Consider the following 67,675-nt stretch of genomic DNA (forward strand, 5'->3'; position numbering starts at 1 on the left):
AACACAAAAAAGTCAGGTGGTTGTATTGTACATGTCTGTAATCTCCACAAATGGAAGGTCTCACAGGTAAGAGGATCAAGACCATCTTTGGCAACATAGTCAGTTGCCAGGGATACATAGACCCTGACTCATAGAGAGGGAGGAGAGGGGAGGGGAGGGGAGGAGAGGGGAAGAGAGGGAAGGGAAGGGAAGGAAAGGGAAGGGAAAAGGAAAGGAAAGTCGGGAGGCGAATGTGTGGCTGGTACCTATAGTTGGAGGCAGATTGGTACCAGTATATTAAGTCAGTGATGAAGTCAGTAGCTCAAGGGCTCACAGCTCTCCGTTCACCTCTGCTGCTGCATATGTCATTCCCAGCTCTGAGAAGTCACAGTCCTGTTCTCCTCAACTTGCTGTGCATGAGAATCTCTGAGACAGATTATATGCAAATTTGAAAATTGGTAAATAGAAAACGGGGAGTTTAACTAGACACACAGACATTTTCAGGACATACTAAGGAGGAGGCAATCCTTTTCTGATGTTCTCAGTGCCAGGAACTGCCAATCCTTGTGTCCGACAACCTTCAGAAACCAATTTACATTGTAGGCTTGAAACTTACATTTGTTTAAAAAAAAGTTTAAACCAATGGATTGTCTGAGAGTTTTAAACAGTATTAAGAATTAATATTATGGATTCTCCTTGTTACTTATCTTCTTTGAATGTGTGCCTCACAGTATGCTTATCCTGTAGTATATGGCTAAAATCCACATACCATGTGTGTCTAACTGGATTTGAGTCACCTCACTCTGGATGATCCATTTGCCTGAATTTTTCATAATTTCCTTGTTTTTTAGTAGCTGAGTAGTATTCCATTGTGTAAATGTGCCATAGTTTCTTTATCCACTCCTCAGTTGAGGAACATCTAGGTTGTTATCAGATTCTGGCTATTATGAATAAGGCTGCTATGAACATAGCTGAGCAAATAAATATCCCTGTTGTATAATGGAGCATCTTTTGGGTACATACCCAGGAGAGGTATGGCTGGGTCTTGAGGTAAAGCTACTCCCAATTTTCTGAGAAAACACCAGATTGATTTCCAAAGTGGTTATACAAGTTTACACTTCCACCAGCAATGGGGGAGTGGCTCCTGGAAAGATATGAGGGGGACTCATGCAAAGACTCCTAATAGCAGAGGCCATAGAGACTGAAGAGGACACCCTCTAGCTAGATTAGTCTCCTAGTGGAGGGACGGGAACACCAACCTACCTACAAAAAATTTGACCCAAAATGTGCCCTGCCTACAAGATGTGTCAGGATAAAGATAGTAGAGCATATAGAACACAAACCATGGGAATGCCCAAACAGTGCCTGACCCAACCCAAGAGCTACCATATTGGAGAGTTTCAGCCCCTGATACTATGAATGATACTTTGCTAAGCTTGCAGACAGGAGCCTGTCAGAGTTGTCCTCTGAGAGGCTCTACCCAGCAACACCTCACAACAGATGTTGATTCTCAGAGCCAAAAATTGGGTGATGTGTAGGGAGTCTTGTGAAAAAGTGGGAGGAAAGAGAAAAGGACCTGGAGGTGACAGGAGCTCCACAAGGAAATCAACAAAGCCAACTAACCAGGGCCCAGAGGGGCTTGCTGAGGCTGAAGCATCAACCAAGGACTGTGCATGAACTGGACCTAGGCCCCCTACAAAGATGTAGCTGACGGGCAGCTTAGGCTTCATGTGAGTCCTCCAATGAGAGAAGCAGAGACTGCATCAGTCTCTGACTCATGTTCCAGGTTTTGATCACTTCCACCTGGTGGAAATGCCTTGCCAGGCCACAAGGGAAGGGGCCATGCTTAGTCCTGATGCAACTAGGCTGGGTGGGAAAGAGAGCTCCGCTTTTCTGAGGAAAAGGGGAGAGGGATGGGAGAGGGAGAGAGAGTAGGCCTGGGAGAGGAGGAGGAATAGGGCTACGACAAGGATGTAAAGTAAAAATTTTAAAAAAGAAAAAAGGAATTACTAGTATGAAAATATTTTACAACTGATTTTTTTTATGTTCCAAGTAGCAGGAGAGGTACAGAATTAGTAAAAGAACATGAACAGTTTTGTGAAATTCAACTTAAACAGTAGTTAGAAAGTGAAAAGTACAGAATTTAAAACAGCAATTAAATGCCCCAACTGAAACTCACATTTTTATAATGACTTAATACAGTTACTGTAATAACCTGTGTGTGATACTGAAGATCTGAATATCAGATTCAAAAATAAAAAGGGCTTTTAGTGTCAACAATAGGAGATTGCTCACCAAGATTCTTAGGAATTTGTCTTACGTATGTGTCATGAACCCTAGAGTCCTCACTGCCAAACATGCTTCTAAGCTCAAGAACGAACTCTCGAAGGCTGAGAAATAAGCGTGAAGTCCTTATCTGGTCTGTGTGAGACCCTGGCTTCTGCCCCCCAGGGCCAGAAACTAACGAACATCTGTATTTTTGAGCCACCCTGTCCTTTTTGTGTCCTCAAGAACCTCACTAACTTAAAGATACCCTGCCCACCAAGTGTGTTGACCTCATATCTGAGAGGCTCCAGGGTAGAACTGCAGTGTTCTTGCTTGACCCACTTGAGGACTTTGCAGTAGGCTGAGCATTGGCTGGGGCCTAGCCTTAGAAGACAGGCTCCTATACCCACTTTCATGATGCTGAGATATTAGCCTAGAATTGCTCTGATTCTCAGGCAGAGTGTGCACTCCCCACAGTCATCTCGCCTGGAGGACCCTTCAGTAGCATCACTATGAGACAGCGGCTTGATGTTCTGAGCACAAGGAACTCAGAAGCATCTACTGTTACAGGGGTTTTGGGGTACAGGGTGGTTGGCTAGATGTATGCAGAGTTTGTGAGTGTGACAAAGAATTTTTCATTGTGGAAAGAAGACCAATGTGGAGAAAAGGAGAGCCACAGACTGTTCTGCTCAGTTCACGAACCCCAAAAGACCAGGAATAAACAGACTCTGCTGTAAATACATGAGGTTCTTTTTATTGTAAATTACAAGCTGCAGCTTGGGCCCACACCCCTCACCTGCAGAAGTGGTGAGAGCCAAGAGCTGTGCTCAGGTTAGTTGGGTGATTTAAAGATTCTGGTCCATCCTGGCAAGCCCAAGGTAGGGGTGATTCCTGCCTGGCAAGCATCTATTGGTCAAAATGCTGCATTTTGAATTGACTGGCTATAGGAAGGTCCCCAGACCATTAATGACCTGGTGTCCCTCCCTAGGGGGATGGGCCAGTTTCCTAGCAACTGTATCTCCAGTGGGTGGAGCAAGAATGCAGTAAGGGTGGTCCTTCCCCTCAGGGCATTACTGGATCTCTCCACCCAGCTAGTTCGGGCCTTAAATATTAATAATAGCTGATTTTTAATCTTTTGGTCTCTCAAGACTCAGGAGTGCAAAGGGAACTCAACAGTGGGATAACGAGCAGGAGACTTAAAGCCAAGAGAAAGCAGTGGCTTCAGGCTGGGAGAGTGCGGAAAGTGAAACTTAGCCTGATCTGGAGCACACAGCTGAGCTCAGGCTGGGTGGGAGTGGCTTTGCCCCTCCTTTCTCGGTTTTCCCTCCCTTCCCCTTCAGAGGTCTCACCAATACCACCAAACTCCCACAGAGCCGTTTCTACCCCAGCCCTTAGCGAGCTTTGTAGCTGTTGCAAAAGTTCCAAGAAAGGATATTGAGAATGGGAAGAGAGAAGGGCTGTAAGTGAGCAGGAAGCAATCCAGGAGAAGCTGCCTCTCTTCCAGAGTACTGCTCTCCTAATCTACCTGTGGAGAGCCGCTGGTTTGTCTGGCTGCTTTGTTATCCAGCTCTCCTTGGAAAAACATGTTTTCACCCTGGCCTTCACCTGGAGTCAGGGACAAGCAGATGCTTTGCTTTCTTTTGTTTGTGTGGGGATCACACAGACAGGTGGTCAAGGTAAACAAGTTTGACTTCTCCGTCAGCCAATTCATTATACCGAGGGGCTTTGCTCTGACTATGAAAAGGGATTATTGGAGTAAACCAGTGTGACAGTTTCTACTGGAGCCCTCTAGAACAGATCCCATGTGTAGTGTGTTGGTTTATTAATTTTCTTTCAATCCTCACTCCCCACTCAAGAACCGTTCCACTCTGCTGGCAGGCTCTGGCAGTTTGGCACCCGAAAGAGACTTGAGATACAGGAAAGCAGTGAAGGACATTGCAGGTGTTGGCAAGCTTGGATCATAAAGTAAAAAGGGCGTGGTGAGTAAATTTCGAGAGTAAAAATGGGACAAGACAGCAGCCTCATTTTTTTGTATGGAATTTAATTACATATAGTCTGTATATACGGCATGAAACTGGGAAACTTCCAGGGTTAGAGAGAAAAAGGATAGAAAGATGGGAGGCTTTGAGACAAAATGAGATTAATCCATCGGCTCCTCCAGTAAAGTTATATGTCCCTCCTGATCATTTCTTGTTAGGAGAAGACTTTGAGGATGACTTAGGTCCTTATGAGGTTGCAGAGTTGGAAGAAAAAGCAGCTAAGTATTATTCTGAGAGATACCCTCCAATTCAGGCTATGGGTGTTAAAAAACTTAAGCCTTGGCAAAAAGAAAAAAGTTGGAATGGGGCTTGGACAAAATAAACAGGAAAATTGGAGAATTAACTGCTAGGGAAAATGAGGCTCATTCCTTAGCTCCAAATCCCTCATTGATTGCAGCCTTGGACCATCCTTCTGGTATGGCTACAGTTGCTGTAGCTCAAAGGACAAGGGGAGCTTTTCCTTTGTCCACTGTGCAAGCAACTGTGAAAAGATCAGACTAACTTTGTAACCTATATGTCTTCTAAACCTATATTTTTGAGTTTTAGGCCCAGGTTAAACTAACCTCTTAGTACTTCTCCAGAGAACAGAGGAATGTGACCCTGGCCGTCTGTGAGAACAAAGATAAGAAAGCGAGCAAGTGACGACCTTCGCCCAGCAAAAAGAATCACCCGGACTTATCCACGAGATAGTGTTTCTTAGCAACCAACCCAGATGGCCTCAAGCCTTCTTCTGAGTAGCCCCTGACCTCTGGCCAAAAGCCCCGATCTTCAAAAATGAGCTAATCACCCCCCCCATCCCCACCTTTAATTGCAGCCACATCCACACTTGGCAGAACTGGAACTTGAGCACCTAAGTCTAACCAATTATTTTAGAAGTCAGTTACCTTGTAGCTTCTTCATCCAATCCCGAGTTACCAAGACTAAAACCCATGAGCTTCTCCGTGTTTTTTCCTATAAAAACCCAAGGCTTTTGTTTCTTGGGGCCGTTCTTTGCTGATTTATAGGGTGGCCCCATCGCACCAAAAAATAAATCTCTTGCTGTTGCAACAATCCATCTCCGGGTTTTCTTCAACCGCCTCTCCACTATCAGGCTCATGATTTGAGCCTAACAATTGTATCCCCTTTACAAGCTTCTTTACAACCAACTAGACAGAACGGAGAAGATATAACTGAGTTTTATGGTTTTCCAGTTCTAGAGCACCCTGGCGGACAGGATAATATGGTGAAAGTCCACGTGCCTATATCTTTTAAACAATTAAAAGAATTGAAAATTGCACGCTTTCAATATGGTCCTGCAGCACCTTTTACTCAAGCTCCGTTAGAGTCCTTGTCTACTGAGGCCCTCTGCCCAGGGGACTGGAAGCAATTAGTAAGAGAATGTTTAGTAGGACAAGATTATTTGTGGTGGAAGTCAAAATTTACTAAGCAGTGTCAAGCTACAGCTAAAAATCTCTCAGTTTAAAAAAAAAAAAGGCAGCTTCTCGGGTTTTCCAGTAAGAAGGCTAATGGTTAATTCTGCTACAAAGCTTCTGTGGTCATAAAAATTGAATTCAACAAGTAGCAAGGTGTTTTGTCTGTCTGTTTTGAATGTATAAGTTTACCATGTTCAGTATGTCTTGGTTATAGATTATTGGTCTTTGTATATGTTTTAAAAATCTGCAAAAAATAAAAAAGGGGGAGTCATCCCCAAATCTCTTTATTTTAAATTTTTTGAATGTGGATATACAAGGCTGTTCTGCGGCTGATTGATTGTGGTACCCTAATACCAAAGATAATATTCCCAAGTAAAATGGAAAGATCTGATTACCGGAATATGGCAGTGCCCTAACCCTATATTCATGTGGGGAAGGAGGCATGTTTGTGTTTTTCCGAAGGATGCAGAAGGAGCCAGGCAGATCCCAGAAAGGCTGGTGTGATTTGCAGATGTTTCCCTGAAGGAGGATGTTCCTGCTGCTGACCATGGTGAATTCTGCCTTGAGGGTGAACAGAGAGCTGTATTGGGCTTATGCTCCCGGCCCACCTTTGCTTCATTCTGCTCCTGGGAGAAGATGTTATGCACAGAAACCTCTTAGACACAATGTGACTGGACTCATTGATCTGGTAATCAGGACAATTCTCAATAAAATCAGGATGAAAAAAAGGACTGACTATGGGACTTTGGTGGTCTGACTCTGGCTTTCAGCAGACCTATATTTGGAAGTTTGCCACAGAAACTCTTGAGGAGGCCTTGTAACCGCCTCTGTAAATTCTCCTTATGCTTTGTTGTTTGGAAATGTTAATGTTTTTATACAAGATTCAAACTTTAATGTTTCTTGCCATCAATGTAAACTAACAAACTGTATTTCTGAGCTTTCAAATGGACAACAGGTTCTGGTTGTTTGACAGCCTTTTATTATGGTTCCTGTGAATGTTTCTCAGGCTTGGTATTTTGATAAGGGGTCATCTTTTAAGTCACTTTTATGGAATGTTATAGGACTTAGCTTATTACTCTTATTAGGAGCATGACTCCTACCAGTGATAATTAAAAACTTCATCAAGGCCTTTTAGAATGTTAAAGTTGATCTGCATAAGATTAAACTCCAGTGTCTACCCTAGCAGAGGTTGGTAAAGATAGGTAAGATATTTCTGAAGAATATTCAACCTAAGACAGGGCATGGATGACAGAATTCAATGACAGGTAAGAATGTATCTTTCAAGAGAGACAGGCACAATATTCTGCTCCACAGCTCTTAAGTTATGGTCAGTTTTTAAAATATAAAAAAGGGAGAACTGTGGAGAACTGCTGGTTTGTCAGGCTGTTTTGTTATCCAGCTCTCCTTGAAAAAACATGTTTTCACCTTGGCCTTCACCTGGAGTCAGGGACAAGCAGATGCTTTGCTTCCTTTTGTTTGTGTGAGGATCACACAGACAGGTGGTCAAGGTAAACAAGTTTGATTTCTCCATGAACCCATTCTTTGTACTGAGGGGCTTTGCTCTGACTATGAAAAGGGATTATTGGAATAAACCAGTGTGACAGTTTCTACTGGAGCCCTCTAGAACAGATTCCATGTGTATCATGTTGGTTTATTAATTTTCTTTCAATCCTCACTCCCCACTCAAGAACTGTTGGACTCTGCTGGTGGACCCTGGCATCTACCTAAGTTCCAGGGCCCACCTCCACTTAGACAGCTGCAACAATTCAGCTCTTGTAGGGCCAGTCATTTCCTGTCCTGCAGCTTTCACCTCAGCAATGATGGATCTTCTGTTCCAGAGTGCTCTACAACTTCCTTGACGTGGCTGTCCTTCCCAGGGGTTCAGTGGCTTGCTTCCTCCCAGAGTAAAGCTTGAGACTTTCATCCTGTCTTTCCCTCTACAACAGACATATGGCAAGCATGTTCCAGATCCTGGCCTTGACCAACTGTGGTCCTGGGGCAAATAACACCCATAGGAGATGCCCTTTGTCTCAAGTATTGGCTCTCATGCTCTCCACAGCTCACAGGCTCCTAACAACTTGGCAACCCAAGGATGAAAGGTTTTTTAAAGTATGGTTGCACCTGAACTTGAAACATTCCAAAGTGTGTTGTTGCTTCCAGTGATAGTGGCAAAAGAGGGACCAGAATTAATTGGGCTAGGGCTAGAGGCTACCTATCAGGGGCTTCCACCTATAGTGGCAAGTAGGGGCTAGGGTGCTTCCACTGGTGGTGATGTTTAAAATGGAAGGGAAAGGAGGAGAGAAAAAGAGCACATGCACACACACACACACACACACACACTTAAACTTACTGATGAAGACAGACTCCAGCAGGTAGGTTCCTACAAGCTTCTTCTGTGTCACACATACATACACACATACATACATACACACATACGTCTTAGGTCTGGTTCATTCTCCACGTAGTTCCAAGATCTCCTCCCATCTTGGCTCCCCTATCTCTCCTCGCCCTTTCTCCTTCCACTCATTTCCTGCCCTCTGGCTCCTCCCCTCTTTCCTGTCCTCTGGCTCCTGCCCTTGCTCAACATTGTGGCTAGTTGCTTTATTTTGTCCTGTTTACACAAAGTTGAGACAGGATGCTTAGAATAAGTATCACAATGCAATATCCAGATTGAAACCAGAGAGTGGGATGGGGGAGAAATCAGCATTTGAATGAACAAGGGTAAGGTATAATCATTTCAAAAGAACATTGTACCAACACCTAAGTTTACAAGTTAGTGGCTTCCATAAAGCTAGGATTTACAGTTTTATCCCTATTAACTTTGAGCTTTAAAACTTTGAGTTGAAGATTTAACTGAAGATCTTAGCATATCAAATAAAGCTTTAAAACATAAATAAAGTCCATAGATAAACTGTGAACTTTATACAATATTTACTCTAAACTGTATTTAGACCATAAATACAGTCCATATCAAGACTGAAAACCTAACGTTTTTGATAATTTTATAGTGTAGCACTATAGAACATCACAGTTTTTTGTATGACACAGTTTATCCAAACAGCTGAAACTTAACAAAGTAAAGACAAAGAGGCTAGACAAATATCTTCAAGTCACTGTTAACCTGAATAGACCTTAGGAATTTATAAACTTTATTTATCAAATAATTATTATTTATCATACACATATAGCTTTTTTTCTGTTTTTTTTAATAGCCCTGGTATTGAGCAGTTAGCAAAGACATGAGTAGTTAGACATACATCTAAGTTAGTTTTTTTTAACCTGAGTATATTTTTATAACCTTAGGAATTTATCATCATATAAAAATCCATTCCAGTTTAAAATATTGTGGAGACCTCTTGTTGTCTCCTTCATCTAAAAGTAGATACAATGATAAACCAAAAGCTTAGTAGGACTAAGAAATTTTATAGATGCTACCTTAGTTGGTTTATAGGATGGGGTAATCTTTAAAGATCACTGGTTCCCAACCTGTGGGTCACAATCCCTTTGGGGGTTGAATGACCCTTTCCCAGAGGTTACCTAAAACCATCAGAAATTTCATGTTTGCATTATAACTCACAACAGTAGCAAAATTACGCTTATGAAGTAGTAACCAAAATAATTTTATGGTTGGGGAGTCACCACAACATGAGCAACTGTGTGAAAGCACTAGGACGGTTGAAATGCACCATCAAGACAGTGGTGAAGGTCATCAGCCAAGATGGATATGAGTCACGTGGTTGCTATTTCAAACACCTATTTCTTTGGTAGATCAATTTTTTAAACAGTAGTTGAAACCAAGTCACATATACAGAATATTTTAAACAAAAGTCTATCACACATATAGAATGTTGTAGCACATTAAGATAGCAATGTGTAGATTTTTTTAGCTATAAGACTTTTCTTATCAGTTTTAAGTTAAATTTCATTACAGATTTTTTTTTAACCATACACAATGAACTTTCAAACCTTGAAAAGGTTCACAGCATATTTTTCAAAGATTTTTTGAGGGTATAGAAATTGTAAATATAAAAAAAAAATTTAAGAGAAGAAAGTAGGAAAGGCTTAGCAAGAAGGGACTTCAGGAAGTGCAGAACAGAGAACATTTAGATGTAAAAGATTTGGGGATTGTTTGAGCGGTACCAGAGGTTGTTACCATAGGGGATAATTGTCATGGAGCTGTACTGAGGCCAAGCCACTTACAGTAATACCGAGGCCTTAATAAAAGTTGACTCTGGGGAGAAAAAAAACAACAACAAAAACAGAAAGGGTTGTGATGGGGAGCAGACTGGTTCAGAGAAGCTGCAGGATTGCAGGCAACCCCTAGGGGGAGACAGAGAAAGTTCTAGGAAGGAGCTGAGCACAAGGAAAGTTTTAAAGGATTTTTAAAAACTTGACACAAATTTCACCCCAGATGTCCCCAAGCAGATTGAAAGACTTGTTTGAGAGAAATGTCCTAAATTGCAGAGAAGTGGCATCCCTTTCCACATGGTTGGGAACCCCAGAAGAGCCAGAGGAGCTCACTGGCACAGAATGCGGCTTTTGTAGTAACAGCAGACAAAGCAGGGACCTTTAAACAGTGGAGGGCGGTGGGGGGGGGGGGGAAAGAGAGATGACCAAGTGGAGGTAGATGCCCAGGTGGACACAGTAGCTCCTGCAGCCAGAGTCACTTACCAAGTAGCTGAGGAGAGTTGGAGAGCTGGAGGAGTGGAGAGAGAAAGCAGCTGAAGAATCAGACTCTAGAGCTAAATATGGTAGGTGACAGGAGTCAGAAGAAACAAGTGATCCATACCCTGGGAGAGTTAAGTAAGCAGCTTAGTTTAGAGAGGCCCGGTCCCTTGAAAAGGAACTCATTTATGCCACTTCCATAGTTTTGGTAGCAGATGAATGGAAAGAAAAAAAGAACTAGAAAAAAAAAAAAAAAAAAGTAAGGACATGACTGCTCCAAAGTATGTTTTGAGGAGAATGTTTTTCATAGATAAGAGGGTGAGAACAACCAGAGGTATATGTGTAAGACCTGGGGTCTCACAGCTCAGGAGTTCAAGATCAAGCCCTTCCCAGAAACTCCCCCAGACCAAGACTCGTTGCAAAAGCAAGAGGTTTATTAACCATTGTGCAGTGGGGTCACCCCTGCCGGTCAGCAAAGAGTGGCACCGGGAGACAAAGGCCTTTAGGTTTTTAAAAGAAAAATTGCGGGAGATTTGAAGTTGCAGTCTTGGCGATTTAGGATTGGATGAGGAAGCTACAAAGTAAGATAATTGGTTAGTCTTAGGTGCTCAAGCTTGGCCAGTCCTGCCAAGTGTGGATGCAGCTGCAATTGAAGGTGGGGTGGTTAGCTCATCCTTGAAGATTAGGGGCTACAGACTTTTGGCTGGAGGTCAAAAGCTACTCAGTAGAAATCTGGGTTCGTTGCTAAGAAACAGTATCTCAAAGACAAGGTCCTTCTTTTTGCTGAGTGAAGGTCATTGCTTGCTTGCCCTTTTTTTATATCTGTCCTCACAGATAGGGTCACATTTTTTCATTCTCTGGAAAGGTACTAAGAGGCTTTAGCTTAACCTGAACCTAAAACTCAAAGCTATAGGCTTTAGAAGACATATAGGTTACAAGGTTAGTCTAACCCTTTCATCTGGAAGAGTTTAGATTGAACCTGGCCAGCTGACTGAGCCTCGCCATTGCCTGGGTGGGGTGGGGTTGAGGGGTGGTAAGAGAGAAGAGAGGGGAGCAAATCGACCAGGAGAGCTCCAGGAGCGGAGCCGGCCCGGAGGCTGGGTCCAAACACCTCAAAGGCAGCAATCAGAAAGGAGGGACCAGGAGGTGAAGACCGGTCCCTGGGGGGTTCAGGCAGGTAGTGTGCACTGCTGGGAACAGCAGGTACTGAGACGCTGGGAGAGCTGGCCAACATCTGCTTCCGTATTTTAATACGCACTTAAGTCAGTCATTTGTCCCTGGTTTCTTTGAGACTTAGCAATGTGGAGTTGGGTTAAAAAAAATACAATTTGAAAGAGTACTGTTGATGTTTTTGTCATGAGTCAATCTCATAATAGGGACATAATTTTTTTTTCTCTGTTTGACTAATTTTTCTGCCATTTAAACTTTATTTCGAAATGTCTTTCCTAAAATAGATCCAGTTTCTTGCTTTTGAGTTTTTACTATTTAATATTTTAGATTACAAAATCTAATTATAATTACGTAATTTACCTATCCAAACCCTCTGCATTTTGATTGGTTGTGATTTTCTGCAATGGTCCCCACTTGACAAAGGGTGAGGACTACCTCACCCTTTGCGTATTAGGTGCACTGTTAGCATGTATTAGGGAATGTGCTGGTTTAGTCATACAGCAGTGGTTGGTGCTACTCCAAGACCCACATAAAACAGACCAATTTCCTCTTCCACACAACAGAGGAGGCGCCAGAGAGGGTTGTGGTAGCACCGTGGGCTCATGGGAAATGTAGTGCAGTCGTCTGCAATATGGCGGCGCCCAGGTGAGGGGTCGTGAGAGCGCTTGTAGGCTGCGGAGGGGCAGGCCGACGAGAGACAAAGCAGCCGGGTGGTGAAAATCCCTGGCGAGGAGGAAGACAGAAAATCCCTGGCGAGACAGAAGGGTATGGCGCCTCTTATTGGCGGGGGTGGCGGATCGCGAACCCGCGCCTGTCCTCGCTCGGCTGCGTCTTGCCTGGCGCGCCCACCTAGGCCGCGCACGGTGCGCTCTGTGGGCCGGGGAAGTCGGGGTATTGGGGGCCCAGAGAGGGCCCAGGTTGGTCTGTTTGGCGAGAGATGGGTGCCCAGGGGTGTCTGTGTTAGCTGCCTTTCGGGGTGGAGAGCGGCCCTTGCTTCCCGTCGGCGTCAGAGCCGTGAGCTCCTCGCCCGCGCATCTGCGCCTTCAAGCCCTTGTCTTTGATCAGTCCATTGCTTCGCGGGTGGAGTGGTGCCAGCCTGGGGTTTTGATCGCTTTCACCGGCCCTATGCCAGCTACCCAGCACTGCAGACGAAGTCTTTGTGACCCTGACACATGCAGGTTGTTGGGATGCACATCTGGTGTTGTGGAAATCGTTGAAGATGGCTGCCAAAATTAGAATTCCGGAGAAGCGGAGTTTAATAGCTAAGACGGCAAATTTTACTTGGCTTTATTTAAAAATAAATATATTTAACGAGTCGCTACTGGGTATCACATCCTGTTTAAGTACTGAGTGCTACCCGGTGAATAATACAGTCAAAACCACCACTTCATGTATTCACTTATGGAAGATAATAAACAACGAGTGTAAGAAAAAATAGAATGTGTAATTCAGAACGTTAGAAAAGGGTATGATAAATAGCGGGATAATGTTTTTTTTCTTTCTAATTGCTTAAACGTTTTTCTTTCTTTTTTTTAACTTATTTTTAATTTATGTATTTACTTTACATCCCGATCGTAGCCCCCTGCCTCCCCTCCTCCCAGTCCCACCTTCTCACTCTCTTCCCCCTACCCTTCTCAGAAAAAGGGAGCCACCACCACCACCAACCCACCCCAGCACACCGAGTAGCATCAAGATTGAGCTCATCCTCATCTACTAAGGCCAGGCAAGGCAGTCCCATTAGTGGGGAGTCATCAAAAAGCAGGCAGCAGAGTCATAAACAGCACCTGCTCAACTTACTAGGGAACCCACACGGAGATCCATCAAACTGCCCATCATGTGTAGGGGGCCTTGGTCCAGTCCATGTGTGTTCTTTGGTTGGTTCTTCTGTCTCTGTAAGCCTCCAGGGGCCTAGATTAGTTGACTGCGTTGGTTATCTTGTGGCCCTTTGGTCTCCTCTGGCTCCTTCTGTTGGCTCCCCAACCCCCTCTTCCATAGGACTCCCTGAGCTCTGCCTAGTGCTTGGCTGTGAGTCTCAGCTCTGATTCTATAAGATCAGCTGCTATGTGGGGCCTTTCGGAGGACAGCAATGCGAGGTTCCTGTCTGTAAACATAGCAGAGTATCTTTAATGGTGTCAGAGGTTGGCTCTCCCATGAGGTGGGTCTCAGGTTGGGCTAGGCATTGGTTGGACATTCCCTCTGTCTCTGCTCTGTCTTTATCTCTGCACATTTTGTAGGCAGGGCAAATTTTGGATCAAAGGTTTTGTAGGTGGATTGGTGTTCCCCTCCCACCACTGTAAGTCCTGCCTGGCTAGAAGGTGTCCTCCTCAGTTTCCATATCACCTACTGCTAGGAGGCTCAGCTAGAGTTATCCCCATATCCTTCCTGGTGTCTACTTTGGCCCAGGTCTCCAGCTTGTCTCATAGATGCCCCTTTCCTCTGTTTCTCTTTCCTCTTTTCTCTCCAAGCCCTCTTCTCTTCCCCTCCCCACTGTCCCCACATCTGACCCTCGCCCACTTGTTTCCCTTCTCACATCCTCTCCTACATTGTTCCATCTCTTCATCCTCTTCCTCTGTCTATTCTATTTTCCCATCTGAGTGAAATTCAAGGAGGGTCTCCCTTGGGCCGTCCTTGTTACTTAGCTTCTTTGGGTCTGTGAATTGCAGTATGGTTGGTTATCTTGTAATATATGGCTAATATCAGCTTATAAGTGAGTACATACCATGTGTGTCTTTCTGGGTCTGCATTACCTCACTCAGGATGATCTTGTCTAACTCCATCCATTTGCCTGCAAATTTCATGGTTTTCTTGTTTTTAATAACTGAGTAGTATTCCATAGTGTAAATGTATCACAATTTCTGTATCCATTCTTCAGTTGAGGAACATCTAGGTTGTTTCCAGATTCTGGCTATTATGAATAAAGCTACCATGAACATAGCTGAGCAAATGCCCTTGTTGTAGAGTGTCTTTTGGGTGTATGCCCAGAAGTGATATATCTGGGTCTTGAGATAGTTCTATTTCCAGTTATCTGAGAAAGTGCCGGATTGATTTCTTAAGTGGTTGTACAAGTTTTCACTCCCACCAGCAGTGGAGGAGGGTTGTGCTTTCTTCACATCCTCACCAGCATGTGCTGTCACTTGAATTTTTGATCTAAGTCATTCTGACAGCTGTAAGATGGAATTTCAGAATCATTTTGAGTTGCATTTCCCTGATGACTAAGGATGTTGGGCATTTTTCTAAGTGCTTCTCAGCCATTAGCAATTCCTCGGTTGAGAATTCTTTGGTTAGCTCTGTACCCCATTTTAATTGGATTTTTTGGTTTGTTTGTATTTAATTTCTCTAGTTCTTTATATATTTTGGATATTAGCCCTCTGCTGGATGTAGGATTGGTGAAGATATTTTTTCAATCTGTAGACTGCCGAAGGTTTTCAGTTTCATAAGGTCCCATTTATTAATTGTTGATCTTAGAGCCTATGTTGTTGGTGTTCTGTTTAGGAAGTTGCCACCTGTGCCAATGAGTTCAAGGCTGATACCCACTTACTCTTCTAATAGCCTAGTGTATATGGTTTTATGTTGAGGTCTTTGATCGACTTAGATTTAAGTTTTGTGCAGGGTGATAAATATGGGTCTATTTGCACTTTTCTACTTATAGACTGGTACCATTTGTTGAAGATGCTTTCTTTTTTCCATTGTATGATTTTGGGTTTTTGTCAAAAATCAAGTGTCTGCAGGTGTGTGGGTTTATTTCTGGGTCTTTGATAATTCCATTGATCCACCATTCTGTTTCTATGCCAGCACCATGCCGTCTTACTCATGTACTATTACTGTGTAGTACAGCTTCAAATAAGGGATGGAGATGCCTCCAGAAGTTCTTTATTATACAGGATTGTTTCATCTATTCTGGGTTTTTGTTTTTCCATATGAAGTTGATATTTGTTCTTTCAAGGTCTGTAAAGAATTGTGTTGATAGTTTGATGGGAATTGCAATGAATCTGTAGGTTTCTTTTGGTAAGATGGGCATTTTACTATGTTAATTTTAAATAAATAAGGTAATTTGAATTGCTTATAAATTCAAAAAACATGAATGACTATCTTTTCTCACCTATCTATTTTTCTTTCCTGCCAATTTCTGTCACTGATTTCTCAAATTTTAATAACATTTATATAATCTCAAGTCTTTTTTGATAGGAATTTAGGTTCTTTCTTTCTATTGTTTGCTGATAAGTTACACAGAAGCATAAAAAAATTCACTTTATCTGTTTTACCTGATAATCTCTTTCTTTTTCTAATACTGTTTTTATTTTATGTGTATATGTATTGTCTGCATGTGTGTCTGTGAACCACCTGCATGCTTGGTGCCCAAGGAAGCCAGAAGGAGTCAGATCTCCTGGAACTGGGGTTTTGGATTGTTTGAGCTACCATGTGGATGCTAGGACTTGAACCCAGCATTTCTGGCAAAGTAGCCAGTACTTGTAACCATTGAGCCATCTCTCCAGACACAGCTTTCTGTTTTCTAGCTCAGAGATGCACACAGTACAATTGCCACTTTAGGTGGTATCCAACAAGGTATATTGAGAGTTACCTAGTATAGAATCTTTATATCTCCATACTCTCCTTACTAACGGAGAACATGCTCCGGCTGGAGGTAACTGGACGACTGTCATAGCTAGTATCCTAGAAAATAGTGACCTTACTCCTATCACAAGTAAGGTGCATCCAAGCAACTGTGCAGTGATCTTGATTCCTCTCTTCACATCTGAGTAATCTCTAAGGCCTGTCGATCCTGTGTGAACTTTTCTTACATCCTTCTCCTCTCCTGTTTCCTTTCTTTCTCTGCCTCAGTGGAAATTAGGTCCACATTTCTGCTTGCCACGGGTGGGTTACAGGTCTTCTGATTACTCACCATCCTACCATGGTGTTCAACTGAGCTGCCTTACCTTCTGGACCTCCTAACATGTGCTGTGTGTGCTGGGAAAGTGAACTTACGCCATTTTTTTTCTATGCTTAAATTAAAACTTGTAATTAGACTTTTGACTCTGCCCTGTTTGAAATGTAATTTTATCTTACCCAGGCTTCTCCCTCAGGACCAGGCCCCTCCCAGGGAAGACCTGGGTAGGATGATCAATCCTCACTCAGAAAGGCAAATGGGATGGACATCAGAAAAGGGAGAAAACAGGCAACAGGACAGGAGCCTACCACAGAGGGCCTCTGAAATACTCTATCCAGCATATGCTGAGACTCACAGCCAAACTTTGGGTAGAGTTCAGGGAATCTTATGAAAGAAGGGAGAGATAGAAAGAACTGGAGGGGACAGGAGCTTCACAAGGAGAGCAACAGAACCAAAACATCTGGTCACAGGGGTCTTTTCTGAGACTAATACTCCAACCAAGGACCATACATGGAGATAACCTAGAACCTCTGCACAGATGTAGCCCATGGCAGCTCAGTATCCAAGTGAGTTCCCTTGTAAGGGGAACAGGAACAGTCTCTGACATGAACTCAGGGGCTGGCTCTTTAATCACCTCTCCCTGACGGGGGAGCAGCCTTACCAGGCCACAGAGGAAGACAGTGCAGCCAGTCCTGATGAGACCTGATAGGCTAGGGTCACAGGGAAGGGGAGGAGGACTTCCCCTATCAGTGGACTTGGGGAGGAGCATGGGAGGAGATGGGGTAGGGAGGATGGGATTGGGAGGGAAGGAAGGAGGGGACTACTGTAACTTATAAGAAAAATAAATAAATTAAAAAAGAAATATAATTTTACTTAAGTTTATTTTATTTGTTAACTTTGAAGTATGCAGCATTGGACTAGAGGGTCAGTAAAACAGTTGCTCTAAAAAACTTATGCCAGCAGGGCATGATAGTGCACATTTGTAATTCCAGCACACAAGACTGAGGCAGGACAAACATTGTGAGTCTGTGGTCAGCTAGGGCTACATAGTGATAAACTGTCTTAATAAACAAAAAAATGAGTATAAACTAGGCATGTGGGTATACACCCAGATTGGAGGGAACGGGTAGGAGTGTCAGAAATTCAAGGTTATCCTCAGCCCTGTCAGAAGTTGGAAGCCAGCCTGAGATACTTGGGACCCTGTTTCAAAACAACAACAACCACCACAACAAAAAAACAGGGAAAAAAGAAACCCTCAAATTATGCCTATATTTCATTACTGTTGCTGGACATTTCTGTTTTCCATTTGTTTGTGATTATTTCACTGAATACATCCTTTTTAAATGACTTCTAATTTGGAATCTTTCTAACCTTTTCAATTAATATTGGTTTTGTATTTTGGTCTCTAGTTATGCCACAAGCAACAGAAATAGCAGTTAATTATATAGAATATGCTATATTTTTTCATTGTTGCACATGTTTGTTTTGCTCAACTAACCGTTTTAAGTTCACACAAAGCCGTGCAGTGTATTACAGTTGTATGGCTAGTCCACACAAAGCCGTGCAGTGTATTACAGTTGTATGGCTAGTCCACACAAAGCCGTGCAGTGTATTACAGTTGTATGGCTAGTCCACACAAAGCCGTGCAGTGTATTACAGTTGTATGGCTAGTCCACACAAAGCCGTGCAGTGTATTACAGTTGTATGGCTAGTCCACACAAAGCCGTGCAGTGTATTATAGTTGTATGGCTAGTCCACGGACGCCATGGTAGGCGTGTGTACTCACTCTTGATATTTATTTATTCCTTTCACAGGTTTCTTGGGCATGTAGTGTGTTCTGGCACTCCCACTCTCCCAGAATTTGCAGGTTATAAGCTAACAGATGAATAATCATGGATTGTGTTAAGTTCTGAAGTATTTTACTATTTTTCATTTGTTGTCACTTTCCTAGGCTTTTGAAAAGGAAAGTGAGGTGTTTTTTTTTTTTTTTTTTTTTTTTTTTTTTTTTTCACAACACGGAAATATTTGTAAACTATAGAATATATGAATAATTGTTCCTTCAGGGCTTTTAAGATTTATACTTTTTCTTCACAGTGTTACTATGAACGTCAATCATAAAGGTGTTTTGAAACTCAATAAAATGGAGAGGAAGTTCTTGCGGAAACAGAGTAAAGCCAGGCATGTGTTGCTGAAGCATGAAGGCATCCAGGCCGTATCACATCCCACACAGGTGACCTTAAAGTGCTGTTGTCCTTTGAATGTAGCTGTATCAATATGTTAAAGTATCGTGTTAATACTGTCAAGTATAGCTTAAAGCTGTCATTGTTCAGCGGTGTGTTTCGGCCATAATCAATATATATGTAGTAGCATGTGCTACCTTTGTATGGTAGCCTATTCTATAGTTTGGTCTCTTTCTTTCTTTCTTTCTTTCTTTCTTTCTTTCTTTCTTTCTTTCTTTCTTTCTTTCTTTCTTTCTTTCTTGTTAGTGTGGGTTAAACTAGAGCAGTGGTTTTCAACCTGTGGATCACAACCATCGGAAAACATATTTCTGATGGCCTTAGGAACCCCCAACCATGAATTTATTTGTGCTGCTACTGCATAATTGTAAATCTGCTCCTGAATGGCGTTTCAGTTCCTAAGACCATCAAAAGTGTGTGTTTCCAGTGGCCATGACAAACAGTTTGAGAACTGCTGAGCTAGAGCGTGCTTCAGGTATACGTTAATAATGACGCTGTGCAAGTCTTTTTAGTTGATAAAGCAAATTTAACATTCATTATTGTCTTTAATTCTTTAAAGGTTCCTATGAGTTGAATGGAAAAACCGTTATCTTGAGAGATTAATTTCCTCTAGTGTAAACTAGTAAGTGGTTGAGTAGAAACCTAAAGGTCGATCTTCTGTACCCTGATATCATCTTTCTTCCTTTCTTAACTTCCTTATGGTACAAAGTATTTTGATTATATGATATAAAATATTTTCATTAGTTTTTTTTACAAAAACTTTTCACTTCCTGTTGACAGTAATTAAGTGAGATGATATGAGCTGCTGTGAGGTTTCCTGAACTTTAAATTACAGCTCATTTTAATCCCTCACTGCATTCCATATTTAGATATGAGCATTAGTTTTAACCTCGGCTTTTATTTCTAAGCTGGGCATAATAAGGCATACCTAGAGCTTTTGGACTCTCAAGGCTAAGTCTGCTGTCTTTTACTAACTAGTGAAGCGACTAATGGCTTCTAAGGAGCCTCTGATCACTGGGAACAGCAAGGTATGCGTGGACAGGTGGAATTCAGCCATGGTTTTTGTTTTTCCTGAGAAAGGAAGTTGAGTTGATTACTATATTAGTTACTTCCACTATCACTACAGTGGAATATCTGACAGAGCAAGGACGGAGGATTTATTTATTTATTTTTGCGTACAATTTTGAAACTACAGTTTATAATAACAGAAAATGGCATGGTTGCAATACTGGCTCTGTCCTTCCACCGTCCTCCCCAAGGATGTTCAGGTCTATCACAACCATACCCACTTCTGACAGCAGCTTGTCTTATTTAGGGCTGCTGTTGCTGCAACAAGACACCACGATCAAAAAGCAAGCTGGGAAGGAAAGGCTTTGTTTATTCAGCTTATATTTTCACAGCACTGTTCATCACTCAAGTCAAGACAGGAACTCAGACAGGGAAGGATCTGGAGACAGGAGCTGAAGCAGAGGCCATGGAGGGGTGGTGCTACTGGATTGCTTCCCCTTACTTGCTCAGCCTCCTTGCTTATAGGACCAAGGACCACCAGCCAGGGATGGCACCACCCACAATGGGCGGGGCCCTCCCCCGTTGATCACCAATTGCAAAAATGCCTTACAGCTGGAGGCATTGCCTCAACTGAGGTTCCTTCCTCTCTGATGACTTTAGCTTCTGTCAAGTTGACACAAACCAGCCAGTTCAATGGTATTCTTAATCATGTTGTGTGAGAATGTGCATGACAAAAGGAAAAGGTACTTTGTTTCCTTTGTGTCTCTTACTCAGATTTAGGGAAACATGGAAATGTTTTTGTAATGGTGGTCAAATATAACCAAATTGTTATGGCATTTTATTAAAAATACGGTATTGAATGAGGTCCATGGTGAAGCCATCTGAGAATAAATGTTATATCATAATAAATTCAATACTTCAATAATGAAGTATTGAATTTATTATGATATAAATATATCCTTATACTTGTGTGTAAAATGGAGTTGGCTGCTCTCTATGGAAGACTTTTCTTTCTTGTTATCCAATTTAATAATAATTCTATTGTACCTTCCTAAAGGAAGGTTATAGATATCTTCATTTTGTGTAATAAAGTGAACAGTAATTTACTAATCTTAAACTTAATATAACTCAAGGAGCCAGTAAACTATTATACTGAGAACAAATGTGTCTTGTGAGCTGAGAATGGTTTTCAGATTTTAAATAAAGAAATTAAACTGTTAAATAAATAAAGTGAGGTTGTGTTACAGAAGCTAATATGACCTGTATAACCTTGGAATGCTGTTTTAAGAACATTTTCAACATGGTCTAAAGGATGACGTTGATAAGAGGACCCGTCCCGGTGGGCAGTGGTGGCATTACCTTAATCCAAGCACTCGAGGGGCAGAGGCGGACAAATGTCTGTCTGGGAGTTCGAGGCCAGCCTGCTCTACAGAGCCAGTTCCAGGACAGCCAGGGCTCCACAGAGAAGCCCTGTCTCGAAACACCTCCCCCACCCCCAGTGTCAGCGTTCCATCTGCCGCTTCTTCTTTTTTTAATGATTTTACATGTAATAGGTGAGGTCAGTGAGGCGGCTCAGTAGATAAAAGTCTGAGATCTGTCCTTGGACTCCACATTGTGAAAGGAAAGAAATATTTCCAGAATTTTTTTCTTTAACCTTCACATGGGTGCTGTGGCACACGCACTTCTGCACAGACACAAGATTTAGGAATAATTGGTGATAAATTGCATTAGCATACTTTAACACCATGTAGGGTGCTTTTAAGTATCAGTAACTATAACAGTACTAACCATAATTATCAAAGTAAGATAGGAGGACTCTCTTCTGCCCCAAATTCCTTGACTAGAACTTAGCAGTCTATAAAGTAATAGGAAGTAAGCTTGCAACTTATAAAGGAAAAAGTTTACTTGCAATATGGCTAAATTATTTTGACCGAATTAATTTCCTTAATAAGGAAGCTTTATGTTTTATAAACCTGCAATTAATTTTTTTGATCCAGTTCCTTGATTTTAACTTTGGTAAACATGGCAGATGGTTACAAACAGAGTACGGGTCCAGAAGACTAACAGCAAAGGAATTTACGTGTCACTCCCTAGTCCCTCTGGTGAATAGCTCCCTGCTCTGTAAAGTGGGGCTCACATTACCAAAATAAGCTTACTTTGTTTTGAAGATTATGCTAATTGATTAAATAGGTAAGAGAACGTACAGCATTCAAAGTATCAAGGTGATTGCTGACTTCATGCTTCTCTTTATTCTTCATTCCTTTTTCTTTATGTTAAGTTAGGTTTCTGAACAGTAGGACATTATCTTTTAACTTAAAGTTTTAGTTATGAAGAAATGAATATATCACCAATACAACTATTTATATATAAATGTTTACAGCATAGGAATACTTCCCCCAGAATATTTAGTAATTTAGCAAATTAGTTTATATACTTTGTATGAAGCTAGCAAACCAAATAACCAAAGAAAAGGAATCTATTTTAAATTACCATTATTCTAAAATAATAATATGATTTCATTTTATTTTCAAATAAATAGGTTATTTATTTGCTTATTACTTACCTTTCTTCTTTCTTTTTCTCTGTTTTTTTTTTTTTTTTTTTTTTTTAAGAGCCTGGTTGTTGCTAACGGTGGTCTAGGTAATGGTGTGAGTAGGAAGCAACTGCTTCTGGCTTTAGAGAAATATGGACCTGTGGAAGCTCTCCTCATGCCACCTAATAAGCCCTATGCATTCGTAACATACGGAAGTATTGAAGAATCCAAGGAAGCCTATGCTGCCCTCAATGGAAAAGAAATCATTGATGACTTAGGGCAGAAGATCTTTCTGTACTTGAATTTTGTTGAAAAAGGTACCTTGATGTTAGCTTCCTTCAGTTTACTTTATGTGTGAGTTTTCTTTTTACTGAGTCTGTATCAATTATTCTTTGTGTGTAGGAGGATGGTGATGTGTGTGTGTGCACATACATGTGCTGATGTGCTTGCGTGTGCTGTGCCTGTGGAGGTCAAAAGTTTCTGTGGGAATAGAGGAGCCTCTTCACTGCTGGTAGGAATATGGATGACAACTTGAAGTAGAATTCGGTGATGATATGGTTTCTGTTCTCATTATGTACTGTCTTACCTTGACTTTTTTTCTTTACGGCAGTTTATACAGTAAATATTATGAAGCCTTATCTTGTACTAAGCTTTAGAAAGCAACTCAGTTATGTACAGAGAAGACTCTGCTGAGGAGAACTGTAGAGCCTAAAGTGCTGTACAGCTCTGATCTTGATCTTTGTTTTTACATTTGTGGGGCCTTTTGGCATCCTTACTTCTGAAAATGACAATTAAGAGCCTTTCAAACTGGAGCAGAATCTTTGTATACAGGAGTTCAGGTTTTGTTCATGACTATTTTAATTTGTTTTTCTGTAGCACAATGGAAAAAGCTGGGGCTTCAAGCCTTACCTCCAGGCCTGTTGGTGGTGGAAGAAATTATTTCTTCTGAGGATGAGAAAATGCTTTTGGAAAGTGTTAAATGGACAGGTGACACAAGTAATCAGAATTGTAAGTAAAATGTCCAAGGTCTGCAAATTAGATTGTTAGAAAATATCCTGTTCCTGCTCTTGATTCTGTTGTACACCATAGCTTTACTGGAATCCCCCTATTTCTGTAAGATCATTGAAAGTAGTTTGGACCTAGTTGTAGGCAAGTTACACTGACAGTTTTTAGAAACAATGTTACTTATAACATTTGTATAGTGACCAGTTCTAAACTTCAGAGGAATAGCTTTTATTAGCCCTTCCACAGTTTGAAATATCTCAGCAGGTTATTCTTCAGTGACAAGTTCCTGAGGGGTTTGACCAGAGCATCAAAAGTAATAAAGACAGGAAAGTTTGGGTCAGCAGGCCTTGCACAGGTTCTGACTTAGGCCAGGCAGGCTTATTAAGAAGTACAGCATCTTACATAGAGTTCACATGGGCAGATGGAACAGAGGAATCACAAAGTCGATCAAGCAGTATTGCACAAAGGAACACAGGGTGTCCCACTGTGGCCAAGGGCTCAGAAACCCTGGGGCTGATAACCACATCTCTTCAAGGGAGAAACGTCAGATTCCCAAGAACTGAAACCTTGTCTCCTTCACGGCCCTGGCCCGAGCCCCAGACTGGACCTTGTCACGCCTGCTTCTAGGCAAGGACACAGAGCTACTGTTCCTTTACTCCTTCAATCAAGTCGGGCCTCTGAGAAAGCTGTAGATCACCCTGGCTCCCACCATCTCTTCTTGAAGATTCTTCCAAGTTCTCAGTAGCACAGGATATCCCATAAGGATGAAGCTGCTCTGCCTCTTTTCAGATCATTAGCAGCTCTGGAGTGGCAGTATATATACACATTTCTCTAATATTAATAGGTGAAACTAAGTGTTTTAAATACAACAATATTTATGATATAAACAAAATGGCTCATGTTATTAAAACAGTCATTAGCAGTTAACAGAAGTTGGCATTACCTAATGTCTCCTCATAATGTTAAGTGAAATATGAAAGGTAGTCATTCTTTCAAAAAGTTTATTTTCTTTATACAGTTCAAAAGTCCTTAAAATACAGAAGAGTGAAGCATTTTGGTTATGAGTTTCACTATGAGAACAACACTGTGGATAAGGATAAGCCCTTACCTGGGGGTAAGTCCCTATTAATGCACAGTCAATGCTGGCTTGGAAGGGAAGATGTGATACATTAAAGTCTGTTTCAGTTGAGGTGCCCGGCATATGTAGGAGAACTTTCAAGACGACTGGTTAAGTTTGGAGCTTTCATTTAGTAAGTGGCCCGATTTTATGAGAAAGCTCAAACATCCAGATGAAGTCGAAGTTCCTCTTTACTTTCACCTTCCATCTCTACTTCTTCCTGTTATAATTATGTGCTTTTATCAGTTTAGCACACATTCCTGCTCTTCTTTTTTTTAAGAAGCGAGTTCATATCCAACTGTGTAAGAGCGGTGTTCCATCATCCATTATACAGCGAGTGCCACTTCTACACGCTGTTTTTCTCTACGTTGTACCGTGGAGATCTTAAGTCATTATTCCTTTTACAAGTGCACGGGTAGTTACCTACCTTAGACATTAGGGTTATTTCTAGTTTTTAGCACTCAAAAATAGCAATTTAGTGAATGTTTTGTGTGTGCCTCTTCATATGCTATATGAGAGTTTGCTCAGCAGCCACACAACTATGTTCTAGGCCTGCAAAGACATAGAATTGTTTCTTTTAGAGTTAGGTTCATCTGGCAGACACTGCTTCAAGTAGCTGGGCCAGGACATTCTGACACGCTCTCCTTACCAACATGCTGTACAGCCTTTCAGTTTATAGTTTTCTGTTTAGCAATGAATGAGGTTGGCCACTTGTGTTTCCTTTTCTAATTTTTTTTGTAACTTTTACTGGTTGTTGTTTTTTTTACTGGGTTATAAAACTGATTAAATTATACTGGCAGTAATCATCTATTAGATTATATTTTATTTATTTATTTCTGTGTGTGTGTGTGTGTGTGTGTGTGTGTGTGTCTAAGAGAAGGAAAGGAGAGCCTTCAGCATTGTTCTTCCAGAGCTGCCATCTTATTTTGACACAGGATGTCACTGGCCTTGAGCTCACCAAACAAACCAGTTTGGTTGTCCAGTTAACTTCAGTGATCTATCTGCTTTTGCCTACATATATTTTACAACTGTGTGTTCTCATGCCCAGCTCTTTTCTGTGGTGTCTAATAGGTTCTTTGTGGATTGAACCATCTCCCAAATCTTAAGAGTTATTCTTTATGACCTTGATCATATGTAAGGCTTTCATTCATGGTGAAATAGCATTTATGACTCTATAAAAGTTTTGCTTTAAAAGATATTTTTAAAATGGTAATAATTTAAAATCTTTGTGGTAAATAAAATACTTTAAAAATTTTACAAAGTATTCAATTTAATTTAACATAAAATCTACAGGTTGAGCCTCCCTAATGTAAAAATCCAAAATTCAAATTTCTCCAAAATCTAACGGTGTTTGAGAGCTGACATGATGCTACCAGTGGAAAATGTCCACGTTTAAACCCATGTGAGGGGCATAGTCAAAACACGAGTGTACCAAAATAAGATGTAAAACTGCCCTCCGCCTGTGGTATAAGGTGTAAAGGAAACAGCATAAGGGCAATTCAGTTTATATTGTTTTATTATCATTTTATAAATTGTAAAAGTTATTATTAGGAAAATTATTATTTTGCGCCTTTTTGGTAGACTCAATGGTATAATAACTTTAAAGGATTTTTACAAGTCTATTTTTTAATTTGGTTTTCCTGTGGATTTATTATCTTTGTTTTTGATTGCAGCACTATAAAAACTCTGATCACTATCATAGTGTTACTCTTTTTTTTATTCTTGGTTAAACATGCAGATATTTGAGTGTGTTTTGCTTTTCTGGTTGCCAACTTTAGGTCTTCCTGATATTTGCAATAGCATTTTGGAGAAATGGTTGAAAGAAGGTTACATTAAGCATAAACCAGATCAGTTGACCATAAATCAGTATGAGCCTGGACATGGTAGGTGTTTCTTTTAGAAAAACATTTCTTTGGCGTTAGATCATTTATTTTCTTTTATGTATGTGAGTGTTTTGGCCACATGCACATTTGTGAATCACACGTGTCTGTAATGCCCTTGGAGGTCAGAAGAGAACATCCTGTTCTGTGGAGCTGGAGTTGTGTGGTTGTGAGCGGCTGTGTAGGTCCTCAGAAAGAAGAGCAGCTGTTCTTCACCACACGGCCCGTCCCCAGCCACAGCTGCTTCTTCTGTAAAATCCCAGTTGTGTATTTCTGAATTCAGAAGTGTATGAGCTGGCTGTGGTGGCTCACAACTGTGATCCCAGCATCTGAGAGGCAGAGGCAGGCAGATCTCTGTGAGTTTGAGGCCAGACTGGTCTACAAAGTGAATCCAGGACATCCAGGGCTACACAGAGAAACCCTGTCTTGAAAAACAAACAAACAAGCAAACAAAGAAACCAAAAAGTTTATGAAATTGTTTAGATCAAAAGTTAAAATTCAGTGGTTTTTGTTTTATTTTAGCTGAAACTCATTTTAGGCTGCCTTGCCTGTATTCAGTATCTGTATTGCTTCTTATCACTTGCAGGCTGTACCTCCATTCCTTTGAGGAACTTCCGTTATAAAACATAATTAAATGTTTAAATTGCTGCTTGTGGTTTTTGCTTGTTTTTGTTCCTCTCTCAACATGTTAGAGATGGAGTTAGTAGCTTGGAAAACAAACAAAAAAAATGTATGATGGAACAAGCATTAATTCACAGACAGGAAGAAGTCTAACTGCTGGAGGATTTCTTTCTTCTGTTTTAGAATGTGGAAGATAATTCTGGGAGTATGTGTCAGTAAAAACATTTCATATAGATTTGCTGCCTTTATTAATATCGTCTTCATCTAATGTTTGTAGTAGTTAAGTACAGTAGTAAGTGTAATAGTTTAGGGTTTTAGTTTTGGCAGTAGCAGGAACTTTCCCCCTGCTTTTATCATGCTTTGCTTTATTTTATTTTTTGTTGTTTTATTGTGGTGCTGAGTATTAACCTAGGGGCCTAGTACCTGCTAATCACAAGCCCCGTCCCTGAGCTACATTCCCAGCTCCCAAGGCTAAGTCTTAGTCTGTAGCCAGACTGACTCAAACTGGACCTCCGCCTGCCCCAGTTCCCAGTGCTAGAGGGTTGCAGGTGTCTGCTGCCAGGCTCATATTGTAAGTATTTGAACAGCATGTTTTCCTGTCTAGCTTTTCATTGGTCTGTACATCCCTGAGGAGGATGTATCACTCTTCTTTGTATCCTTTCTCTGTGTTGCAGTTTCTTTACCGAGGGCAGCTCATATACTAGACTGATGAAAGAAAGAAGTTGTGTCTTAATTACCGATACACTTAGTCTTTATACATGCCCTCTGCTCTCCAAGTCCTTGAGAGTCCTAGTGCTTGGTGGGGAGGGCAGGGTAGTGTTTGTCTTCCACATTTGTCCTCTTGTGCTGTGATGGAAAGTGTCCTAGTAAGCAGTGACTGGGGAGTCTTGATTTTATAGTCAAGTCTTACTGTCATTTTGTCTGGTAGTTGAGATATTCTGTTTCAGATTTAGTTTAAATTTGCTGAGTCATATTTGTTGTTTGCCTTTAGCTAAGATTGTAGAACCTTTTTAAGAACCAAACAGCCTTTTCATTGTACTTACGGGAAGGCTACATGTGTGCATAGTCTAAATCTACATGGACAGTTAAGTGATGTTGTTGTGTTTTCTGTCTCAGGAATTCCTGCCCATATTGACACACATTCTGCATTTGAGGATGAAATTATTTCTCTCAGTTTGGGGTCAGCGGTAAGTGCAGTCCTGAAGCATTCTTTTAAATCAGCTTTTATAATTTTTTTTTTAAATCTTGTACATTGCCCCTCCCACTTCATGGAACTAAATATTCTAATTAAAAGAAATTAAGATGTTTAAATGGAGAGGGCATTATTAACTCTTTAAGTTCTTCTAGAGTGAGTTTTTACAGCCTCTCTTTTCAGATGTGTGAAGTTTTACTTTATAGCTCATCAGATGCCAGGAAAAAAGTATACTTCTATTTTTCACATTAGTGGTTAGGTAAAATACAGACTTTTCTCTGGTACATTTTAGCCAACTTTTGACCTAGCTTTGCAACATTGACTCCTGGTGGCAAAATATAATAGTGGCAAAAGAAAATAGAGTAATGACAGACCTGAAGTACACATGCCTGGAAATTCTAGTCATTCATTCTATTCATTCATTCATTCATTTATTCATTCGTTTGTTGCTGCTGTTTAGACATAGTCTCTTTGACCTTGAGCTTCCTAGGTAGAACAGGCTGCTCTGGAACTCACAAAGCTCCATCTACCTCTGCTACCTGAGTGCTAGGAGTGGAGGTATGTGGCACCACACCTAGCCACATGGGAGTGCTTTTTATTTAGGTAACTTGAGTCAGACCTTTCAGAAACTTAGCAAAGGATCATGTCTGCTCTTCTGGTGAAGAAGAGGCCCATGTGCAGTCAGTGTTTAGTTTCTGTAGTTGCACTTTGCTTGAGCAGCTAAATATGCAGAACCATTATTTAAAATGGTGAGTGTAAGCCCCTCAAGGTATGAGTGTCCAAGCCCCATTGCAGACTACTCTGACAGCCAGGTCCAGCTCCTTGAGACATATGAGTGGCCAGGCCCAAACCCCAGACTATTCTAATGCTTTTCATGGCCATTTCTAGCCCTTGGAGATAAAGATGGCCAGGCTCTGCCCTATAGAAAAAAATACAAGGTCAGGCCACCAAATCCCATCAATCCCTGAGATTGCCCCAGTATAAGGGCACAGAATACCACCAATCCATGCATTTGCTCCAGATCAAGCCACAGAATCCCAGCAGTCCTTGAGCATGCCCAAGACCACCCTGGAAAGCTCTGTCTCCACCAAGAAGTCTTTAAAGCCTGCTTCCTGCTCTGTTCTTTGCTGCTTCCTTTCTGAGCAGAGGCAGCCATCCTCTTGTGTCTTTCCCAATAAATATCTTGTATGAGGTTTGTTGTGGGGTATGACTTTGTGATAGTCCTTGGCTCCCAACTGCCTGGGTACCTTTTCCCTCAGAGCTGTAACACTTACTGTATTAACAGAAAATTACAAATGGATGTTCAGACAGAAACAAAACAAAAAAACCCTAAATCCTTGAAATATTGAGATCATCTGATCTAAAAAGAGGTTTCTTAAAAATCTGATGTCGTTCCTAGAAGCAAATACTATTTATCTCTCCCCTTCCTCTCCCGCTCCTTTGTTCCTTCTCTTTTTGTCTCTCTTCCCCTATATATAGTTCCCATCTCTATAGTTTAAGTGCTTTGGCTTCTTAACCTTTGCTGTATTCTAGTGATCATTTTGATGCTGTGTTTAAAGAACTAGTAATGTTTATTTGATACAGTAAAACCATCAGTTACATATGTGGATTCTTGGTATGGAAGGCTTCAGAAATAATGAGCATGGGAGAAAAACAAGAGTTGTTCCATGTTGCTGATCCTTGCTTGTAGTTTTAGAAGTCCAGTGAGTAACATCCTTGAATTTTCTTTCCAAAGTTGAGAAATTTGAAAGCAGACAAGTGGAGATCAGTCTGTTTTCAACTTCCTACTGAGAGAAATGGTGGTAGACCTCACTATACATCTATGGCCAAGTGGACATTTCACTTTTTACCTTTGAGTTACAGAAACACTGTCCTTGTTCCCAGCCCAGACTCTGCTTAGAGGAAGAGGCGAACTGTAACATTGGACCAAAAGTATCATATTAGATCCTACAAACTGGCTGGTTCTGAAAAAGATTGAAGAAAACCACAGGGACAAGTGAGCCTGGCTGCAAGCTAATAGTTGAGCCAGCATTGCTGCTGTCCTGGGACGCTATAAGCAAGTGGGTAGGTAAAAGTTAGGAGTGTGTATAACCTGAGGACTTTCTATGTCCACCCAGCTCTGAATAATGACATGGAAACTTTATTTATTTGTCATAGCTTTTCAGTTTAGCTTACTCTTGTTCCCAATTAGCTCTTTTATCTTAAATAAATTTATATTAATATATGTTCTGCCTCGTGATTCATTACCTTTCATTACTTTAGTCTCCTAGTCCCTGCTTCTTCTTCCAAGTCCGGCTGGTGATTCTCTCGCCTTTGGTTCCCTCCTGTGACCCTCTCTTTTCACCTGGAAGTCCTGCCTCTTCCCTCCTGCCTTTGCTATAGGCCGTTCAGCTCTTTATTTAACCAATCAGGTGATGGGATGTTTACAAAATGCAGCCATAGGAATAACAGTACAAAGTCAGGCCTGTACTCAGCTCACTGCTGATACAAAATCCCAACAAGTGTGTTTCCTGTTTCTCCTTGAAATGCTTTGCTCCCCCCCCCAAGGAACTATGAAAGCTGGCAGGGGGGGATTCCGTGTTTTTCTAACACTTCAAAAATCACTGGGAGTGTTTAATTAAACATTGTAGGCAGGCAAATCTTTTGCTTTCTTTGAACTGAAATCTCTTTGATTATTATTTCTATTTGTTGTCTCTGGAGATGTGGTTCTTCAGCTGGTGGTGGAATGGTATATTAAGTTTTTAGTTAAAACTTCCTTTCTAATAGCTAGAAAGCAGACAGGTTATAGTTATGACAGGAAAAGCTTTTACCTTAAAAGATAGTTTGTGGGCAAGTAAATCATTGAAATTTTGAAAAATTCAAAACTAACATTTCAGATTATCATGCTAGTAAAAATAGAATTCTAAGTCTGAGCCTGTATTTCATCCATCAGATGGGATTAATGTATTACTTTCCTTACAAAAGGATTATGGTGAGAAGAAAATAAGTTAATCTTGTGAAAGTGCTGTTCAAATTGGAGCCATACATGTAGGTAAAGACTCAAGAGGGCTTGTCCACTAGGAGTCCTTGCTTTAAGCCTTTATTTTGGTGGAAAGGGAAGGCCCTTGTCCCCATCACCTGGAAGCAAGTTTTCCCATCCTTGGCATCGTCAGTTGTTTCAAGAAATTTTCTCCGTGTAATGTACCTTTGGGACCTGTGTGCTGTGTCAGCTTCCTTTTCTAGCCACTGAAGAGCAGATTCTTGTTTATTGGCACAGTTGTCACCATGTAGTTGGTATCATATTCTAATTTGCACAGTAACCTTCTTCACTGTGAAGAAATTATAGAATGCCAGGTTATTGGTGTACTTAACTAAACTAACATGAGAATCTGTCAGTGCCTAGTGAATAGTGCACAGGGTCCGTACATACCGATGGCTGCCCGTATATAGTATGCCACAGAGCTGCCTGTTGCCTAGTGCTCAGTGCGTCTTTCAGTTTCCTGTCGTAGTGGAATAAGATTTTTGTGTCATTGCTTTGTTTTGTTTTGCTTCCCCCCCCCAAATCTAAGAGGATATATTTATATTACTTTTTTTTTCCTTTCTTGGGAAATTTCTAAGATTCCTTCTAATTCTTAAATGTTCTAACTCAAGGTGTTCCTGTGAGGTTCTTCTTCATTTTAATCTAAGTCTTACTTCAATAACTTCATTACTATCCTAACTGTATTTTACTGGTCTTATATTTCTAAAAAGGTAAAGTTAGGAAAATGTTACATGTGCTAGCTCCTACATTAATCCCAGCACTCAAGAGGCCAAAGCAGGAAGATTACCATGAATCTGGGACCAGCCTGGCCTATAGACTGAGACTCTGTTATAAAACCAAACCCAACTGAAAGCAAAACAAAACTGGAAACAGTAGTGTACCTCTTATAGAGAGCCAAAAATAGCCTTTACTTTTTTTCAGAGGTATTTGTATTGCTTCTACAGTTAAATTATGGTCATCTTCAAGGCTTTTGTACCTCTGAAAGTGCTTCACATATATAAACTTGTATTTCTTGATGTGTATTCATGTGGGGATATTTTTAGCTGCTTGTAAGAATAAAAATAATTACATAATAAATTAAGTTGGTATCTCCAGTAACAAGATGCTTTTTGAAGACTAGGTCGTGTTCTATTGCCTGAGGTCTTGCTTAGTGAGATACAAGCCAGGGGTAGGATACATCAGGACATGTGAAAATAATAGACACCCAGTATAGTTTCATTTAAGTGTTCCTTCACGATACGTTTGTTCTGTTAGAAACTGAAGCTTGTTTTCTCTGGTCAAGTGTGTTTTGAATCGTGCTCTTTCAATAAACTTCCTTGTGATAATGAGCTAGGAGTGTTGGACAGATAATCCGTTCAGCAAATGCCATAGGAACTCAGTCAGCTGAAGATGCCATGATCATTTAATGTGCAAAACATGGGCCAAGTTTTTATTATAAATTAAAATTTGATGAGGGCATAACTTGAAAAATGAAACTAAGTATTGATAGTTGATTTTTTTCCTTTTAACAATAGTTAGTTTGTATCATAACTACTACTTCTTAAACAAAGTTAATGGACTTTGTCTTGCTATTGGTTTTTTGATAAAATATGGAAACAGTAAAAAAATTCTTTACATAACTTTTACAGCCTTATTTATTATAAAGAGATCATCCTGCCCATAAAAATGGAGAGGTTTTTTTTTTTTTTTTTCAATCAGTTTTTTTGTTTGTCGTTTGTTTGTTGGGACAAGGTCTTATACTGTGGTGCAGGCTGTCATGGAACTCAGTAGCCCAGGCTGGCTTTGAATTAGTGGTAACCTACCTCCCTCAGCATCTGAGTGCTTAGATAACAGGTGAGAGCCAGCATACTGGATTTCTAGGACTCTCTCTTAGCTTTCTGATATTCCTAGAAACACTAATTATGTCCTGAGTGCTTGATTTTCAGGTATGAAGTATTGTTGCCAATGATTTAAATAATCCTTAGAAATCCCTTTTGTCAACTTTAGAAAATCTTGTAATATTCTTGAGAGAATTTGTAATGTTAATTTGCTTATATTTGCATTTCATTAGCTAGTATTTTTGATGTCAACATTCACAAAAAGGCTGACAAAGTTGGCAGGGGTAATATCTGATGCTGGACATTCAGAAAATCTTACATTACTAATTTTATAAAATTGGCTCATCAATAAATATTTCTTCTTTTCCCCAGTGCTGGGAACTGAGCTCAGTAATTCTCGCATTGCCGTTACCATTACACTGAACTACATTACATTACCCTGAGCTACATCCCCAGACCCATCAGTACATATTTCTCATGGCCTTTACAGTCGGTGGGATGGAATCATCAGCTACATGGAGAGTGAAGTTCCCATTACTGAATGTCCACTCTGGGGCCGCTTCCATTGTTGTACTGTGTTTCATCACATTCTCATCTTCAGCACATACTAACAACAAACCCAAGATACAGTCTTGACATAGTTTAAAACAATACACATAATCTGGGTATTGATTTCAGCTCTAGTCTCAAATACAACCTTCAGTATTTGCATGTATAAGAAGTGTTAACAGGTTTGGATGCCAAACAATCTCATTTTTATGATTCTCAGGTTCAGCTTGCCTAAATCATTCTCACTGTCAGTCTCTTGCCACCCACTTCATTCCTCTATGCATAATAAAATAGATCCCTGTTCCCTCTGGTTTTGAATTCTAGGTCATGATTGCTTTAGAATTGGCAAACATTTTTGACATGTATTTTAAAGGAATCTAATTCTTTTCAGTGCTGGGATTTGAACCCAGGGCCTCACTCATGCTAAGCTATGCTACTGAGCTATGCCTGGGTCCCTATAACTTTGCTCTGAATCACAGCTTACTGCATCTCATGCTTTCTTTTGAACCAACTTTAAATAAAGGAGGTTAATACAAATGAGCTCATAATTATCTCGCACACTCAGCTGAACACATGCAGCCATCATCACCTCTGTTTCCATAGGACTGTTTTCCTCAGTAATGTGAGAAAAAAAAAAGTTTCTAGCCTAAGTTTTCTACAATACGATATTAAATAGGAATACCTAATGCCCTAAAAGTATCTTAGCTTGTTTTGTTGTGATTCTTTAATAAAGTTTCTCATGTTGTGGTGACTCCAACCATAAAATTATTTTCTTTGCTACTTTATAATGTTAACTTTGCTACCGTTATGAATTGTAATGTAAATACCTGATGTTTCTGTCTCAGGGGTTGATTGACCCCCACGGATTAAAAACCAATCTGCTAGCGCTTCTTGTACCTTTGAAGCTTAGTAAGCTTAGCATTTTTCAAGACTTTTTCCTTTTATGTTTTGTTTCTTACAGTTACATTTTGATGTGTTTATTTATTCCCTCAATACTAATGGGTTTGTTTATTCTGTGTTTGGGCTTATTGAGTTTATGGAATCTTTAGGTTACTTTTATCCATCAGTTTTATACAGTTGTTAGGCCCTGTCTCTTCACCATTCCTCTATAGTCTTTATTTTCACTTTTCTTGTTTTCTATATTTTATCTCTTTACACTTTACACAAGCGACTAAGCGGTTGCTTCTGTTAACTTTTTTGTTTTGTTTTTTTGAGACGGAGTTTCTCTTTGTGGCCTTGGCTGTCCTGGACTCCCTTTGTAGACCAGGCTGGCACAGCAGTCTACCTACCTCTGCTTCCCAGGATGCTGGGATTGCAGGCATGCACCATATACCCAGTTACTTACAGATCATTTTTATGTTAGGTCCAGTATTATTATTCAGAATAGCAATGATATTCAATGACACAGAATATTCTTTTCCAGCTGCTGTGCTGTAGTCACCTTCAAAGAGGATACATGCTACATTATCTTTATTCTACTTACATTTTCTTATCACATTTTATTTCTGAAATACGTTGATTTGTTCACTCAAAAATTATTTTTTTTTCAATTCTGTGCTATGCTCTTTAAATTTCCATTCATCAGTTGCTACTGTCTATCGTCTGAAACCCCTGGTATTTGATGGGTTCCTAAGATGGAACTTCTTCTTAGGTATTGTGTTTTTGCAGGTCCATTTAGAATATTTGAGTGTAACTCAGGGAAAGTTGTTCTTTGTTTGTTTTTCCTATTTTTTCTCATCTGTTTGTATCTAATTCCAGTGTGTTATATGGCTTTCAGAGCACCACATAGATTAAATGAGACTCCAAATCTAATATTATTTTTCCTTAGATTATTGCTTATTAACATTCTATTGATAATAAAATATGATACTTTTCTGCATTTGCTATGTACCAAACACCGTGGTTTATATCCATTATTTATTGTTTAATTCATGCATCAATCCTATGAGGCTTAAGGAAACCGGGGTGCAGAAAAGCTCCCTGCCTATGACACATGGCCCCTAAACTGAAGAAGCAGATTAGGAATGTGTCGGCTTAGTGTTCCCATGAGATCCTCACACTACCTGCCTTATAATTTCCTAGGTGTGATTCCCAGAAATGTGGATTTCTGAGCTTTACTCCAGTCTGGATCTTAGTACACAAATATGTTACCCCAGTAGGTCACCTGTCCTTATTGTATTGTATTAGAGGAAGTTGTCAGTTTCTTATCTATTAACGTAGAAATAAAGTCAGCATAAATGAGTAATCCTAACTCCTGTAGTGTATGAAATTAGACTCCGTATTAAGCTTACTTGGTGATAACCTTTCCACTCTTGATTTTCTCCAAGATTGTTATGGATTTTAAGCATCCAGAGGGAGCCACAGTACAAGTTATGCTACCTCGTCGGAGTCTGCTGGTGATGACAGGGGAATCTAGATACCTCTGGACTCATGGGTATGTACTGAGATAACCGGGGTGAGCGATGAGACGTTTTCTGCTTAGTGGAACTTCTTGTTCTTCTTTGTCTGGTTGTCTGAGCTGCTGAAGCCAAGTCCTGTGCTTGACACCAAGTCCTTTGGGAACAGACCTCCTAGGATGTATGCAGAGTTTGTTTTCCTTACATTTTGAAAAGATTTCAAATTTGAAGAAAAATCGTAAGTGTAATATAGCAAACTCACTTCACGTTTTACCTATAGATCTCAGTTGTGAACACTTTGCTATGACTTTTACTTTTTCTCATGGTATCGTCATTGTTTTTACTTAATCCTTTGAGAGCAACTTATAACATCATAATTCTCCTTCATTTTGGTGGAAATGCATTTTAATTTTTTTCTTTTCTTTTAAGATTTATTTATTTATTTTGTAAACAGTAGTCTGCCTTCATGTGAGCCTGCATGCCAGAAGAGGGCGGGAGATGTTATTACAGATGGCTGTGAGCCACCATGTGGTTGCTGGGAATTAAACCCAGGACCTTGGGAAAACAGCCAGTGCTCGTAACCTCTGAGCCATCTCTCCAGCCTGTATCTTATTAATTTTATTTTAAGGACAGAACATTATACTGCTAGAATTTATGTGTATGTGAGAAAGTATGTATACATGCAAAAATAATTAAAATATTGCTCAAATTTGTAGCCTACATATTTAAAATATTCAAGAAAATGATCATGTTATTGTATCAGTAACTTGTCTTTCATTTTATTTACTTATTTGTTATTTATTTTGTTTGTTTATTGAAGATTGAGCTTCTCTCATACAGTATGCCCTGACCATAGTTTTCCCTCCCTCCACTCCTCCCTGCTCCCTCCCACCTCCACTGTCCTCCCCACCTCGATACACTCCCCTTCTGTTTCTTCTTAGAATAGAGCAGATCTCCAAGAGAGTACAGCCAAATAGGACAAAACAAGATACAATAAGACAAGGCAAATGCCCTGTTTTGAGGTTGTATAAGGCAACCCAATGGGAGGAAAAGAGTCTCAAGAGCAGGCAAAAGAGTCCGGGATACACCTGCTCCTGCTGTTAGAAGTCCCACAGAAACACCAAGCTAACACCCATGACGTATGTGCAGAGGACCTGGGGCAGACCCATGCAGGCCTGTGCTTGCTATTTCAGTGTCTGGGTGCCCATGTGAACCCTGCTTAGTTGGTTCATTGGGCCATGTTCTCCTGCTTTCCTCCATTTCCTTTGGCTCCTAAAATCTTTCCTCCCCCACTCTGCTTCGTCAGGGTTCTGGGAACTAAGGGGAAGGACCTGATGGAGACCTCCAATTTAGACTTTAATGTGGGTCTCTGCTCCTGCTTCCATCTGCTACCAGAGGAAGCCTCTCTGATGACAAATATAAAAGAGGCCTGTCTATGGATATAGTATAGAATATTAATATTAATAATAATTATTTTTATTTTTATTTTTGCCAGTTGTGTCTTATTCTATCCCAATCTCTAGGCTATCCAGTCTCTGGTTCCTGGCCATCCAGGCAATGTAAGACATGGGCTCACTCTTGGGTTGGCCTCAAGTTAAACCAAATATTGGTTAGCTACTCCCACAAATTCTGTGCCACCGTTGCTCCTGCACTTCTTGTAAACAAGACAGACTGTAGGTCAAGGGTTGATGTCCAAGTTCCTCTTTCCATAGCCTACAGAGTACCTCCTCATGCCAGAGGGATTAGAACACAGGATGAAGGCTCCTCGACCTCTCTATATTAGTGAGCTATGTGGATGTTGTCCTTGGCAAGGGCCCCCACTGTCAGTTTTTCCCAGAGTGACCTGTCCTAATACCAGCCTGGGTTATGGAATCTGCAAAGGACGCCCTCAGCCAACAACACTACCAAATGCAACCCCGTCCCACTACTGTAAGCCTTGCCTGCTACAAGAGATTGCCAGTTCAGACTCTGGGTTCGCTATTACTAGGACTCCTCACAAGGGTCACCTTTACAGGTTCCAGGAAGTTTCCACTGGACACGGTTTTCACTTCATATCCATGCCTCCCAATTCGAGCTGTCTCTCCCTGCCTTCTCTCCCTTCTTCCCCTCCCACCTCCCCCACCTGATCACTCCTGCTCTTGCCCTTCCTCTGTTGTTGTGTGTCGTGCCCTCTGCACTCCCCAGATCTATTCTATTTCCTGTTCTCAGGGATATAGGTCCGTGCTCATCCTGTGGAGCCTTCTTTACCTGTCCTCTCTGGGTCTGTGGATTGTAGTTTATTATTTACTAACAGCTAACATCCTCTTATAAGTACATACATACGTATTTGTCTTTCTGCTCTCAGTTACCTCGGTCTGGATGACTTTTTCTAGTTCTACCCATTTGCCTGGTATCCGTTCTTTGGTAGAGGGATCTCCAGGTTGTTTTCAGTTTCTGGCTATTGTGCATAAAGCCACAATGAACATAACTGAGCAAGGATCCTGGCGGTAGGATGAAGTGCTCTTTGTGTCTATGCCAAAAAGTGAAGGAGGTAGTTTTTGAGGTAGATCGAACCCTAGCTCTTTGAGGACACATATTGTCCTCCGTACTGGCTGTAAGCGTTTGAGAGTTCACCAGCAATAGACCTTGCTGCACGTCCTCCCCTGCATGAGCTGTCGCTTGTTTATGGATCTCGGCCATACTGACAGGTGTGAGCTGGAATGTCAAAAGTCATTTTGATTTGCATTTTTCTAGTGGCTGAGGATGTTGAACATTTCTTTGTTTTTCGGCCATTTGAGATTCCTCTGTTGGGAATTCTCTGTTTAGACCTTTACCCCATTTCCTAATTGGATTATGTGGTTTTTTTATATCTAATTTCTTGAATTCTTTACATATTTTGGATATTAGACCTCTATCTGATGTGGAGGTGGTAAGTATCCTTTTCCTTTCTGAAGACTACCTCTTTGTCTAAGTGACAGTGTTCTTAGCCCTACAGAAGCTTTTTGGTTTGGTGAGGGCCCATTCATTCATTGTTGATTTTACTGCCTACACGATTGGTGGTGTTAAGAAAGCTGTCTCCTATACTAATGTGTTTTCAAATGCTACTTTATTGGGCGTTCCTTAAAGCTTATTACCTCCCTTCCAACCTCCCAACCCCAGGTAGGGGACAAAGAAGGTTGTGAGGGGAAGGGGATGTAGCCCTCTTTATTTCTTCCTGCTGGGTACGGTCAGAGGATTCTTTTGGGGGCAATATTAATATCCATCGTCAGGAAATCCGGAAGTTGAGGTAACCAGTAAAGTAGCAAGCCAGCAAGTGCAGCAAGTAGCCCTCCCGCACCTCCTCCAGGCCGCCACACTGCTCTCCTCTGCACTACGCCCCACAGAGTCCTCAGGGTTAGACTAAGCCGTGCTCTGCACGAGGCAGTTAACAGGTGTGAACAAACTAACATTCCCCCACTTGGAATCATAACAAAAGCATGTTTACATATCATAAACCGAAGCATCTACAATGCTAGGGACAACCTTGAGAATTGGGTTTAAGAGTTTGAGTCATAAACAAAACAAAACAACAACAAAAAGACAGATGACCTGATTTTGTTTATTTTGATGGCCACTAAAATATTTGCACTTTAAATAAATGCAATCTAATCCATTTTTTAAAGCATTTTTAGAATTTTGAGAATAAGCACTTTTTCTTTTTTGTTTCAGGCTCTTTGGGTTGTCGTTTCTTCCTTAACCTTTTTATAATAATGGCCTTGTAGTAAATGAGAAATACAGTTCCTTTGCATATATGTTGTGAAAACATTTCAGTCTCTTCTTGGAAATGCATAGCTTCTCCTCAGATTTTTATAAAACCCATTTTTCCTTGGGTTTTATAGGGGAGTACCTTTGCAAGTCAGGGCCAAGGTCTGTTGTACACATCACACCAAGTAACGGATGTCACTAGAGATTCACTTGCTGGGGTCGGGGGAGAACAAGTGCAATGAAAGGCCGTCTCAGGGTTAGGACCTGAGAGACGAGCAGGCCATGATGTCAGGGACCTTTGAAAGGGTCACATGTCACACTGGCAGCTGGTGATCATTTCGCTGCTGTGCTGAGTAATTGAAGGTGGGCGGGGACTGACAGTTTTGAAAATACATGTTACTAAATGTTAATAGTAGTTATTTATCAAAGTTTGGATTATAAGTAATATTAATGTTTAAAGCTGGTGTAAGGATTGTAAATTCTTTGTAATATTTTTTTATCATTAAGAGGTATTTATTTATTTTTTTTCCTTTTTTTAATTTTTATTTTATTAATTACACTTTATTCATTTTGTATCCCCCCATAAGCCCCTCCCTCCTCCCCTCCCGACCCCACCCTCCCTCCCCTTTCTGCATGCATGCCATTCCCCAAGTCCACTGATAGGGGAGGTTATCTCCATCTTTGTAATATTTTTAAGGGAAAGAAAAATAAATATCAACATTGTTTTTGAAGGTTGCCATTGACATTCATAACCTCCAAAGTGACTGATTGTGTGTGTGTGTGTGTGTGTGCGCGCTGCAGAAAGAGATAGAAGAAGAGGTAAGAGATAGTCAGAGATGGAGAAGAGAATGATAGAGAAAGGAAAATAAATAGTATACCAGTTACTGGGATGAGTATTAAGATCTTTGGTGAAAGGGAGAATAAATTGAAATAAGCATGCAGGCATAGGAAATGAACTTGGTAAAACAAAATCCCAACCTGCTATATGTACATTCTTTCCCAAGTACATTGTAATTTGCAGAGTGTCATAGATTGGAAAAGGTATGTTAATTCCAACATTTGTTGTGTTTCTTAAATATTGTTCTCACTAAAATGTTTATTGTCTTCAGAATTACTCCTAGAAAATTTGATACCGTTCAAGCATCTGAGCAGTTCAGAGGTGGAATAATCACCAGTGACATCGGAGACTTGACTTTAAACAAGAGGGGAATGCGAACATCGTTCACGTTTAGGAAAGTGCGGCGAATGCCCTGTAATTGTAGTAAGTCTCCACTTCCTCGTGTGCTGCGACAGAATAAATCTGCTGTGAAAATCCCTTAAGGCCATCAGTACTTAGAGAGGTTTTTCTTGGCTTCTCCAGTGACATCTTCTGTATTCGTCCTTGTGTTCGGCTTTCACAGCACTTCTCTGACTTCTGTCAGTGGTGTTTATGTTCTTCAAAGGCAGAGGCTATATTTTATCATTAACTTATCTGAAATTTGAGTGCCAAGAAAATGCTTTAGTTTTTAAAATAACAGTTAAGAGTGATTGTAGGGTGATAAAACATTATTCATGCAGAAATGGCTTTTGTTGGAAATGTTTGTCAGCCTTTTGCAATTTTTTTTTAATTTTAATTTTTTATATTAGTTACAATTTATTTACTTTGTATCCCAGCTGTAGCAACCTCCCTCACTCCCTCCCAATCTCACCCTCCCTTCTCCCATGCCCCTCTCCAAGTCTACTGATAGGGGAGGTCCTCCTCTTCTCTCTGACCCTGGCCTATCAGGTCTCATCAGGACTGGCTGCATTGTCTTCCTCTGTGGCCTGGCAAGGCTGCTCCCCCCTCAGGGGGAGGTGATCAAAGAGCCAGCCACTGAGTTCATGTCAGAAACAGCCCCTGTTCCCCTTACTAGGAAACTCACTTGGATACTGAGATGCCATGGGCTACATCTGAGCAGGGGTTCTAGGTTATCTCCATGCATGGTCCTTGTTTGGAGTATCAGTCTCAGAAAAGACCCCTGTGTCCAGATTTTTGGGTTCTGTTGCTCTCCTTGTGGGGCTCCTGTCCCCTCCAGGTCTTTCTATCTCCCCTTCTTTCATAAGATTCTCTGCAATCTGCCCAAAGTTTGGCTGAGTCTCAGCATCTGCTTTGATACCCTGCTAGGTAGAGTCTTTCAGAGGCCCTCTGTGGTAGGCTCCTGTCCTGTTCCCTGTTTTCTCCCTCTTCCACTGACCACCCCATTTGTCTTTCTGAGTGAGGATTGATCATCTATGCATTATTTTTAATCCCAGAAGGGAAGATGGAGATGAATGATTGCTTGTGTAGGTGATTATGGGAGTAAGTGGTGGCTTTTAATTTAGTTATTTTGAAAACGTGGAAGGATCTAAAAGGAACTGCTCAGGATGCTATTCTGACTTGTTTATATAAGTGTGTTGTTCCCTGGATTTATTTCTTGGACTCAACAAAAATTTCTTTTACTTCATAAATGATAATTTGTAATTAACAGGAATTAGAGAATGCTTTTTTCATATCACAGGTGTTTCAATTTGGAGTAGCCTACAACAGTAGCTGTTATATTTAGCTGTAATCATAAAGAACATTTTAAGTTATAAATCTTTTCTCTCAGGGCTAGAGAGATGGGTTAGCTGTAGCTCTTCCAGAGGACCTCAGTTTGCTTCTTCCCAGTACCCACACTGTTGGACTGTCAGGTCAGTTCCAAGGGATCTGATAGTTTCTGGCCTCCACAGGCACCTGTTTCCCACATGGTATATATAATCATATATACACATAAATTAAAAATACAAATAAATCTTCAAGAGCAAAACCTCTTATATCTTAAGATGATAATCCTGTTTTAAAAAACCTTAAAATTGCTTATTTGTAAAGCTAAAAACGAGTTTTTACTTTTTTTGCCAACAGTGTCAATGAGTTCGTAACGTGTGTTACTTTAAAGATGTTTAGGCGCGTGAAGCGTTTCACACTACTGGCAGCTTTATAAGCTACAGAATACTAAAGCAGAGCTCCTCTTCTATAGCTACTTAAAAATTTGGTTGAGAAAAGCAAATTTTTCTTTGTTGTGGATGCTTATTAATTGTAAGTGAAATGCTAAAAGCATTTGGGCTTTCTGTTTAGTTTGCAGGGTTTTTTTCCCCCTTTTTCTTTCTTCTTCTTCTTTCTTCTTTGGCAGTTTTATACATGTGTAATGAAGTTTGGTCCTTGACACTCACCATTACCCCTCCCCCACTGTCTGTCTTCTTCCCAACAAACTCCTACCCCTTATGTTTTTTGTTTTGTTTTTTTTGTTTGTTTGTTTTATGACTTACTGAGTTATGTTAGAATTACTTGCTTGAGCATGGATGTAGAATTATTTTCTGCAGCATGGACAATGTATCAGTGGTTACATTGCTGAAGAAAATGATAAGCCTCCCCCCTTCAACTACTCCCAGACCTTTTCCCATATATGGATTTTATTTGATACCATAGTCTTTTGAATAAAAATTAAACATTTACATTGCTTTACTTATTTAATAAGTCATTTTGTTATTATGATTGGTTGGTTGAGGTGCCGTCGCCCTCTGTGAGCCTAGGCAGCATGGGACTCACTGTGTAGTACAGAGTGTCCTCAAGGTCATGTTGGTTCTGGGGCTCAGACTCTCATTGTTGGGTTGTGGGTGTGCACCGCCACACCTGGACGCAGACCTTTTTCTCCTCATAGATTACGCCTCAGTTTGCGACAGACAGAGGAAGGCCACACCTCCCTCCCTCCCAGAGAGCAGTAAAGCAGCGTTGCAGCTAGAGCAAGAGCATGTCCATCATGTGTATGAAGAGATTGCGAGGCACTTCAGCAGCACGAGGCACAGCCCTTGGCCACGGATAGAGGAGTTCCTGAAAGCTCTGCCAAGTGGTTCCATAGTGGCAGATATTGGATGTGGAAATGGAAAGTACCTTGGCATCAACAAGGAGTTATATATGGCAAGTAATTCTACTGCACCTCTCTCTTTTTTTTTAATGTAAAAAAATGGGGAGGGGTGTTTATACATAAGTACTTTATTTAACATCATTTTCAATCCTCTCTCTCTCAATTCTAATTCCTCCCATGTTTCCCTCACTCTCTCAAGTTCATGGCCTCTTCTTTAACTGCTACTATTAAATAAATATTCATGTATATACATAAACATTCATATATTTACATATATGTATACATGTAGCCTGCTAAGGTAGCCTGCTGAGTTCATCTAGTGGTGTGTGTGTGTGTTTGGAGCTGACAACTTGAGATGGGATAACCTATTGGGGGTGTTTTCCCGGAAGAAGACCGATTCTCTCTCAACAGCCGCTAGCTGCCCCATACGTCTTCATGCAGGGACGGACACATCAGCATGCCACCCAGTGTTGTCATTGTTCACGTCTTGTGTAAGCAGCCGCATTGTTGAGATAGTATCCTATGTATTACATGGATCCACTGGCTGTCAACTAAAAAAACCTATGGCCCGTGGGAAAAAGTAGAATAGAAGGTGGGACATTCAGCAGGCAGAAAGGATTCTGGGATAGAACCAGGAATGGGAGATTCATCCGGGAAGATGTGAGTAGGATGGTGGAATGGTACCTGAGCAGAGGTAACCAGCAACATGGCAAAATATAGATTAGTATAAATGGGTTAATTTAAGTTATGAGCTAATTAGAGAAAAGCCTAGCTGTATGACCTAGGTATTTCTAAATATATTTTTCAGTCTCATGTGTCATTATTCCAGAAGAAAAAACTACCACAACATCCATGGTGCAGCTTCCCTGTTATATATAGAAAATGTTTTCTCACAGCAGATGTCCTATTTCCCTAGCTCTTAAAATCTTTTTGTTCCTCTTCTACAGTTTTTTTTGGGGGGTGGGGTTTATGCATCTGCTTTATCTTTCTTCTATTAGGATGTCCCAATAAGGAAAACCTCTCTATAAAATCCTTTCTGTAGTTTATAATGATAAAATAGTTTATTCATGATCATATTATAAAGTAAAATCTAAAAACAGGAAAAGTTGCAAAGAATATAATGCTCATATAGACCAAGGGGAATAAGAAAAAGAATTGGAGGAGTGTTAGACTAATGACTCAGTCGGTAAAATGCTTGTCATAGAAGCACGAGAACCCGTTTGATCCCCCAGCACCCACATAAAAAGCTGGGTATGATAGCACATGATTGCCTTCCCAGTGTTGGGGATGCAGTGCTAGGAGGATCCCTGGGGTGCAGTGACCAATGGGCCTAGCTGATTCAGTGAGCCCCAAGGATCGAGAGACTTTATCTCAAAAAACAAGATGGACACTTTCTGACAAAGGACACATGAGGCTGACCTGTGGCCTTCATACTTAAATGCAGACATGCACACTTACCCACATGTGTACATGTATACACATGTTTAAAAGAAAAAGAGAATGGGCATGTTTGTTAACTTTCTGCCGTGGACTAAATAATAGTAATACACTGTGACAAAGGACCACTGCAAGAAGAACACAAAGCTAGAAGCACTGTAAACTCTGGTTCCAAACGATCAGATATAAGTGTAACTCTTGCCCTTCATCAAAGAAGCTTCTTTTTGGAACAGATGAAGGCTACTATAGCCACAGCTAGTGAAAATGCGAAGAGCACCTGACGGTGAGTTGCTGGAAGCTGATACATCTTCAGCACAGCCCCACACCTGAATAGCGGAGACTTGATCTCCAGTGTTCGTTCGTTCAGAAAACGAGAGGGTTGTCTCAGACTTAAAATTACCAACGTCACTGTGCTACACTCAGGCTAAAGACATTTCCAGTTCTGCAGTTGCCTCCTTTCATTTGTTACCATTTCTTTGAGGCTCCTTGCTGTGTGAAGAAAGTTCTTTGAGTGTTCAGCATTGATGTAATATCCCTGTTATCACTTCTCTGTGACGACTGGAGAGTTTGTTTCTCAAGATTTGGGATGAAGAAAGAGAGAAGAAGGAAGAAGGGAAGGAGTGGAAGAGATTGCATGAGTGAATGAAGGAATGAGTCATTCAGTATCCAAATTATTGAAATATTTCTGGTTGCTGAGAATCTTGAGTTCTCCACACTTGATACTGTGCACCAACACAAAGGAAAAACTATTCCTGCTATTAAGGGAAGGTAGCGCTGACACAAAGAGGCAGATGAAAAGTAGCTTTCCATCTACATACAATATAATCATGTATTTAGTTCAGTTTAGTTTGTGAATAACAGACTAAGTTTTGCTCACATTGAAGTTGTTTTTCTTTTTTAATGTGTCATATAAAATTCCATCCTATAGTTCAAAGTAAGATAATCAAATCAGGCTTGATGATACCCGCCTATGGTCTCAGTTATTGTGGAGTGCTTGGGCTACCTCAGAAACAAACTGAAAAAAAGAAAGTATTCTGACAAAGTCTTACTGTATAACCTTTGCTGACCTGGAACTTGTGATGTCGATCAGGCTGGCTTTGAATTCATAAACCTCTGTCTGCCACTGCCTCCCAAGTGCTAGAGTTAAAGGTGTATGCCACCATGCTTGTCGATGTTCACTTCTTAAAAACTTCTTCAGACATGTTTCGTAGTAGACTCTGCTTTCTGGAGAAGAAAGAGAGAAGACATATTTATAAAATTAGAGATTAACACGGTATCATTTACCATATACTCCAATGAAATGCAGAATATTATTAAAAAATACCATGAAAAAATGGTCTTCTAAAAAGCTGGAAAACCTAGAAGAAATAGAATTTCTAAATACATACCATCCTCCAAATAAGAGCCAGAAGATATTGCAGACTCATTATAATCCATGAGATCAAAGCTATAATTAAAAGGCCTTCTCTCAGAGAAACACCCAAGACTAGATAGATTCACTGCTGAATTCTATCAAAATTTCAAGGAAAATCTCTGATTCTTTGTAATTTATTCTACAAAATAGAAAATGAAGGAACTCTGCCAAATCCTTTAGTAAGCAAGTATTATGCTGATCTAAAACAATATAAAGACAATAAAAGGAGAGCACTACAGTCAAATGTTTGGATGAGCACAGCTGGACACAGCAGTGTCCTTACTGAAGCTAGGGCTTCTCTGAACTTTACATATTGCACTTTGATTTCCTCACAGTGGGATGTTTTCTTTTTAAAAATATTTATTAGTTTATATTATTAATTGTGAGTGTGTGAGAGAGAGGGAGAGGGAGAAAGAGCGAGTGAGGGGGAGAGGGGAGAATGTGGATTGTGTGTGTGAGGGCACTGTTTATGGAGGCTGGAAGAGGTCACCGGGTTCCCAGGAGCTGGACTTAGAGGTGGTTGTGAGCCGTCTGATGAGGGTGCCGGGAACTAAGCTTGCATCCTCTGTGAGAGCAATATGTGCTCTTAAGCACTGAGTTATCTCTCCAACCATAATGTTTTCGTTACAGTTTTTAAGATCTTGTGTGTGTGAATATACTTTTTAAAAGCATTCACTTATTTTACGTGTATGGGTGTTTTGCCTGTGGGTATGTACCTGGATCATGTGCAGATCTGTTGTCAGATGCCAGTAACGGGCACTGGATACTCAGGAACTGGGGTGTGTAACACCAGCCACCATGTATGGGTGCTGGAAGAGCAAAGTAATGTCCTCTGCAAGTGTAGCAAGTCTCTTAACTGTTGAGCCATCTCTCTAGCCCAAATATTAATATACTTTTAAGCCCCTATTCAGAATTTGGTGAAAGAAATTCACCTGCCTGTTTTCCTGTTACCCTAACAGACCAGTTTATAATGAGTGCATTCATGTGTCGTTTCCCATAAATATTTACACTGTAGTTTATGTAATTTGATAGTTCATATCACCTACCTTCATTTTTATATTAACTGTCTTGAAGTCTCTGGATTTTAGACCTTTTAGTGACATGCCTGGATATATGGCTGTGTTCAGTTTGGTGCTATTGTAAGTTACCCTGCAGTGCTGCAGACTTTGCTGACTGGTGCTTTAGTGTGTGTGAGTTCTGGGTTCTGGGTTCAACCCTGTTGTGCACTTAGAATTTTCTTAGGATGCATTTCATGTTGAGTATATATGCTATAATTAAAAAACAAAAAGAAATCTTACTCTATATAAATATGTATATTGAAAGAAATTGTGACAAGAAAAAAAAATAAGGATTTGGGGGATGAGGAAGATCAGGATTTTAAATCCATGGTCTATTCTTGGCTAATTACTAACTTTCTTTGACATAAAATTCCATCATCTCCACAATGGAAATAAAACTAACTCAAAATATTTTCAACAGTTTGCCTGCGTGAACTCCAAACAGGTCAGTGGCTCTTAGCCTTGTTAGCTTTCCTGTAATGTGTGTTACTTAAAAAAATAATAATTTACTTGTTTTTATTTTATATACATTTCTGTTTTGTCAGCGTGTATCTGTATGAGCGTGTCAGATCTCCTGGAGCAGGAGTCACAGACAGCTGTGAGCTGCCATGTGGGTGCTGGGAGCTGAACCGGGGTCCTCTGGAGGAGCAGCTGGTGCTCGTAACTTTTGAGCCATCTCTCCAGCCCCGTTGTGTTACTTTTTAAAACACATTTTAGAAAAGTGATTATGAAGCTAAAAGGTGTGAACATTTTTATCATGATAGTTACACATAGCTTGACTAGTTGCTTTTTAAATGGTTGTGCCAGTTTGCACTATCAACAGCATTGTATAAGGAGAGTTCTGTCACACTGCCGTCACTGTGAGATATTTGCGCCATCAGCGGTGTTGTGTAAGGAGAGTTCTGTCACACTGCCATCACTGTGAGATATTTGCGCCATCAGCGGTGTTGTGGAAGGCGAGTTCTGTCACAGTGCCATCACTGTGAGATATTTCGGTAGTTCAGCTCAATGCAGTCCACTGTCCACTGCAAAAGGTATCTTTCCTTTCTTACCAGCTAAGATAAGCAACAATTACTTTCTTGTTCTAAAAGTTATGTATTTGGTAGTTAAATAGTATAAAATGGAGCTTTAATGATTTTTTAAAATGTTTTTGGCCTAGTTCCAAAATCATGTATTTAGGGTTTTGGTTTGTTTTATTTTTCCTTGAGAATTTTAAAAATAATGAAGTTACAGTTGGGTAGACGGCTCAGTGTGTCATACAAAGAAAAGGATCCGAGTTGAAGTCCTCAGGGTCCACATAAAACCCAGCCGTGGTAGCAGATGTCTATAACTCACTGTGCCCTTCACTAAGGTGAGAGATGGAGACAGGAGAATTCTGGGCCATGTGGCTTAAAGTAGGTGGGATGCAAGGACTACCATCGGGGCTATCCTGTGACCTCCACATGTGTGGTGTGGCACCCCTGCATGCCAGCATGCTCACACACGAACATACACACGTGCACACATAACACATACACAAATAGAGAAGAGTAAAGAAATATTTTTAAAGTTAATATGAATTTTTATGTACTTGATTTCGATGCAACACAATGAAATATGTAACTTCGCAAGAGTTTTTGAGTTCATGTTTTTGCTTATATATAAGCCGTCTTTCTACTCTGTTGTAGGCATTATGCAGAATCATTGTGAAGAAATTCAAATACTTGTTTATACATGGTGTTATAAAAGGAAAAGGGGAAAAGCATGATTCAACTGTGGTTTGTGAAGGACGACAGCAAAGGAGGTGAAAGTCTTGAGCCAGGCTGGGGCCACTTTGCCGTCCCTGGGAGGTGCAGCACGTTGTCTGTGCTTTCTGGTAGTGAGGAGGAACGCTGTGGACAAGTTGTCGAAAGCGTTAGCAGGAGAAGAGAGTTATTTCCTCTTATTTCACTGGGCTACTAGTCTGGTTTTCTTTGTGGTTCCTAGCAACTTTCTTCTAAATAACCACTGAGCCCTGCCTTTAAAGCGTTGTTTTACAGTCAGAGTGGATTTCTTTCTGTTGCCTTTTAGTAAGACTCAGCTGCCAGGCACAGGTCACAGCTGGGCTTACCTCTGGCTTAAGTGGAAGGAAATGTGGCGAACGCCGCACTCTGCGCATATCATTTGGGCCTGTGCTTACCGGCCGAGCTGTGCAGAATATGTGTGAGAGTAAATAGCCGTGTCCAACTGGGCGTGAGCCTTAGGCAAAAGGGAGGTTAGGGATGGCGATGGCCCCTTAGAGCATCCTGTATTGAACTCCACCAAGGAAAGATTGCTCATTGGGAATCTTTCCCATTTCATAAATTAAATCAGCTCTAAGGACTGAACAGAGACGTCGTTTAATAATAACAATTGAAATTGAGCACATGTATTAAATATAATTGGGAGAGCCTTGTGGATTAACTCAAACAAGAATTGTTTTGAAAAGAAAATTTTTGATATGAAAAATTCATATTCTTTATTTTTAGAAGGGCTGCAAAAGTCTTAAGAACCAACTTTTATTATAATGAAGAAATAAATGAGTAAATATGAGTTCAAACTGGCCCCTACTGTTGAATTAAATCTACCACTTTAATTACAAGTTTTAACAGAGAGAAAAGCATTGCTCATTATTGGATTGGGGTAAGGAAAAATGTCTCGGAATAATTATTAAATGATGGGTTAGCAGTTTTGAATTTTTTAATGTCTTCCATAGTTTACATGTACACATTACAGTTATGTGTATAGATGTGTGTGCATACACATGGGTATACATAGTACCTAAATAGTTGGATGTTTGTAAATATGTTACTAAACAGGGAAACTTACGCAGAAACAGCAGCGCTGCACTGAAAACGGGAAGCCCTTAGACACTTTGCCTAGAGATGATCATGGGGCTCATGGGGCTTTGCCTGCTTGGGGAGGTGGAAGTGTTTGCTCTGCTTGCTCTCTTCAGTGCACCGTTCATCTGTGCTGGCCTTCTTATACAGAAAGGTTTACACAGGCATAAATTCACAAACTGTCAACTCAGCCGCTTTGTTCTTTGTAAGGCTAAGCATTTAACACAAAAAAGGTTCAGTAGTTTTAAAAATCACAGTAATCTTTAACAGTAAAAAAAACAACAAACAACAAAAACAAACAGGGCTTCACACTGTAATGCTGGCTGGCCTTGCCTGACTTTGCCTCCCACTTGCTAGGATTAATGGTGTGTTCAACCATATCTGACCTAAGTATTTTTGGTGTGATAGTTGATTTTTCTGAATGACAGTCATGACTTTGTAGTGACTGCTACAACTTGGAATGTTCTTGTTGCCTTATGACTATGAAGCTGTGTAATTAATTTAAGGTATGCAATAAACCTCTTGTGATAGGTAAACTAAATGTTGTAAATTTCTTTTTCTATCACAGATTGGGTGTGATCGCAGCCGGAACCTTGTGGACATTTGTAGAGAGAGGCAGTTTCAGGCCTTCGTCTGCGATGCACTAGCAGTTCCCATCCGAAGTGGGTCCTGTGACGCTTGTATCTCCATTGCTGTCATCCACCATTTTGCAACTGCCGTGAGTGTTGCTTTTCCCTCTGTAAGAGCTTGTAACTAAAGTGAAAGGAAAAGTTTATGTGTGTGTGTATATATACAAACATGTACATACACACACACACACACACACACACACACACACACACACACACATTTATTTATAGACTTTTGTGAGTCAAAATAAGCCTTTCCTTCCTTAAATTTCTTTTCTTTCTTTTAGTTTTTTAGTTTTTGTCATGGTTTAAACATGAAGTATTCTACAAAAAGTCTTTTCTTGTTTTACTCATAACTGAACACATGTTAATAGTTGCTTTAATATATTCATTTATAATATAAGTCATTGCAAAATAATTGAAATGATAAGATACAAAATTTTTAACTTTACTTGCATTTATTTAATTTGGTGGTTGTGAATTGATATGTGTACTTGCCACAGGGTGTGTGTGTAGGTCTACAGAATAACTTTGAGGCTGAGGTCTCTCCTTTTACCACATGCATTCTGAGATTTGAGCTTAGGTCATCAGACCCTGGCAAGAGCTTTTACCCAGGAGCCATCTTTCTAGCCCCAAATATACAATGTTTAATTTTTAATTGCATTGGTTATAGAATCACTGTGTTTTTCTATGATATAACAGAACTAGTATATTTAATTTTGATTAACTAAACTTTGTCTCATATCCAGAAACTAGAGGGCAATAAGTACAAAGCTTTAAGATGGAAACATTGTATAAACTCAGTTTCATTTTCAAGTAGTAATCAGTTGATTTTTTTAATTTAAATTAATAGAATCTGTAACAAGTAGTAAATCAACTGAAGGAATATGAGAAACTTACAAAAACTTATGAAAGCAATAATAATAATAATTGTTAAATATGTTTTATTGGTTTTAGTCCATATAAAAACTAATATACCTGAATGATAGAAAGGTTATGGAGCCTACTCAGAAACTGAATTCAATTCTCAAATGCTGAGCCAGTTGTAGTGTTGAAAAACAGTATGCATTTAGAAAGTTGCAATATATAATTTTACATGTTTTATTTAAAAAAGGGTAGGTGGATAATAGTGAACAGATTATTTCTGCACAGACAGAGGCCATACTCAGTGGTTATTTGGTGGTAGGAAAGTATCTAAATCTAGTGAAAAGTAATAGATATCTCCTTTTCTGTCTGTAAAACCCGAGGGTAAAATTTTTGAGAATATGTAAGCAATTGAAAACAGACTGTGACAATTAGCTTTTCTGGAATGAAATGGTATTTTCCTTACTTCCTTTTTTTTTAAGCTTCCTACTTTTTTAAAATTTAATTTTATATATTTATTTATTATAATTTGTTCACTTTGTATCCCCACTGCAGCTTCCTCCCTTGTCTCCTCATAGTCCCACCCATCTTCTCTCTTTTCTCTCGCTATGCCATTTCCTAGTCCCCTGATAAAGGAGGACCTCCTTCCCTTCTATCTGACCCTAGCTTACCACGTCTCATCAAGGCTGGCTGTATCATTTTCCTCTGTGGCCTGGCAAGGCTGCACCCCTAGGGGGAGGTGATCAAAGAGCCAGCCACTGAGTTCATGTCAGAGATATCCCCTGCCCCCCCCCCCCCTTTACTAGGGAACCTGATGGGCTTCCTTTGAACGGAGGGTCTAGTTCCTGTCCATGCATGGTCCTTAGTTGGAGTATCAGTCTCTGCAGGGCCCCCTGGGCCCAGTTATTTTGGCTCTGTTGCTCTCCTTATGGAGTTCCTGTCCCCTCCAGGTCTTTCTATCTCCATCTTCTTCCATAAGGATTCCAGCACTCTGCCCAAAGTTTGGCTGTGAGTCTCAGTATCTCCTTCGATACCCTGATGGGTAGGGTCTTTTAGAGGTCCTCTGTGGAATGCTCCTGTCTTGTTCCTTGTCTTCTCCTATTTCTGATGTCTACCCTGTAGAAGTGATAGTTGTAAAGAATCCATATAACTATGAAAAACATACTTCAGAGTTAAATAAGTCATTTGCCACTGAAAAAGAAGGATGTCATTAAATCCATTTCTTTCTCTATCTATCTGTCTGTCTATCTGTCTATCTATCTATCTATCTATCTATCTATCTATCTATCATCTATCCCTGTCTTTCTCAACAGTAAACACCCTTTCTTTTACATATACTAAAATATTCTTGAACTTACGAGGTGACTCAGTAGTTCAGAGCACATTCTGTATAAGCATAAGGACAAGAGTTGAGGTCCTGACACCCATATAAAAGTTGGGCACAGTCCTCACACACACCTGTAATCCCAGTGCTAAATATGACAGAGATAGGATTATTGTTGGGGTTATTGGCTGATAGTCTAGAAGGAAAAAGCTAGTTCTAGGATCAGGAGACCCTTTGTTGAAAGGGAGCAAAATGCACAGTGATAGAGGTGGACTCCTGGTGCCTGTAGTTTTGAAGCTTTGGTCATGAGTACTTTCAATATACTTCATGGTAGATTTATTATTATTGTTATTATTGTTATTGTTCTTAAATTCTGGCTATTTTATTAAATGGATTCTTGTCTTCCAAAGAGAAGTAAATTAAGACCATCAAGTACATATAAGCTGATTACTTTAGCTCTTTAAGGATTGGCTTTCTGTTTTTTTTGGGGGAGATTATAGCTACATAATTTCTGTCCCTCCCTAAGGTCTCAAGTTAAGCTGGGTTTATATCTGGGCCATCATACCGTGCACACCTTCAGTCATCTTCTGTCTCTCCAGCATTGTTTGATTGCTGAAACCTCCGCTTTGCTTTCTAACTTCCTAGCTGCTCCTTTGCTGAGTTTTTTGGAATTTCACCCAGTGCACATGCAGTGTGGGAACTGGAGGATGCCTTGAGGGGAGTTTGCATGTAGCCTTTGGAGGCATTTTTCTCTAGTTCCTCCTTCATCTATGATTCTGACCCCTGTATTTCAGCTGCTTGATTTCTCTGTTTTGAGAGCCTGGTGTCCTTAGGCCAGTGAATCTTCTGTTTTCTGCATGTGTTTTATTCCCCCTCACTGTGAATTAAATTTGCTCAGGTCCAGGCTATAACTTCCTTACCAGTACCTTAGCCAGCTGCTTTATGTACAGTGTTGAGCATCTGCAGACAGTCCTATATTTAATTATGTTTCCTACTTTCTCTCTCTGGGTTGATAAGTGACAGTCATTTCATTTTAAATGTTTTTTAGGAGCGCAGAGTGGAAGCTCTTCAAGAAATTGCTCGTCTCCTGAGACCTGGTGGGCAGGCGCTCATTTATGTCTGGGCAATGGAACAAGAATATAAAAATCAGAAGTCCAAGTATCTTAGGGGAAACAGAATCAGCCAAGGAGATAAAGAGGAGATAAACAGTGACACACCCGTGGAAGAATTACTAGAAAATCAAATGCCTGATGGGGTCAGCGAAGACCCAGCATTGTCTGTCCCTTCCACTAATAACATCAAGAAAGGAGGGTGTAAGTCAAGGAACGTTCCTAATTCTGAGCTTCCTGTTCATAGAAATAGGACTTCTTTTCATTCTCAAGATGTGCTGGTTCCCTGGCACCTCAAGGGAAACCCTGGTAAAGGCAAGGTTGTTGAGCCATTTGGCCCAGCAGGATGTCCTGATCCCAGTCCTGTGTTTCATCGTTACTACCATGTTTTCCGTGATGGAGAATTGGAGGCTTCTTGCAAGGCTCTGGGTGATGTTAGCATTCTGCAGAGCTATTATGATCAGGGGAACTGGTGTGTTATTCTTCAAAAGGTCTGATCATTTACATGAACACATCATGTATAAAGAAAAATGGTTGTCTGTTTTTTTAAAGGAGGCTAAATTATCCTTTTAATGAGAAAACTTTGGGAACATTACTGAAGGAGAGCTGAGAGCAGAGATTACTTAGGTAACAGTCTGTCTGCTTCTGTTGGCTGACTTCGTAAACATAGGTTCCTGTTACATGCCTTCTGAGTATGGTGTTTAAAAGTGATTGGCGTTAACTTGTGAAAAGTCTGTGATGTTTGTCTAAGTGTATAGCATTTTCAAGAAGCTTTTGTAAAGTGTTTATAAAGCTCCTAACATATGTAGGATCATAACAGTGCAGTAATGTGAGCTTTCAATGAAGTGAATAGGAAATTATCTGAAGTTTTATCTGCATCTGTTTGTTCCCCAAATTATAATAACTTTTTCACTGCATCTTTCTATCACATTGTGGATGCCCAGTAAAACTTTAGCCAGATGATTCTCAGAAATTAATTGAAAGTTCATTCAACAGATAGTCATTAAATTAATACCATGTACTTGAGTACTATTAAGTACTAGGAATGGAGCTGTGAACAATAAAGGAGGTTGAGATGTAGCTCAGTTAAAGAAGCAGTGTTTATCATTGAGGCCCTGGACTTAATGCCCATTACCACAAACACACAGACCAGCAGACAACAAGAGCAAAGCCCCTGTTCCCTAGGGAGCTACTTACTAAAAGGGAAGCTGACAAAAGCAAGCAAGTAAGTACACACTGTATCCCTGGTGAAAGCAACGCCATTTAAAGAGTAAATTGGAGGATGGAGGGAATATTAGTCTGTGAGCAAAAAGTTATTTTTAATGGCTGAAATAACTATTAATCCTGACTGATTTATTACCAGAAATCACTATTCCTGGTACATTGGTCCAAGCTCTAAAGACAACTCTAATAGTTTCCTTTAATAGTTAAATTACAAAAGCTAAAATGTTTTCAGCCACATAAAACTGTGCTCTTGCCGTCACAATTGGCTATTTCTATTTATTCATAGATTGTCCCAATTCAGGATAAGGAAGCATTTTTATCTAGTCAGTGAAACCAAAACCATGCTCTTGGAAAGTACTAGTAAGATTGATCAATATCTAGCCAGATTGAGTTGACGAGGAGGAAATTTTTGTCATTTTTGTAATTGGTTCAATCAAAAAACATCATTAAGAGTAATATGTATGTTTTAAGACTATCTCTTTATTAAAAAATGTTTATAATTGATAGGTATTCTCACACTGACAAAACGAGCCAATTCAAGCCAAATTAAAGTATGAAGGCAGGTTTATTGAGAGCAGCTCTCAGATTGGCTCACCAGTCTCAAGAACAGGGCTAGGGAAGTCATGCAGACAGGGAGACAGAGAAGGGGGGTGGGAAGAGAGAGAACTGAAATTTCTAGGTTGTATAGCGCAGAGATTCTGGGGGAGAGGAAGCCCAGCCCCTGGGCTGGAACGTTCAGCATAGAAGTCAGGGAGTGCTAGCCGTGGCCTGTAACAGGTAGGGACTGAGGGATGCTGTGTGGATCTGTAAGCCAGGTCTGCTTTGATGTGTTAAAGTGGCACCCCAGCCACTTGTCCCTAGTCTCAACCCAACGATAAATAACAGGTTTTTAAAAATTATTATTATTATTTATTACAATTTATTCAGTTTGTGTCCCGGCTGTGGCCCCCTCCTTTTTCTTCTCCCAATCTCATCCTCCTCCCCGCATGACCCTCCCTTAGAGGAGACCAACAGAGCCATAAAAACTGAATCCTGGGGGCCGTGAGGAGACTGATACCCCAACCAAGGACACTGCATGGAGAGGACCTAAAACCCTGCTCAGATGTAGCCCATAGAATCAGTCTCCAAGTGGGGTACCTTGTAAGGAGAGTAGGGACTTTCTCTAGCATGACTCAGTGACAGGCTTTCTGATCACCTCCCCCTTTGGGAGTGCAGCCTTGCCAGGTCACAGAGGAAGATAATGCAACCAGTCCTGATGAGACCTGATAGGCTAGGATCAAATAGAAGGGGAGGAGGACCTCCTCTGTCAATTTTTTTTTTTAATGTAGTAGCATTCTTTCAAATGAGACCTCTTTTTGATATATAATTTTTTCTTTTGTTTTTTTGAGAGGATCTCAGGTAGTCCAGGTTGGTCTCATCTTGCTAAGGATAATCTTGAACACTTGATTTTCCTGTTTTCATCTGGGATTGCTTGTACCTCCACAGCAGGCCTAACTATAGTCTGTTTATACACACACACACACACACACACACACACACACACACACACACACATATAAATTGGTGCTGGTTATATATTAAAGCAGCAGTTCTCAAGCTGTGGGTCATGATCCCTTTGGAGGTTTAACTGTCCATAAGACCATTGGAAATATTAGATATTTACATCATGATTCATAACGGTAGCAAAATTACAGTAATGAGGTAGCAACAAAAATAAATTTGTGGTTGGAGGTCGCTACAACATTAAAGGGTTGCAACATTAGGAAAGTTGAGAACCTCTGTGTTAAAGAAACATATAGAGCAGTGAGATGGCGTAATTGATTCAGGAATTTGCCAACAAGACTGACACCCTGAATTCAGTCCCCAGGACTAACATGATAGGAGGGGAAAACTCACTCCCACACATGCATTTGCATGCACACACACACACACACCCATGCACAAATACATCCACACATACATACACATAATTGTCAAACGCTCACACACACACCTTTTTTTTTTTTGAGGCAGGGTTTCATGTTGTAGTTCTGGCTATCCTGGAACTAGCTGAAATGCCCAAGCTAGTCTAGAATGCACAGAAGTCTGCCTGCTTCTGCCAAGTGCTGGAATTAAAGACATTTACCACCATGTCCACCTAAATACATTTTTTCTTAAAAAAAGAAAAAGAAAAAGATACATTTTAGCTAGCCCTAAATCAAAGTTTGAAAATTGTGTTTGTGAATTTAAGTTTCCAGGTAAACAAGTTAGTCATGTTGACTGATCATAAGAAAAAAACTTTTAAATGTATATTGACTCTTTAAGCTAAGTTGAGTATTTCCTTATTTTGGGTTATTTTAGAAATAAACTTAAAGGCAGGGATTGGGTTGTACCTATAGTTTCATCTGCTTAGAAGTCTAAGCCTCAGAGTTCAAAACTGTCCGTGGTTACACAGTGAGACCCTGTCTAAAAAGAACAAGTAAAACAGAGAAATCTGTTTCTTCTGTCATTTCTATAATTTCTTCTCTTTTGAAATGGCATCCTTGGGTGTCAGTCAAGAGTATAGTAAGAAATAAGTCCAGTGACCCTTCTGGGCCTAAATGCAACTTACTGCATGTTTTCTACCTGTAGAATTAAGAAGCATATATGAAATTTTTTGTTATAACCCATTTCTAGTAGCTCCAGGCTGCCTAGCTATACCTTTGTGATTGGAATTTTCTTGAGACTAAAGAGGAACTGCCAGTGTGAAAATCTAGCTAGCCTCCTGCTAAAGTCTTTAGTAGATAACATTTTAATTTCTTCCTAAAACAATTGTTACAAAGTAAGAGAAAATGTAAACTATAACTGACAATTGGCTTTTTTCAGTTATGACTATAATTATGAAGAATTCTTTAGTTAACGAAGTGTTGGTTTAATGTTCCTGTGGAATGTATACAATTTACCCTTGTTCATTCAAATGCTGATTTCTCTACTCCACTATCTGGTTTCAATTGGGACGTTGCATTGTGATGCTTATGCTAAGCATCACCTGTCTCAAGTTTGTGTAAACATGCTACCATTTGTTCTCTGTGTTGCCAATGAAACAACCAGCCAGTGCTGAGCAATGGAGAGAATAGTGAAGGACATCCTGGTCCAGATGGGAGGAGAAAGAAGGTAGTGGGAGGAGAGATCCAAGAGGAGAGGACCAGGAAACATCAGAAGACATAAACTGGACCTAAGATATGACTAAAAAGCAAGTATAATGTGGAAAATCCGAATGGGAGGAAGCTATGAGGGCTTGAAGGTTTAGGATGGAGTAATTATTGCCTAGCGTTGTGCTCTAGATTAATTAAATAAATCATAGTCCTTGTGTGAGTATACAGCTGTTTATCTAAAAGGCAAATCAATATTAAATATTAATAATCATCAACAATGAAGGAAAGGCTCTCAAGTTTTAAGAGAGAGTATCAAGATACTGTATTATGTTGGGTGTCATAATTTACTCTTTTGCTGTTTATCAGCTTTTGAATGAAAGTTCCTGGGCGATGAGGGGAACAGTAATTTGGTTAGAAACATTAGCTTCTTCATATAATTTTAAAATTATAATTTTGGATGTCCTGTTCAGATCAGAATCTTGTGAGATAAAGGCTTAGAAATAATAATAGCAATTTGATTCATGTTTACATACTTGAAGGATTTTAACTAAAATATTGAAAATGTTAAGTTGTCATAATCTGGTGACAGCTGTGAGCCTGCTTTGCTCTTTTAGGAACTGACTTCTTACACACTTTCGTAGCTGTGTCTGACCTGAAGTAGATTTGTCTTGTTATATATTGTGGTCTGAATGAAAATGTCCCATCATAGGCACATGTATTTAACTCCTTGGTCCCAGGTTGATGGTGCTGGTTGGGGAGGTCATTGAGTGGTTACGCCGGGGAGCCTTGCTGCAGAAATTACTGCTGAGGGCTTTAAGGACTTGTGACCTTGTCCCACTTCCTGTTTTCTCCTTCTGCTTCCTGTGTGTGGTTAAGATGTGGTCCCTCTGCTTCCTACTGTATCCACCTGCTGCCACGATGGACTCTTCATTCCAGTGAAACTACAGAATAAAATAAACTTCCTTTATAAATTGCGTTTTGCCATGGTATTTTATCACTGCAATAAAAAGTGACTAATACACATTTTTAAGACAGTATTTTCAGGTGACACATACTTAAAACTGAACGCCACCACTGAGCTGTTAGAATTTGGCAAATATGTATCATAGAAAATAATAATAATTGCAGTTTCATTAGACGGATTACATGAGATATCATGACTGTTTCAAACATTGTACTCTTTACACAATGGGCAATACTTGTCAGCTGTTCTGTCCTCATCTCCTGCCCTAACTTTTTCCTTTCCTCACTTATTTGTGTGTGTAGTCAGTTTGGTGTTGGCATTCATTAATGCATTCCTGTGATTCTTTAATTGTTAAGTACTGATTTCCTGTTGCACCTCAGGCATAATTCTTCTTGGAGAGAGTGGTGTATACTCAGTGGAGTGTTGTGGGATGAGCAGTAAGCAAAAAGCATAATCGATAAACATACATTTTGATCTGAAGTGGCATTTTTCCCCACAGAGAAAACAAGACTTAGATCAGGAAAGGAAGTTAAGGGTGAGAAAGCTGGTGGGTTCCAACTTCTGAAATGTTGTGGATGATTCTCTAAGATGACATTTAAGTGAAGACTTCAATGGTTGGGGAGTTAGTTATCTACTTATATGGGGAAATAGAATTTCAGACAGAGGAAAAAATCTAGTGTAAAGTTCTAAGGCCAAAGTGAAGAACTGCAAGGAAGAGGTGTGTCTGTAATAGAGAGTGAGAATCTGCCATGTGTTCATGGATTCAACCAACTGTACACTAAAACCATTAGGAAAATAATTTTACCTATGCTGAGTGTGCACATGCTCTTAGTATTTCTCCCATAGTCATGATGATTGCTCTTGATTGCTACTTTGAAGGAATTAAGAATCACCAGGAGACAGACTTCTGGACATACCTGTGAGCTCAGGAAGGGTTCATTCTCAGAATAGATAGCTCCTTCCTATAGGCAGCCCAGATATGAAGAGGTCTGAGGAGAATGCAGTTTCCCCTACATGCGTTCGTCTTTCTTTCTGAGTGTCTGTTACTGCAGTTGCCATCCTCTGCTGACAGTTTCTTTTGCTTTCCAAAGTGAACTGACTGTGATTCTCCAAGGACTACTATATCAACTTGATGGACTGAGCAACCAGTGGGTTCTCTCTCTTTCCAGTATGCAGATGGCCCTTAAGTTTAACAACCTCTATCATGTAAACCAATCTAACAAGGAACCATTATATAGTGAACATACGTTCTGTTATGTTCCTCTAGAGAAGCCCATTCATTATTGTAGTAACACTAGTGTAATTATATGCATAGCATATTTATAGTGTGCTAAGTACTATAAGTAAGCTAAAGTTCATTTAAAGTATACAAGAGGATGTGTGACAGGTTTATTCAAATTTCATTATATGTATAATGGATTTTTGCCTCTTCTGGAGGTCCTGGAACCACCCTACCCCTCCAGATACTGAAGGATGGTGCCAGATGGAGATAAGATCAGAGACAATATATGTCAAAACACCTTTGGTTATCATTCTGAAATTGCAAGCTCTTTGAAACAAGTGACATCTGAGCCCTGCTCTGGAGGGTACTTCTGGCTCTGTCTGATGCTTAAGCTGTAAAGGAAGAAGAGTGGAAGCAGAGGCGCCAGTGGGGAAGCTTCAATACAGCCCAAATGAGAGGTGAGTATTGCCTACGACAGCAAATATATTTGCATTGAGCATAGGAGAACAGTATGCTTTGGGTTCTGGATTTGGAAATAGCAAGAGTTTCTGATTAATTGGTAATGTTGTGTAAGAGAGTGCAAGGGGCCCATAATGCCCACACATTTAACATGTGGAACTTCTTCGTGGTTTCTCCAGTCTGTTTCCCAGACTTTCCATTCTTCAGTCCAAATTCAATTTAAATTCATCCTTTTCTTCTCTCTGGTGCCAGACAGGGGTCTCTAATTGTGCAAATGTTCCATATAACGCAATATATGCAGACAACATTAGCGGTTACTGTAAGCGCGGGTGTTCTATTAGCTGGTACAGGGTATTTAATTATTGTACATAGCAAAACCTAAGAGCCTAATATAGGTATTGAATTTGTCAGATACAGGGAGGTGTGTCCTGAAGAGGTGCAGCTTGGGTGTGCTCTCTAAGAAGCCTCCATAGATATAGATGCTAAAGAGTAGAAGGTTCCTGCCTATTTTAAGGCAAGTTGTTGGGGAGAAGTCCTGTAGTCTTTGCTCTATGACCCAAGGCAAAGTGAGCTGGGTGGCCTGGAGCCTACCCCACCATAAAGGTGAAATGGTTAGGCCCCTGCTGCCCTGGCTTGGAGCCCTCCCCAACACATACACCATCAGGGTGACTGGTTCAGTCTGTCAAGGATGTAGGGGAGGAGCTAGATACTTCTTTTTATAAACAATTGGATCTTTAATAGATCTCTCCTCTCTCTCTCTCTCTCTCTCTCTCTCTCTCTCTCTCTCTCTCTCTCTCCCCCTCTCTCCCTCTCTCTCTCCCTCTCCCTTTCTCTCTTGGCTTGGAAGGGTATTTATGGAGGAGCTCTGGGTAAGAAATAGGGATCCTCTCTTTGGGGTTGCTGAAACAACAGAGAAGCAGCTGGCAGGACACAGGTAAAACAGAATTCTAGGAAAGAGAGCTAAGGAGCCTTCTTGTGTTTGGAGGAGCTCAACAAAAAGGTAGACTAGCTAGGAATAATGATACAGATAGAAAAACTGTATAATCAGTCTTATCAATAGGTGTTTTGTATATGGTTCGGAAAAATAGTTAACTGAGTTAGCAGATTTTTACCTCAGTTTACACCTCCCATGTCTTTTTGGGTATAAATCTTAGATGACTTAAACAGTTATGATTTACTGCTGAGTAGTAGGATATGTGTGAAAATGGGAGTAAACAGAACACAGAGCAACAGTTGTGACCATAAATTCATTTAGGGACCATTAGACTGAGACAAACACACATTCAGGGACTCCACATGATGTAAGCAGCAGGGTAACAAGCAACTGATACTGCTTTATTTTCAGTAAACCAGAAAAAAACATGCTTACCTAAGAAGAGCAAGGCATGCTGAGCATAACTTTCAAATGCCCTCTGTAAGAAGAAAGAGGAAATAAATAGTGACAAGGAAAGGTTGCTCCAAGCTCTTTTGCTCCCTTACCTGATGTGGCTCTATTTATAGGTTCCAAAACCTTTACAACAACAACAAAAATCTGTGGATGAAAAAATATATATATATGTCATTTCAGACCACAAAATCTCATCTTCACTTTTTCAGAAAAGCAAGTAAAGCTTTTATTGATCATTAAAACATGAAAAACAAGCAATCAGTGAATTAAAAAAAAAAAAAAAAAAAAGTCTTCTGTGCCTTTCAGTCCCCAGAAGGGAAATTGGGGCTTTTTAGAAAATAAAATCTATGTTGGACTCAGCAGCACATTTGCTAAAATTGAAACAGTACAGTGAAGATTAGCATAGGCCCTGAGCAAGGATGATGCTCGTTTATGAAGCATTCCATAGAAGAAAAGAAAGTACATAACGTTATCTAAAATGATAATGTAAGGAAAGAATTCTGTTGTGTGAAGAAGAAAGGCCCTTCACTTGTCCATGAATGAGCTCTAGAGGGCTTGTGAGTATTTAACAGTTTTGAGGCAGGCTTATATGTAGAATGTTCGTTTATCAGCTTCCACAAACTAACAAAGCTGGTCTTCCTATGCTTGTGTTCACAAGAGTGCAGGTAGCAACAGAGTTAGAACCAGAAGCACCAGTAGCTCGGGACGTAAAGATGTTTGCATGGATTGTCTAGTTCACACTTTCTAGTTCATGATGGTGTCCCTAGAAAATACTTAGATGAGAATATATAATATTTTTACTTGATTTTAATGAAGTGGGAGGGTTCTCATCAAGAGTGACTTGAACTACCAAAGCAGGTGATGCAGCTCCAAGAGTTGATCAGTCTACAAACTCAAGACTGAAGGAAGCCCAGGCTGGGCTTCTGTGAGGAAGGGGCCTCCTACACTGCTTGAAACGTACACAGTTAATCTCTGTCTCGTAATTCTGAAAAGAGACTGACTTTCAAGCAGAGTAACTGGATTAGAGACAAACAACCAAACATTTGGGCATGACTAGACACTTGACTCTGAACTGGGATTCATAGTAAGAGACTGAAAATGTTACCATCAGTAAATACAGGCCAGAGCAATATAGATCATCAGTGGAGTGTAGCTCAAGTCCATCTTACAGTAGTCTAGTGGGTTCCTCAATCCATACTGTGGTTATCTCTCCAGTTCTAGGACACACAACTGGGATAGAAATATTCAACGGTCATGGGTTCTCCGAACTATGAAGTATCCTAGGAAACTATTTAAGAAAGGACCTCTGGAAGCAAGTGGAAGGAGCAAGGTGAAACCAAGGTCACGCACCTGAAAAGGTTGCAAAGATAAGCATTGCCTTTTGTGCTGAAGGGCGTGTTTTCTTACAGACTGGGATGGTGATTTTTACCATAGCGCATTTCAGCTAAACTTTTTGTACAATATGAAAAAAACATATGGATCTTGAAGAATTATCAAGTAATCCAGCTATGTCATGAGTAGCTACTATTTTAGATGTGGACTAGTTTTTGAAGTAAATTAATACCTTTTACCTAGGATGTAGCTAAATTAAGTAACAAAATATATTTTAACTAATTTTCTCTTCAGTTATTTTAAGTAAACATTTCAGTACATTAAAATATTTTAATTGATTCTTTTTATTGATAAGGAACAGACTGGTTTTAGATTCTTGATTTGTACTTTAATCCACAGTGTAGATCTGTATGTTATGTCTTACTGAACAATAACAATTCATTAAAGCTTCCTGGAGGGCCTGACTGCAAACGGAGGTATGCACAGGTCTCCTCCAGACCCTTTAGGCGTTATTGTTACTCCCTTCCCTGAATGCTGCACCACACACAGGCTGCCCCCAGAGTTTCAGACTGTGAACTGATTGTCTTCTACTGTTCATATTACTCCATGTCTCTTGCTTCACCAAGTTCTTCTGATGGCTACTACCAAACATTCTGTGTGATTTCCTCCTGGCTCAAGCCTCACCCCTCTCTGATTTTCCATAATGCTGCCAAAGTGAGTTGTATAAAAACTAAAGATCTTTGTTCCTAACTGAACTCTGAGTAACTTTTCCTTTTTTTACCTCTATGAAATGAATATAATCTTTTATAGTGATAATTAATCTTTACATGTTTTTCCTAAGTTATTACCATATTAGATCCTTTTGTCTTTTATATGAAAAAGAAAATGTTGAACACATGCATACTTATTCTGTAGATAAATCAGTTTTAATATGGATGAAGATAGCAACCTAGTTATTTATATACTGAATTAAGCACATGTGACTTCTAATTCTTAACAATGAATCTTGTAAATAACAATTTGTTATTCATTTACTGCTGTTGTTGGAACTATGATTGTTGACTTCATTAGAGAGAGAATAAAAGGATGTGGATTTAAAACACAAAAATAAATTTAGCAATAGAAAAGATAATTGACCCTATGCTCTATATTAAAATTCAGTTTAAATTAGACATAGAGCCTTGGATGGGGTAGTGTTTGAATCACTCTGCAAAATGTTACATATATGAGTGCAGATTTCCTTAAGGAATGAAAAATCAGCCAGGTGTGTTGGCACACGCCTGTGATCCCAGCACTTCAGGGAGACAGAGGCAGGCAGATTTCTGTGAGTTCGAGGCCAGCCTGGTCTACAAAGCGAGGCTATACAGATAAACCCTGTCTCAAAAAACCAAAAAGAAAAATCTGTGTGCTCCAGTTACTCAACAACCATCTTTATGCATACTGCTTTAGTTACTGTTCTAGTGCTATAAAGAGATGCCATGACCAAGGCCATTCTTATAAAAGGGATGCTTAACTGGAGGGTTAGCCCATTACCATCATGACAGGGAGTGTGGCTGAATGCGTGGCACAGGAACAGTAGCTGATAGCTACATCTCTGATCTTCAGGCAGAGAGAAAGTAGAACTGGCATGGGCTGGTTGAAACCTCAAATCCCATCCCCAGTGACACACTTCCTTCAACAAAGACACACTACTTGAACAAGGCCATTCCTAATCCTTCTAGTTCTTTCAAACAGCTGCACTCCCTGATGACTAAACATTCAAGTGTATGAGCATAGGAGGGTTTTTATATTAAATACTTTTATTTACATAATTTTTATTTCCCGTGCACAGCTCCCTTTAGAACAAGAAAGTTTGCAGATGACAGTGTTCTTGTGTCAACGACTGCAGGCAAGGCAGCACGTATGTTCACTTGCATTTAGGATAATGGTGGTAAACAGAGGCTGTTGTTGGTCCTCCCAGGGGTCCAGCCCGGGGGTGAACACGGGGTTGAGAGGTGGAGTCATTACACGGACACTGGCAATTGGATTCAAAGGGCGAGTGGCTGCAGACTGACCTGTTCCTGGAAGAGAGAGCACTGTACAGCTTTAGGTGACCAATCAGGTTCCTCCACACCATCTCAGAGCCCGCGTGTGGTTGTTGGTCTCTGGGCAGCTCCCCAGTGTCAGGCTACGCACCCTCCACCTGACTACTTCAGCAGTCACATCTGCAGAAAGTCACTCCAGGCCATGAGCCCCAATGGTCTCTTACTGAGAAGGCCTACAATCAGCAATTAGATTTTAAACCATAATTAGTCAACTGCTAAGATGTGAGTGATCAGGAGAAAAAAAAAATCAAGAAAAGGTAAAGACTTTTAATGACATCTCCTTGAAGATTCATAAAAAAAAAAATTTGTTGCAACATCTTTCCATCATCATAGATATTTCTATCTGATAAGCTAAGCACACTGATTATGTTGTTTCCCGACATTTTTTTTTTGAGGCTCTCACAATAGGACAGTTTATTGACTGACTCGATTCTTTATAAAATCAATGCATTTGTATTCTTTAGACAATAAATTACATCCTCCATAAAATTGGTTTATTACAGTCAAACAAGAGGCAGAGGTTATAAAATAAATATTATATGGAGACAAATAGTAGTTTAGGCACAGAAATAACCCAGGTAACATTTAAAAAATCTTTTCAGAACCTGATTTTTTTAAATTAAAAAAATCATATTAAAATGGCAATGTTGATAACCTCCATGATTTTTGACATTAATCACATGAAACAGGCGCATACCTGTAAGAATGTCTAATTAATCACTCTTTTATAACAGATGTTAATAAATTTTACTCTAAGTTACAAGATGAGAAATGTGTTTGTAGCAAGTTTCAATGAACTACCATCACTCTTAGACAGGGACTTGATAACTGGCCACAGTTTTATCAATATACAAAGATGTAAATTACGTAGATTTAGAAATATTTTTCCTATTGACCATTTCATAATGTATTCAACACAGGTTTTTAGACATAGGTACATTTTAAAACTTCTGTGGCAAATGATTCATACATACAGACATCCAAACCTTCAGATAAGAGAAACCATCACCCGGGGCTGGGAAAACTCAGCTGGCGAAGTATGGCAGGACGTTTGATCACACTGAGAACCCTGAGATTGTGGCTTTAATGGAAAAACCCAATACTAGTGCAGTGTGGCGTGGGCCTAGCACACACTTCAATCTAAGAGCTTTTCTGCTTGGACAGGATTAAATAATGCCAACCATAGGTCGAGAGGCAGAGCAAGCAACCAGTTGACAGGGAATGAACATAGAAAAAAAAATACAGAGTAAGAGGAAGAAAGAGACACAAAGAGGCGCACAGGCAGTAGAAGGGAGGGACATTCAGTTTGATAATTTTTTTGAGATGGAGTTGGGAAGGAGGTTTTATTTTCCTTTTGGGAAAAGAAGGGCATCAGCCGAAGAGGAACATCAGCTGAGTGCTTTCTCTGCTCTCTGAGCTAGCAGGCTTTCAACCCAGTCTTTAGTGGTAAAATTGAACAATTGAAATTTTGTTAAAAATAACAGTAAAGTGCTTGCTTAGCATGATGGAAGCCATGGGTTCTACTCCCCACACAGCATAAAAATGGGCATGGCGGTACATTTCCATAATTTACTTGGGAGTGGAGACTTGATAGCAGATCGTAAGTTGAAGAACATCCTCACCCTTATATGTAATTCAGGGCCAGTCAGGGACACATGACACCTCCTCTTGTGGAAAAATAAAAACTGCAGCTTAATGTGCAGATCCAAGTGAAAGTGCATTTAACCATGTCTCTCCACTCTGCACCCTGCAGCTGCTGGCATGAACTAGCCGGGCTGAGCAGCTGCCACCAAAACCTTTTCTCTAC

The 67,675-nt window shown here is 40.2% G+C and overlaps 1 protein-coding gene and 2 non-coding genes across 5 annotated transcripts; all 3 read left to right on the top strand.

Annotated features, from left to right (window-relative positions):
* The first annotated feature begins 12,006 nt into the window (after positions 1 to 12,006).
* Alkbh8 (alkB homolog 8, tRNA methyltransferase) lies at positions 12,007 to 59,391 on the top strand. Of its 3 annotated transcripts, XM_060372498.1 has the most exons (12): positions 12,007 to 12,295; positions 18,510 to 18,645; positions 22,273 to 22,510; positions 23,070 to 23,201; positions 24,217 to 24,312; positions 26,094 to 26,198; positions 27,933 to 28,003; positions 35,721 to 35,827; positions 40,622 to 40,773; positions 43,208 to 43,464; positions 50,726 to 50,875; positions 54,023 to 59,391. In XM_060372498.1, exons 2-12 carry the CDS (start codon positions 18,517 to 18,519, stop codon positions 54,578 to 54,580), a joined length of 1,995 nt encoding a protein of 664 aa, XP_060228481.1. In that variant the 5' UTR covers positions 12,007 to 12,295; positions 18,510 to 18,516; the 3' UTR covers positions 54,581 to 59,391. The 3 variants fall into 3 exon arrangements, with proteins under 3 accessions (XP_060228481.1, XP_060228483.1, XP_060228482.1); XM_060372500.1 differs by lacking the exon at positions 26,094 to 26,198; XM_060372499.1 differs by lacking the exon at positions 24,217 to 24,312.
* Positions 31,178 to 31,312, top strand: LOC132649413 (small nucleolar RNA SNORA24). Its single transcript, XR_009587846.1, has one exon. It is a non-coding gene; the product is annotated as a small nucleolar RNA SNORA24 (small nucleolar RNA).
* A 3,408-nt stretch (positions 59,392 to 62,799) lies between the features above and the next one.
* On the top strand, positions 62,800 to 62,904 carry LOC132649399 (U6 spliceosomal RNA). The gene has a single exon (XR_009587835.1). It is a non-coding gene; the product is annotated as a U6 spliceosomal RNA (small nuclear RNA).
* The last annotated feature ends 4,771 nt before the right edge of the window (positions 62,905 to 67,675 follow it).

The sequence above is a fragment of the Meriones unguiculatus genome, chromosome 19, assembly GCF_030254825.1.
Source record: "Meriones unguiculatus strain TT.TT164.6M chromosome 19, Bangor_MerUng_6.1, whole genome shotgun sequence".
Lineage (NCBI taxonomy): Eukaryota > Metazoa > Chordata > Mammalia > Rodentia > Muridae > Meriones > Meriones unguiculatus.

Coding starts and splice junctions, on each gene's coding strand:
- Alkbh8 (XM_060372498.1), top strand. CDS start 18,517: ATGAACGTCAATCATAAAGGTGTTTTGAAACTCAATAAAATGGAGAGG. Junction 24,313..26,093: donor GGATAAGCCCTTACCTGGGG/GTAAGTCCCTAT, acceptor TGCCAACTTTAG/GTCTTCCTGATATTTGCAAT. Junction 35,828..40,621: donor AGATACCTCTGGACTCATGG/GTATGTACTGAG, acceptor TATTGTCTTCAG/AATTACTCCTAGAAAATTTG.